This window comes from Sorghum bicolor, chromosome 6 (genome assembly GCF_000003195.3).
Source record: "Sorghum bicolor cultivar BTx623 chromosome 6, Sorghum_bicolor_NCBIv3, whole genome shotgun sequence".
NCBI classification, from domain to species: domain Eukaryota; kingdom Viridiplantae; phylum Streptophyta; class Magnoliopsida; order Poales; family Poaceae; genus Sorghum; species Sorghum bicolor.
Genome location: NC_012875.2, coordinates 45,265,899 through 45,320,875, shown reverse-complemented (window position 1 = coordinate 45,320,875; position 54,977 = coordinate 45,265,899). Strand labels below are relative to the sequence as shown.

The window sequence follows — 54,977 nt, the reverse complement described above, 5'->3', positions numbered from 1 at the left end:
ATAGATATTGGGCAATGGAATGGGCTTCGCTATGGTATCCTCAAATAACGGTGAGTCATCTGATTAGATCGGAGGACTAGAATTATCTATTACTTTCTAAGTGGTAATCGATGAAATAAGTAAACTTTTAGGAATAAAGATCTTTTTAGACCTAATAAATTATGCATGCATGATCTATTAGATATGCTAAATCCTTTTATTTTTTTCAACTTTGGATATAAAATAATTTAGTTAGTTAGAATAATTTTTTTTTATGCACTTGCTACTTGGGAACCAACTTACATGAGACAATAGTGGCTCCAGTAGACATGAGAAGCATTGCAATTTCTAAGTGACTTTTGGCCATGATTTTATTAAGTTCTAGAGTTCAACAAGATGAAAAATTGAAGACTGCCTTAGTTTGACAATGGCAAAAACTGCACATCCATATGATTCGAGTGAAAAGAAAGAAAAAAGAGAGATGACAACAGGTTTATGCCAGGATATTGATTGATATGACTATTGGGGTTTGTGACGATAAAGGCAGGATACATGGAGAAATAACCAATGCTATCAAACAAATAAACAAAACTACTAACGAAAGATAGTTTCAAATAAAAATTTCAAATATTATAGTGAAAAATGCTAACTGCCCGTGCTATTTGTCAAGGTCCCATTAGTTGTTTAAATGGGATTGAAACGTATGGTTCATTGGATTTTGGCTCTCTATGTAGACAAAAACATTTAACATGAAATTTGACATGTTTTTAGAAATTTTTTGGGGGGTTCTTGCATATCCATTGTCTGATCTCATTTTCGCTTTTGAGTTGACCAAAAACATTCACCAAAAAGAAGCTAAGCCTGCCCTGGCTTAGTTTTAGTTTTTGTTCATGTCTAAAAATACACCAAGTACAAAAGTATGAAGCTTATATTTTTTTGAGTTCACATTGGCCCTCATGGCCTGTCATTAACAAACGTAGACTCGACGAAATCACGAGCCGCAAGATTGTTTACAAATTCAGGGAGGGGATCATCCCATACTAAGGATTGACCCGGGTCCCAACTTAAAGCTATCTTAGCAATCTCGTGCGCCGACGAGTTACAAGAATTATATAGTCACGTGACAAAAAAATGTTAGTTACCTATCATGTGTGTTCAATTACTGTGACAGAAATGTGTTCTTTTCGTTTTAGATCTTATAAGATCCTTCTTTCGCCAATATAGCTATAAGATCCTTCTTTCGGCAATATAGCACTTGCTTTTGTCATTGTTAAGCACGCGTTTCACATGGCTTCTCCAGGGAACCTAGAGCACCTGATCATTTTTTGCAGCTTCGATTTTTGACGGCTCTAGCTCCTCTATTGTTCATTAAAAAAAATGGTTTCTTCTTCTCTTTTTTTTTTTGATACGGCTTCTCTGGTTCCTCCGCAGAAGATGTCGTTTGAGCCGAGAGCCAAAAATACGTGGCCCAAAGTATAAAAAGATCACAAAGGTCTCGTGGCCTGTCATGCATGGCCCGTATATTTGGCAGGCTGTTCGTGGGCTAAGCCCAAATTGTTGGCCTAGCCATTTAAAATTGTATATCTCAGCTCCCTTCCCCGCCTTGTCAAGTGTAGTGTAGCGTTCACGGCATCCTCAATGCTTACACTACTCGCGTTACCGTTATAAACGACTTCTCAATTTAATGAAAAACGTGTTAATGGACGTATTCAAAATAATATTTTATTCATTGAGTTACATTTAACTAAAATTTTAAGTGAACCAAACCCATTTCAATAGCTCATATAAGATATAACATTTATGGCCAACTTAACTACAAAACATTTTGACCAAATCAGCACATGCAGACCCAAGCCCATACCACACAAAGATTATAATTCAGCCCATATAATACAAATACTATAGTACATCCCATACAACATGATGTTATGAGGCTAAGAGTCTGTTTGGATGAACTAAACTATATTTAGTCTATGTTTCAAATGTCAAATTGAAGACCTAAACATTAACCAGTCATGGTCTAAAAAGACTAATAGGGACTAATTGATGCTAAAAAACTAATAGAGGCTAATCGATGAGTAGAACTCAGGCCCTAACTCTATATACAGGTTACCACTTTTACCAAGTAGCGATCACATAATATCCACTGGTCTAAATCACACCAAATAAGAGGCCACAAACATTTCATCATGACCACTATACAGCACATGCTAATGCTACGGTTAGGAAATAGCAAAACCTCATTACACATTTACACTGAACTTGAGCCTAAAGATCTTCTCCACGTACACCCCCTAGTTCTCAGCGGATTAGTCCTCGTGTCTGTCTTTTGCCATAGCGAGGATAGGACTAGCAAATACGCTCCAACCAAACGCACGTATGTACTCCCTTCATCCTAAATTATTAAATTATAAATCATTTTAATAATCTTCCAATAGTCAAAACACATCAAATTTAACCAAGTTTAAGGAAATTTAACATTTAGAATAGCAACTAAATATTATTAGATTTGATGTCATAAATCTTTCAAACCTTTTCATTCTAATAATCTTCGGAGAGTCAAAACACATCAAATTTAACCAAGTTTAACCAAATTTATATAATAATATAATAACATTTATTATAGCAACTAAATATCATTAGATTCTTCATTAATTATATTTTCATAATATCTATTTGATGTTATAAATCTTTCTAACATATTCTATAATGTTAATTAAATTTTAGATATTTTGATACTCCAAGATGGATTCTTAGAACGATTAGGATAGAGGAGTAACTTGTAAATTGAACTGCCCGACGAAATAGTAGTCCGGTGTAACGAACTGCTCTGGACTGGAACCAAGTGAAGCAAAAACATGACCCATCAAACTTTTGCACCATCACCACTACAACAGAGACAAGCGCGCCCAGCGCCCTGCGTGGCTAACATTAGATGAAACTAGCCTAAACTTGCACATCTAAGTTTTAACTAGGTACATACATCCAAGGTACACCCTAACCCTAATTTCCAGACAACTGAAACAGCCACTAGCCGAACACAAACTGAAGCCTAAACTGAAGCCAACGTGTCACATTCACGTCAGAAACCAAGAAGTACTCCTACAAGAGACCCAGCACGACAGCTGCCATGAGCTCCATCCACATCATCAACCTAGCAGGCGGTGCCGGCGTGCAGGCGGCGCGCCAGGTGCACGAGGTGCCAGGTGAGTGACATCAGGGACAGCACGTTGCACAGGGACGAGTAGCCGTTGAGCTGCTTCAGCCGCCTGCTCAGCCTCACCGCCCTGCTCTTCGACATCTCCGCGTCGCCTGCGGTTGCCGTCGCGGGCTTCGCTTGCTTGCCGCCGGCCCCCGCGCCGTCCACGGGAGCTGTGCCTGTGCGCGCTGCGGCCGCCGCCGTGGGGACGGTGGTGGTGGTCGTGGTGCCGGCGCCCGGCGTGGCCACGGTCACCACCGGCGGGTCCACGATGTCGTCCACCATGTCACGTCCCCGGCCTTCTTCCTTCTCCACTTTCATCCTCTCAAACATCACCTGCAATGCAAGTATGGTAAGACGTACGAAATTCCAGTGAACTATACGTGCGGTGACAAACTGCGACATACTTTGGTGGCTTTCGGCTCCAGCAGCAGCATGTTGGCGACGACGAGGCCGAGCGCGGCGAGCAGGTTGAAGCTCTGCGCGCGCGACGCGACGGACCTGAGCTCGCGCCCCAGCAGGTGCGCCGCGAGCGCCAGCCCGACGCCGTAGGCCATGGCGCGGAAGTACACCGGGAACAGCTTGCTCTGCAGCAAGCCGAGCTGCTGCCGCGGCAGCGCCGCCGCCAGCACGTGGCTGGACACGAACGTCACCCACACGCAGGCGCCGTAGGCGGTGGCGAAGCCCAGGAGGTGCATCACGGCCGTCGCGGTGCGCGCGGCGTCCCGGGGCGCGCCGAGGAGGTACGCCGCCGCGTCGGACGCCACGTCCCGCGCCCGACGCGCGATGTCCGTCAGGTTCTTGCGCACCTCGGCGGCCTTCGCCTTCACTTCCTCCTCGGCCTCCGCGGCCCTGTCCGCCGCGCGCTCGGCGGCGTCCTCCGCGCGCTCCTCGGCTCTCTGCGCGATCTCGGAGACGCTGTCCCTGGCGCTCCGGACGGTCTCCTTGGCGTGCCTGGCCGCCTCGGACGCCTTCTCTTTGGCAGCCTTCGCCGCTTCGGCTGCTCCCTGCTGGATGTCGGATGCCTTCTCCTTCGCTTTGCCGGCGGCTTCGGAGACCTTGCCCTTGGCGTTCTCCACGGTCTCCTTCCCCTGATGCGCGGCGTCGAACGCCTTGTCCTTGGCGCTCCTCACGGCCTCCTTCCCTTGATGCGCGGCGTCCGACGCCTTGTCCTTGGCGCTCTTGATCGTATCCTTACCCTTCTCCGCGGCGTAGAACGCCTTGCTCTCGGCGCTGTCCTTGACATCCGAGACCACCTCCACGGCGCCCCTCGCCGCGTCCTCCGCGCCGTGCTCGACGCGGTACGCCGCGTCCTTGGCTCCCTCCTCTACTTTCCTGCCGGCGCCGCAGAGTCTATCCTTGCACCGCTTGACCGCGCCGAGGACACCGCCCTTGGCGCTCTCCTTGGCGTCGGACAGCCTCTCCTTGCCCTCCTCCGCGGCGCCGGCCACCTTGCCGGCCGCGTCAGAGACGACGCCCCTAGCCTCGTCGAAGACCCCGCCGTCGCCCTCGACGCCGTCGAGCGCGTCCGGGGGCAGGACGCGCGTCTCCTTGACCTTGACGGTGCCGCCGTCCTCGGTCGAGAGCGGGAGCTCGCGCTCGTACTCCACGATGACCACGCGTCGTCCCTCCCGGACGACGTGGTCACCGTGATGATGGGCCGCGGGTGGCGTCGGCGGCGGCGCGGGGGACCAGACCCCCGCGGCCGCCAGAGTGGAGAGGACGAGCCCGATGGCCACGACGTTCATCATGGCGGCGGCGACGTGTCGGTGTCGCATCTGGTGACCACGCGTCAGCTTGGTTGTACCACGAAAAAGTGAGCTATCTTGCGATTGCGAGTATAGCGACTAGCGAGCACTCTCTTCACTGTAGTCTGCTCCGCCGGCGTGGTAAACAGCTTAAAATCGCGGCCGCCGATCGTTGTAGAAGCTACCAAAGGTGTAGCCGTGGTGTGTGCTTTTTACACGTGGTACGACGGCGAGGCGTGCGATGGGGCACGTATGGCATGGCCACGAGCCCTGGAACGACACGCGTGCGAGCACGCGGCTGCGTCTGGTGTGGTTTCGGTTCTCGCGCGCTTGGGGCCGCGAGGTCGGCTGTTGAAAAGCGGCGGCCGGCGGGGGCGCTCTGCTCTCGGATCGAGCGAGCAACGACGGCTCAGTGGCATGGTCACCGCACGGGCAGCCCAGGAAAAATCGGCCCGAGACCATGCGCGTCTGGGCTTTTTGAGCAATATAGGCCAGGCCGGCATCATCAGCCCGGATCGCTTGGCCTGGTCGTAAACAAAAAGCCCATTAGTCAGCTGAGAGGCCCAGTTACTTTCCGGCCTCGCGTGGCACCGGGTCCGCAGCCCGCAGGCAAAAACCCTACTCGGCTCGGCGCACCGCTCCCTGGTCTCGCCGCAGCTGGAGATGGAGGACATCGAGGACGTGCTGGGTCCGGCCGACCTCTCTGGCGGCGGAGCGCCTCCGGGGCTCCGGCTCCCGCTAGCCGCCGTCGCGGTGAAGCCCAAGCGACGGTCGTCCAGGGTCGCGCAGGCGCCGCCTCAGCCCGAGGCCCGGATCCCCGGCACGCAGGTAACGCCATCACTTTCGGGCCTCTTAGAGATGCTCCACCTGTGCTAGTGTGATCTGATGTTCGAGTCGTTTCTCGTGCGTTCTGTGTTGCAGACGATTTACGTCAAGACTTTCGGGTGCTCACATAACCAGGCAAGCTTCCCTGCTCACTAGTTTCTGCTTGTACTTTTTTACGCGAGCTTCCAAACTAGTTACTTAGTTAGTGTGCTGGTATGAAAGACTGCACGATTTCCGTGTTGGTGTCTTATTCGAGCGCCTAGTGCAATTGCTGAGAGGCCAATGGTTTTGCTGTGCTATGTGGTTGACTTGACTGTAACATATTTTCCTTTTGCTGCTCCGCAGAGTGACAGTGAATACATGTCAGGTCAGCTCTCTGCATTTGGATATGCGATCACTGAAGAGCCCGAAGGAGCAGATTTGTGGCTAATTAACACGTATGATCCATTTATTTTGTTTGCTTATTGCTCATTAAAGGCTAGAGTTATACATGAAATGGATTCCTTGATCAGGAATCTCAAACTGTTATGGCTATGGATTCACAGCATTGAACACCACCTCTTTTCTTGTACTTTACCATTCAGTGGACTGTACTGTCTAAGTGGCTAGGTACTTGGTAGATTTCAAAATTTTCATTTATGATGGCTGAGTCAGTGATGTTTAGGTATGCAGGATAATTTTATTGGAAAACCCAACTCAAGAAAGAAAGATTACTATGTAGCTTAACATTGACTTGTTCTATTCCAGATGCACAGTGAAAAATCCAAGTCAATCTGCAATGACAACCCTCATATCTAAATGCAAGAATGCAAACAAGCCACTAGTAGTGGCTGGATGTGTACCCCAAGGAAGCCAGGGCCTCAAGGAGCTTGAAGGTATTAGTATAATTGGAGTGCAACAGATAGACCGGGTTGTTGAAGTGGTTGAGGAAACTTTAAAGGGCCATGAGGTTCGGCTGTTGAGTCGGAAAACACTGCCCTCGCTTGATTTACCTAAGGTATAAGTCGTACCTCTGCGTATTATTTAAAGCAAAATACTTGTGTCTGCTCAGTATTAGGAGCACATGTGTGTACAATTTTCTTTTTTATTAAGCAATTTGATGTCCTAGTAGAGTAGCATTTTTGCAGTTATCAGATCCTGTAACTTTATTTCTGACTCTGTAAAACTGTACTTACAGGTAAGAAAGAACAAGTTTATCGAGATTCTTCCTATTAATGTGGGATGTTTAGGTGCCTGCACATACTGTAAGACAAAGCATGCTCGTGGTCATTTGGGAAGCTATACTATTGACAGCTTGGTGAGTATATTCAGAATGTGTCTATTTTGGAGCTGCTGCTGTTGCTTCAAACTCCAAGTAAATCATTTGATCTTCAATCTCTTGCAGGTGGATCGTGTGAAAACTGTTGTCTCCGAAGGTGTCAGGGAGATCTGGTTGAGCAGCGAAGATACTGGTGCTTATGGTAACCCCGATGTCCAATTCCTTCCGGGTCTTCTAATGATAGCAGATACATGTGGTTACATGGTAATTTACTTCTTCTGGCTTGCAAAAATTTCAGGACGGGATATCAGTACGAACCTTCCCAATTTGTTAAATGCGATTGTTGCAGAGCTTCCTGTTGACCAAAGCACAATGCTCCGCATAGGCATGACAAATCCTCCTTTCATACTAGAGCATTTGAAGGAGATAGCTGCCGTTTTGTGTCATCCCTGCGTTTACTCTTTCCTCCATGTTCCTGTGCAATCTGGAAGCGATGCTGTTTTAACGGTATAGTCCGACTGTCAACTCTTGTTCTGAAAAGCTTTTTAGCAGCAAACATACAGCATGAATATTCTTTGTTTATAACTTATATATCCAGTGTCTGCACCTGGATCTGATTCGGTGTATGATTGCACATCCCAGGCAATGAATCGTGAATACACTGTTGCTGAGTTCAGAAAGGTAGTTGACACTCTGTATGAGCTTGTCCCTGGAATGCAAATTGCTACAGACATTATCTGTGGCTTTCCTGGTACGCGAAGCAAGTTCTCAGTTTAGCAATATGTTCTGAGTTATCATTTATGAGTGCATCTGAATGATATTTTATTAATTGAATTGAATGCCACAACCCACAAAAAATGCTGCTGCTAATGGTTTGTACTGAATTGACATCCCATTTTCAGGCGAGACTGATGAAGATTTCTCTGAGACTGTTAACCTCGTAAAGGAATATCAATTCCCTCAAGTTCACATTTCACAGTTTTACCCGAGGCCAGGTAAATTATTCTTTCTCAAGCCACAATGTTCTGTAAAAGTACAAGTGTTGGTTGCTGATATTCTTTTCCTACATGTACATCTACAATGTGATTTTTGTAGGGACACCTGCTGCTAGGATGAAGAAAGTACCAAGCAATGAAGTGAAAAAGCGGAGTCGTGAACTGACTTCAGTTTTCGAATTATTTTCACCATACCAAGGAATGGAAGGCAAAGTAGAGAGGATCTGGATCACCGAGATTGCGACTGATGGTGTTCACTTAGTAAGTGCATACCAAATTTTGTCACTTATTGTTGATTATGTTCATGCCCGGTGCAAAGCTTACCCTGAAATGATCTTTTCTGCGCAGGTTGGACATACCAAGGGATATATCCAGGTTCTGGTAATTGCTCCTGATAGCTTGTTAGGAACGTCAGCAAATGTGAAGATCACATCTGTTGGACGATGGTCTGTCTTTGGTGAAGTGATAGAAGGATCTGTTGTAGTAGGAGAAGCACCAAAGCAAACTAGTGCCAAACTGCAGAAAGAACACATACAGAATCAGGTGGAGGAAGCTGGTTGTTGTGCCACTGACTCTTGTGGCACCTGTGCATGCTCCAATGAGGCACAGCAGTGCAGTCCAGAACGATGTGAAGACACATCTCATGCTCCGGAGACCTGTGGTGATGTTACTCGTCAGGAGGCACTCCAGCCTACGCTTGTGAGGAGAAGCGTAGAGGGAACTACGAAAGGAAGTAAAAGCAGTGCAGCACATTCACTAGGGAAGGAACAGCAGGTGAAAGTAGTAACTAGGAGAGGGGTAAATATCGACACGATTTTGTGGTGCGGTTTGGCCGTCAGCTTCGCCGTAACGATAGCCCTGCTTGTAATCCTTACCAGCAAGATTTCATCGACATCGTCCCCCTAGGCCCTAGGCTAAGGCGGTGTTTGTAACTTGTAGTGATTTGTTCTTGGGCGCGTCTCTGATCAATTTTGGCGGTTTGTTTACTCGATCTGTTCTGTATGTCGTTGCAAAATTGTGCCACTATACAAATACATGCCTGTTCGGCTGCATGTATTGCAGCTTTGCAGCACTGGCAACTCTTATTACTCTCTGCTGACACTGACACTATGCAACTGCTGTTTTTGGTTGCAAACAAGTTTCCTCGTAGGCATCTGATGCTGCATCACGGATCAGGGTTTGATGAAAGTGAAAAACATGGTGCTATTTGCTACTGTGTTTGGAATAATTTGGAAGTGCACCGATAGCCGAGGCTTGGACTTTGTGCCATCACTCATCAGTCATCAGGCAAAGATTAACCGAAAAATAGGAAAAGTGGGGAGGTACCAAACAGATAGGCTGAAGGCCCGAAGCACAAAAAATACAGGAAAACCGAAACAGAAAAGGTGAGCAGGTACCATGCAAACAGGCTGGAGCACAAAAGATCGAAACCGAAAAAACAAAAAAAAAACTGAACAAAAATAGATATCAGAACCGAATTAAACACAAAGTAGTACCAAACAAACAGGCTGAAGCACAAAAAAATAAAGCTGAAAAAACAAACAGGTGCACAACAAAAACGGATATCGGAGCCAGGTTTCGATCCTGGGACCTGTGGGTTATGGGCCCACCACGCTTCCGCTGCGCCACTCCGATCTACGTTTACAGATGCACACATAATTTTATAAATTTACATGTTGTGAGAGCTAGTACTATTGTGCCCGTCCTTGTTTGGTCGAAAGGAGACTAGAAAAGGACAATCCATGAAAGGACTGGATTCATCGTACGTGCGGTCGTGCACCGCGGACACAGAGGTTACGTTGAGAGCCTTGAGAGCACGAGCCTATATCCTGAATCCTGTAAGTGGCCGGTAGTGGCACGCACACGTACGTGCACAACCATGTCAGCTCGTGTTTGCATGGCCGTTTGGGCAACCGCGCGCGCGCGCCCGCCCAGCGTGCCCAGCCACGTACCGACGCGCGGCCCCGCCGTGGCGCCGTCGACACGTACGAGGCGCGCAGGGTGGCAAGCCAGCTCAACGCGTGGCGCGCGCCGGGACGGGACCAGTAGTTGCAAGGACACGAGGTCACCCGCGCCCGACGCGAACGGCGGGCGGACCCGGCCCGGCCGGAGCAACGCCTGGCCTGATTGAATTGCCAGCCAGCCTCATGGCTTTACCGAGCCGCTGTGTCCCGTGCCTGCGTATCTATCTCTCACTCTCACTGTCTCACGTCGTGGGAGAAGGAGCGTGGCGTGGTCGTACTCGTACTCGTACCATGGGCGCGCATCGGCATCGCGGGCACACACAGCGACCGCGAGCACCCCGGCGAGCGCGCGGGCGCGGCGACGCCTCCTCCTGCTGTGCCGTCTCGGCGCGGGAGCTGGACCTGGACCTGGACCTGGACGTGGACACGTCGCGCGTGTCGGCCACCCCGGGGGACACGGCTCGCACTCGGAGGCCGCGCGCTCGTTTCACCGAGAACGGAAAGGGAATCCCGCAGCTAGTAGTGGGGAAGATGGGAGCGCGCGCGAGAGAGTGCGCGGGCGCCTTTTCCGGGGATACTCTTTCTACTTTCGTCAGTGGCATATACTCCCGCGTGTACGCACGTCGCTGGCAGCGGTGTCCCAGCGTTTCCATCTCCCAGTGGCAGTACGAGGGGTGGGAATATTTATTGCCCTGATTAGATCATATACTCTCTAAGGTCTTGGCATTGTTTACTTCCCAAAAAGTTTTGCAAAATTTTTCAGATTCCTCGTCACATCGAATCTTTAGACACATGCATGAAGTATTAAATATAGACAAAAATAAAAACTAATTGCACAGTTTGGTCGAAATTGACGAGACGAATCTTTTGAGCCTAGTTAGTCTATGATTGGATAATATTTGTCAAATACAAACGAAAAAGCTACAGTGTCGATTTTGTAAAATATTTTGGAACTAAACAAGGCCCTTGTTTACTTCCAAAACTTTTTACAAAATATAAATAGTATCATTTTCGTTTGTATTTGATAAATATTAAATAGTCGCTGGTAGCAGTGTCCCAGCGTTTTCGGGGATGTTTGGTTGCTAGCCATAATCTACCACAACTAACTTTAGGCAAGTGTGGCTAGCAAATTGGTTGCCACATTTTGCCATGGCTAAAGGAATCTTGCCACACTTTTTAACTCTATGACATGTGGAGTCCAAAAGAATCATGCCTAAACTTAGTTATCAACCAAACACTTGCCAACTTGGTCAAACTTTTCTAAAGTAAAAATGTAGCAAACTGTGGTTAGCAACCAAACAGCCCCTCCATCCGCAAGTGGCAGTACTCGGGTGTCGGGTGGGAATATCTGTTGCCCTGATTAGATCATATACTCTCTAAAGTTAAGTTGATTAAAGTTAAAGACTAAATTTTAAACACCCTTAGCTCGTTTATGTAGACTAATGAACTACTGATATTTTTAAAAGTTAACTAAACTTTAGATACTATTTTAGACACAATGTTCAAAACCTCAAGATCTGCTGTACATCTCGAGTCATGTATTGTTGTATTTTTTTTCTTTTTGACAAACTGCGAAAAGAACTTACAACACGCGAGAAAATCACGAGCAAAACTGCATTGGGATAGGGGGGACACATGCACCCTCTAAATTTCTTGGACTAGATTTGTGATTTGTCACGTCAAAGCCTTGTTTTAGCACTAACGTTGTACCCCCTCCATCCCAAATTGTAAGTCATTCCAAGAATGTTAGAGATTCAAACTTTTCAAAGTTTGACCAAATTTATATGATAAAATAATAATTATTATGATACCAACTAAATATCATTAGATTCTTCTTTAATTATATTTTCATAGTATACTCACTTTACGTTACAAATCTTAGTATTTCACTCTATAATTTTGGTCAAACGTGAAAATGCTTTGACTCTCCAAGATTCTTGGAGTGACTTACAATTTGGGATGGAGGGAGTAATAGATAATTCAATACCAATATTTAGTTTAAGGCCTTGTTAGGTTGCAGAAAATTTTACAAAATGGCTACTGTAGCACTTTCATTTGTATTTAATAATTATTGTTCAATCATGGACTGACTAAAATAAAAAAAATCGTCTCACAATTACAAATAAACTGTGTAATTAGTTAATTTTTTTTATCTATATTTAATGTTCCATGCATGTGCCGCAAAATTTGATGTGACAAAAGATCTTGAAAAGTTTTGTAAAATTTTTAGAAAGTAAACAACCCTTAAGTGTGATCAGCTTAATCAGATTTTAGGACAGTCTAATTAAAGTGAAATCTGGTCAACTCACACCAAAAGCACCAAAAACCCACGCTCTCCAACCTCTCACAAAGCCGAAGGCCAAAAAGGACCCGCCCCCAAACCAAATGTTAGAAATCGTTTACTAGGTGCTCACAATATTTCACTTGTGGACACAGACAGAGAGGTGAGGAGAATGAGAGGCTTTGTATTTCACTCTTACTTTTCACTTGTACATCTCATCAGCTGAAAGGGACTCCCTATTTATAGAGAGACAAAGAGAATGAATACAAGTTTGTACAGTGTTTGAATCCTTTGAAATTCCTCTCCTCCTTCATTAATTTGGCCACCATTCAAAGTCCATATTCACATACTGTTTCTTGACTTTAATTTCCAACACTCCCCCTTGGCCAAATTTATGCTATGTGTATGCCTCGTTAAAAACTCCCCCCAAAAACCCTGTGGGAAAAAAGGGTAGGAGAAAAGAGTACATCACACGCATCGCTTATGTTGCACCTGTTGCCTCGTTAAAAACCTTGCATGAGAAAACCCAGTGGGAAAAACTCATCAAGGGAAAAAGAGTACAACAGTTGATGCTCATGTCGGTCTTTAGGACCGACTCGTGATCTTCAGGACCACGGTCATGGATTGTGTCTTTGGGACTGGTCTCCCCCTAGACCCTGCAACTCTCTAAGCCGCCTCATACCAATTCCATGGATGCACTTATAGAAGCTAGAGGCGGGTAGAGACTTTGTGAAAAGATCTGCGAGGTTATCGCACGATCTTGCTTGCAGGATATTTATCTCCCCGCTCTTCTGGAGCTCATGGGGATAAAAGAACTTCGGAGCAATATGCTTTGTGAGATTGCTCTTGACATAACCCATATGCATCTGTGCAACACAAGCTGCATTATCCTCATAGATAATGGTGGGGGTATCAGCGACATTCAAACCACATGACTTCTGGATGTGATTAATCATTCGTCGCAACCAAACACACTCTCGTGCAGCCTCATACAGAGCTATTATCTCTGAGTGGTTAGTCGATGTGGCAACTAGGGTCTGCTTTACAGACCGCCAGGAAATGGCTGCACCACCACAGAGGAAGACAAAACCAGTCTGTGATCTGGCATTATGCGGGTCAGACATATAGCTAGCATCCACATATCCCACCACGGTTGGAGCTTGGTTCTTCGGGAACCATAGACCAGGGTCTTGTGTACCTTGTAGGTACCTCAAGATGGTTTTGACACCAACCCAATGTCTCCTGGTTGGGGCAGCACTGTACCTTGCCAACAGATTTACTGAAAACGCAATGTCAGGCCTAGTGCAGTTTGCAAGGTACATCAGTGCTCCAATGGCACTTAAGTATGGAACTTCGGGTCCCAATACTTCCTCATCATCGCCCTTTGGTCTAAATGGGTCCTTATCCGCTTCCAGGGATCGGACTACCATGGGGGTCTTAAGAGGGTGGCACTTGCTCATATTGAATTTTTCAAGTACCCTCTTAGTATAAGTGGACTGGTGTACAAACACTCCTTCAGGGAGGTGAAACAAAACTTGGTCTTGCCCAAGTCTTTCATCTCAAACTCCGCCTTGAGGTAAGCCATTGCTTCCTCAATGTCTCTTGTAGTCCCGACGATATTCAAATCATCGACATAAACGGAGATGATACAAAATCCATCATTGGATTTCTTTATGAAGACACAGGGACAATCATCATTATTGATGTAACCTCTCTGCAGGAGAAAGTTACTCAGTCGGTTGAACCACATCCTTCCAGATTGTTTCAACCCATACAATGACCGCTGCAGGCGGATGCTGAACATGTTGCGGTTTTGATTCGGTCCAGGGATCTTGAGCCCTTCAGGGACTCTCATGTATATTTCTGAATCAAGTGACCCATACAAGTATGCGGTCACAACATCCATCAACTGCATTTTCAAATTTAAGTTAGCTGCCATAGATATAAGGTATCGGAACGTTATGCCACTCATAACAGGAGAGTAAGTTTCATCGTAATTGATGCCGGGTCTCTGCGTGAACCCTTGTGCCACTAGCCTCGCTTTGTATCTTACCACCTCGCCATGTTCATTCCTCTTCCGGAGAAAGACCCATTTGCATCCTACAGGGATGACCTTTGGAGGTGTTGGGACTGCAGGCCCAAAAACCTCTCTTTGGCAAAGCGAGCGCAACTCAGCCTCAATTGCTGCTTTCCATTTATCCCAGTCTAAGCGCTTCCGGCACACTATCATGGACTTTGGTTCTGGATCTGGATCCATTGAGTCAGCAATTTTTGAGGCAAAATATATGTCGACAATAGTGGTCTTTCTATGATATGACTCTCCTGATTCCACATAATTAGTGGCGATCTCTTCATGATCGTCCTCCCACTCATCGTGATTTCCCGTAACGATTGAGTTGGGGCGTTCCGATCTTCCAATGCGATGATGTGCGCGCGACGCATTGGGATTTCCATCTTCAGGATGGTGTCCTTCAGGGACCTCCTCAACTTCAGGTTGAGTTGCCACTTCTGGGGCATTCTCGACTTCGGGTCGAGCCTCTTCAACTGATTCTTCGAGTGGTGCAAGTGTCTCAGACCGTCGCCTCTGCGGACGTCTCCGCGGGACCTTGTCCTAAGCACCCGGAGGTCTCCCCCTCTTCCTAGGATTAGGGGAGACTATAGAGTTGGTAGCCTTTAGGGGTACCTGAACTCTCTCCGGCGCATTTACTGCAGGTATATGCGACCTTGTCACCCTTTTGTGATCAGTGAAGGCATCTGGCAGCTCATTTGCAAGACCTTGCAAATGAATAATTCTCTGAACTTCCAGTTCAGATTCGCTAGTGCGTGGGTCTAAGGATTGCATCCCTGATGCATTCCATTCAATTTCCCGGCATTCTTCTGGATGCCTATCTCCCCCTAATGCTAGGAAATGGTCTTCATCGAAGACACAATCAGCGTACCGAGCCGTATGAAGATCCCCAGTCATAGGCTCTAAATATTTGATTATGGACGGAGTCACATAACCAACATATATCCCCAACTTCTGGTGGGGTCCCAGAGCAGTACGCTGGGGTGGTGGTATTGGCACGTACACTGCGCAGCCAAATATTCGCAGATGGGAAATACTCAGTTCTTTCCCACGCACTAACTGTAAGGGGGATGTATCATGGTATGCAGTTGGCCTGAGTTGGATCAGTGCTGCAGCATGCAACACCGCATGGCCCTAACAACTGGTTGGCAGCTTACAATTCTGCAGCAAGGGCCTAGCAATCCACTTGATCCTCTTGATCAAGGACTCAGCTAGACCATTTTGTGTGTGGACATGTGGTACTGAATGCTCTAAATTAATGCCCAGGGCTAAGCAATAATCATCAAAAGCTTTTGACCTGAACTCACCAGCATTATCCATCCGAATGGACTGGATGCGGTTATCAGGGAAACTTGCCTTTAGCCTGATTATCTGGGCAATGAGCTTTGAGAAAGCATGGTTTCTAGTGGACAACAGGTCCACATGGCTCCATCTGGTAGATGCATCAATCAGTACCATAAAGTACCTAAATGGGCCCGACAGGGGCTGGATAGGTCCACATATGTCACCTTGTATCCTTTGCAGGAACACAGGTGACTCATCCCTAATCTTCAGGAGGGATGGTCTAGTGATCAGCTTCCCTTTTGCACATGCGGTGCAAACAAAATCTTCAGGATTTGGGAAGCCTCTGACATCATGGCCAGCAGAATTGTTGATGATTCTTCTCATCATTCCCGACCCAGGATGACCTAAGCGGTCATGCCATATTCGAAACGATTCTGTGTTTCTGAATATGGTCTTCATCGCAACATACTCGTCTGTGGGCTTTATGTACGTATAGTACAAACCCGTTGGCGATGAAGGGAACTTTTCCACCACTCGCTTTTGGTACCCGTCGAATTTAGTGATCAGCATGTATTCAGCACCTTGCTCGATCTCGGTTTCTACATGGAAACCATTCGCACGGACATCTTTGAAGCTCAAAAGCGTGCGCTTTGAGTCGGGATACAATAGTGCATCCTTTACAAAGATTTGAGTACCCATAGGGAGAACTAGTGTGACACTTCCGGTGCCCACAATATGAGCATTGCTTCCGGCAATGGTCATAATATTTCCACTTTTCTTTGTTAATGTTTGGAAATATCTAGTATCCCTGAGTATCGTATTGGTGGTACCACTGTCCACAAGACAGAGTTCCGCTTCCGCCATCGGGTCCCCACAGATTCTGTTAAATATCATAAAGTAAAAACAGGAATTTAACATAAACATATATTATCATAAAGACAACATTACATAATTCCTGGGAAACATTACAACAGTTTGGAGCATCTACTACATTACAAATGCTCTTCAGGAGCATACATGACCAAACTAGTACATGTGGACATCGCTAACATGACTCTTTGGAGATTACTGCAGGTCTCCAAATATATCAAAGTCATCAAGAAGGTTGTCCTCACTCTCGTCCATTCGGACGTCTCCACTTGCACCGACGACCCCGTCGTCGTGCTTCTCAGGCCGAGCTTCAGGCTCAGTGAGGAAGTGGGACTCATGCTGACCTTTATTCTTGTTTTTGCTCTGCTGGTAAAGGTCAACGAGGTGTTTGGGGGTGCGGCAATTACGGGACCAATGCCTCTTTGCTCCACATCTATAGCAATCGCCTTGCTCTTCCCCACTGTGGTCACCTCTTTCCTTCTTGGGGTCGAACCTACCTTTGGGCTTTCCCTTTCCTTTGACCTTGAACATGGCACCCTTCTTCCCCTTCCACCTTCCCTTTCCACGGCCCCTCTTGCGGTTGCGAGAACTCTCAGCAACATTGGCATGTGCTTCAGGCACAGCTATGGAACCAGTAGGCCGGGCAGAATGATTGTTCATGAGAACTTCATTCTGTTGCTCGGCAACAGATAGTACTTCACTCAACTCAGAGTACTTGGTGTACCTTGAGTTTCTATACTGTTGTTGAATTAAAATGTTGCCGGGGTGGAAGGTGGACAAGGTCTTCTTGATCATATCAGCGTCAATGATCTTCTGGCCACATAGACGCAGTTTGGTCACAATCCTGTGCAATGCGGAGTTGTACGCTGCCACAGACTTGAAGTCTTGGAAGCGTAGGTTGATCCAGTCTTGTTGTGCTCTAGGGAGCACAATGGTCAGCTGCTGGCTGAAGCGATCCTTCAGGGACTGCCACAAGACTAGCGGGTCCTTCTCCGTCATGTACTCGCACTTCAAGTCAGGATGAAGGTGGTGTCGCAGGTAATGCAACGCTTTTGCCTTGTCCTGCTTTGTGCGCTCATCCTTGCCAGCTTCAGGCTGGACAATGGTATGATCGAGGCCCATGCCATCGAGTCTGATCTCGATGTCGGTCGCCCAAGTGAGGTAGTTGCTACCATCCACGGCGAGCATCTCGAAATCCCTCTTTGCGATGTCCGACATGCCTGCACAATTAATGCGCAGGATTAGTAGATGTCGGTGCGTAATCTTCAGAATTACGACTTAATATAGACTTCAGGACTATATAATTTCCCCAGGTGTAATCTTCAGGATTACTTTGCAATTAAATGTAAAGCATTGCAATAAAGTAAATATACGGAATTAAATGCAATAAATAATTGTAGAAAATAAATAATGGCGATGATGATAATAAATAAATAAATAAATATGGCGGACTTCGGGCCGCACATAATTCACGGACTTCAGGCCGTGTATTTTATACTACAGTGGACTTCGGGCCACTATTTTGCGCAAGTAATAATAATCTGCGCTGCCCATTCTAGATGGGCCAAATTCGCTCTTTATGGGCTGGACTGATAGGCCTAGTCAATTATGGCCGTTTATCATAGTGGACGGCTTAGATCTTCCCATAACTCATATAAATAGAGAGGGAAACCCTAAACCTATCCATTTTTTTCCTTTTTTTTCTCTCCCTCTCTTTCTTATCCTCTTCTTCAGGAAGAGGAGAGACTGGCAATGGAGTGGAGGCGCACAGGGGGCGGCGCGCTGGCCTGCTCGGCCAGGGGAGGGGCGCGGCCTAGGCCAGGGGGCGGCGGTCCCCCTGGTAGGGAGCTCCGGCGGGCGGCACTGGCCTGGCTCGCGGCCTGGGCGCGATCCGCGGCTCCCGGCGGCGGCCCAGCCGGCCAGGGGCGGCGCGGCCCGGCTAGGGAGGGGTGCGCGGCCCCCTGGCGGGCGCGTCCAGACGGCGCGGCTCGCGGCAGCTCGCGGCCCCGGTGGCGCGCGGCCAGGCGGCGTGACTGCGCGGCTCCCGGCGGCTCGCGGCCCCGGTGGCGCGCGGCCAGGCGCGCGGCCCCGGTGGCGCGCGGCCAGGCCCTGGCCCCGGCGGCTCGCGGCCCCGGCAGCTCGCGGCCTGCGGCGCAGCGGGTCGGCTAGACGGCGGCACGGCGCCCGCGGCTGCCCTGCGCCCGGCTCGCGGCTCCGGCGGCGCGGCCTGTTCCCCTGCAGAGGGTGGAATTTGCACGTCTTCGGGACGACATCGACTCGGCTCGCACGTGCTTCTTCGGGATGACGGCTAGGTACTGGTATTTGTGTTTTGTGTGTATGTTTGTTCATGAACAAAAGTGAGCATAGAATGAAACGATTTTCTACCTTCTTACCCTTAGCTCGGTAGAACTCGTGCTGATAACGTGTTAGAAATCGTTTACTGGGTGCTCACAATATTTCACTTGTGGATACAGACAGAGAGGTGAGGAGAATGAGAGGTTTTGTATTTCACTCTTACTTTTCACTTGTACATCTCATCAGCTGAAAGGACTCCCTATTTATAGAGAGACAAAGAGAATGAATACAAGTTTGTACAGTGTTTGAATCCTTTGAAATTTATCTCCTCCTTCATTAATTTGGCCACCATTCAAAGTCCATATTCACATACTGGTTCTTGACTTTGATTTCCAACACCAAATACCCCAACTGAGCAGCTGCCGGCTAGCCAGCCACACGTACAACAGCCGTGAGGCGCACACGTAAGCGCACACGAGCACGAGCGTCGTCCGCCGTCACGTCAAAGCCGCCACGCCGCGCACGCCCCGGCTCCCGGGCCCCAGAGGTCAGAGAGACTCGTCCGAGAGTTGCATGGGGACGACGGGGTCTGACGGACACGCAGATCCGTTTGCCGCCAGCGGCCTGCACTCCCTGCCCGGTTCTGCCGCCTCTGTCCGCGAGGCGCGCGAGGGGCGGTAAAAGGGAAAGGTGGGGGTGGTGGTGGTGTGGTGTGGGAGCCAGTCAGGCCGGCAGAGATTGCTGCGCGCGCGCGCCCCGGAGCAGAGCGAGTGCTTGCCATTACTGTTCGGTGCGGTGAGGTAGAGGGATAAGGAAGAAGGGGCTGGAAGGAAGGAGAGGAGGGAGGGAGATGCTGCTGGCGGCGAAGCCTTCTATGCCGCCGTTTTAGGATAAGGGAAGAAGGCCGACGGCAATGCCGCCGTTTCGCCCTCTTCGCGGTTAGTATCTCGTCAACAATGCGACTCGCCGTGTCCCATTTTGATTTTCTTGGTGGATGGGGTGGCTTCTTGATTGGGGGAAATGCTACGGCGGCGGTCTACGATCAGTTCGTCGGATGGAAGATTGATCCGTTGGTGCTGCAGACAGCGGTCTGCTCGAATGTTGCCGTTGTTTTTAAGAGAAGGAATGCTGGATAGAGTTCTTGGTTTTTTTTTTTAAGATAATGGATAGAGTTCTTGCTGCATGCCTGCATGTTGAAGTTGGTTCTTAGTCGGACAGCGTTCTTGCTCCATCCCGGTTCATTCTTTTGGTCCATTTCCCCTGTCACCCAAACAGCATTGCTTTCATTGATAGAGTGCACCTCTGCTCCAGCTCATGGTGATTTCAGATAAAAATCACTGCTCCGCATTCAACGGATTTTATGCTCAGTAAGGTCATCTCAGGGTCTGCCATTTCGGTTTGTCTTCAGTGTTTTACTTTGATATCCTTGCGAGCAGACCGGTGCGGCTGCTACCTGCTATCGTGTGATTTCAGCTCCTGCAGTATAGTAGTGCTTATGCATATTTCTTTTTTTTTCCCGTCATACTCCCATAGGTTGATAGATTTGGCACTGGTTCCTCTTTCCGGAACCACAGCTCTTTCAGTTGCTCAGGCTATTGTTTCCTGCAGTAATTTTATATTCCGACTGATAAGTTGGATACCAGATGGCTACACATGTTGGCAGTTGGCACTTGGCACAGAACCATGGAATGTTGCAATATGTTTTGGAGTATGCATGCTATGATTGAGCCCATAGATGTCTGCTTTAGCCGTGTTGCAATTATTTCGAATTGAATCTTGCAAATTTATGTGCTATTTCCGGATTTTCTGACAGCCTTGTAAAGTGTAAACTGATGTATGCTCAAATGTTTTTCTTTTATACAATGCAAATCTTTTTGCTTTTCTAGATTTGGTTGTACCAGGCTTCGTCACATCTTGCTTCTACTGTGCTTTAATTCATGTTTTTTTTTACTGCCTTGCAGAATAGCTAGTACGCGTTCAAAGCAACCGGCTGACCGTTGATCAATAAGAGCAAGATGGATGGGAAAGGCTTGTTCGTGGAGATAGGGATGAAGGAGGAGGACATTGCCACAATGCTGTTTGGGAAGAAAGTTGCCGAGCTGGCAGAAGATGCATTTGATGGTTCCAAGGAAGAAAGACAGATCTTTGAGGGTGTCTTCTGCCTAACAAACGTTAAGGGATTAAATGATCATCATCATGAAGGCACTGGACATACTGTGGATGCAGGCAAAGTGGTGACAAGGTCTAGCAAACCATCGAGTTCTGCCCACAATTACAAGACAGCACACTGTCGCATAGTAGAGTCCTTCACTGCTGGCAACTTATCAAGCTATCGTGTCTCCTGTCTTGGTGCTGATGAGAAGTCTCACCGAGCAATGCATTCTCCTGATGCTGTCCATTTTGAGCTTGCGGTACAGTGTACTCCTCCCCCTCCCCCTGATCGGGTCTACACTCGTAGGGTGGTAAATCGCATGAGCGAGAGGGCAAGAATTTGCAGTGCAATGGATTTGGAGAGCATCGACATTTCCAATTTCAGTCGTCGGAGGGATGGTCGTGGCCATGGAGAGCTTTGGAACCATCTTCGTCTGCATGCACAGCTTCTGATGGTGGATGCCGGGTGGAAGATTGAAGGCAAGGAAAGAGGCAACAAGAGTACGGTTAAGGTTGATCATGTTTATGTGGCACCAGACAATGTGATGACACGCCTGTTTTCTCTTCCCAGAGCATGGAAATACTTTGGCCAGTGGTTGCTTGTGACAACACCCTGCGTCAATGGAAATGAGTCAATTGGCTACGGAAAGGAGTGGTCGAACATACATGAATTTGTGTATGATTTGAAGAACACACTGCTATGCTTACAGTATGAGGTCCAACGTACGAAGCCAGCACTATCTTTCCTCTCCCAGTGGCAGCTCCTTGATCCTTTCGTGGCTGTTGTTTGCATTGATAAGAAGGTTGGAGCTCTTAAAGATGGAGTGGCACTGAAAGCTGTTAACAGCACTGCAACTTTCCTCAATCACAGTGAGTGTAAGCTGTTGAATGCCAAGAATTCAAGTAGGTCACTTGGGGTCAACCCCAGAAGTAAATATACGAATCCACATCTCAGCTCCTGCAAAAAAAGTCTTCTGCCGCTTCTCTCTGAATCTGATTATCAGCCTGGTAAGGAAGGGAATCCTATGCCTAATGAAGAAGCTTCTCTATTTTGTACGAACAAGACTAGCGAAGAAGCTGATCGACGGTCATTGTGTATGTCAGAAATGAATGAAAGAGGCATAAGAAGCACAGCTCATCGCATAGTTATGGGTCTTCATGACGCAACAGCTTTTCTTGGCTCAAGTCAAACTTGTTCCGGCAGGAAAAGGAAATTTCCGTGCATCATGTCTAAAGAGGATCATCAAGCTGAAGACAAGTCTAAAGAGGATTCATCTGCATTAAGTCATCTGGTTGAAAATGTTCAAAAACATGATGTTAGCTCTCATGGCTATGAAACCACAGAAATTGATGAGATGTACCTTGGAGAGAATTTACTGTTTGCTCCCGAGATTGATGATATGCTACTTGGAACTACAGATGATATCAACAATGGACAGCATGATGATGCAGCTGTCTCTGAGCCCCAATCGGCAGATAATGATGGGAGTGGACCTTCTGGTGCATCATCACTACCACCAGAGAAAGATGCATACATGGGAGCTAAAAAGGATTGTATTAACAATGGCTATCATGATCCTCCGGTTGTCTCTGAGTTCCAAATGGCTAATAAGGATGCAGAATGTGAACCTTCTGGCACATTCTCGCTACTATCAGAAAAGGGTAAAGATTTGGAAGCTAATAAAACGACCTTGGAAGATCCAGCAAAAACAGGACAATTATCATCTGAAGCTAGTGGCAGCACTTTGAGGATCTCAGAGCCACAAGTATTGTTTGTGTCCCCACAAGATGGGACTCTGTCTTTCATGAACAATAATATGAACAACCAAGAGTTGTTGAGCTTCCTGAATGCTTCCCCTGACACCATGGATACCGCAATGCAGATGGACTCTAATTCATTGGTTTATGAGGCAAGCTTGATCCAGGGTTTCTTGTACCTTGACAATGAGGGTTCTCCAATTTGTTGGACAGTAATGAACCCTGAACCTCCTAGGCGCTTGATATGTGCCACTGCTCCGGAACCAAACCCGAAGACGTCGAAACAGTATGTTGAAATGAGGTTGGAGAATGATGCATCAACGTCTGAACATAAGAAGGGGAAAAAATGGCCCGATAAGGCTGCAGATATCCAAGACAGTGTTAGATATCCTTTGAATCTAGTGCTTGCGAACAAAAATGACAAGGACCAAGGTGAGGAAAGCAGTGAACCTTCAGAACAACTCATATCCAAAGAACCACACAAAAGGGACATCAAAAGGCAAAAGAGAACATGGTCTCGCACATGCAAGTTTGATGATGATGACCTTCTGATGACAGCTGTAATATATAAGCTGACAGCACGTTACAGGAACTCTTTTCAACGGAAGCTCAGAAATAAACTCGGTTTCAAGCGTCTTCCAAGATATCGCTGGGAGAATGAAGATAAAGGTGTCAGGAAGAAGTTTCCTGGAGGTGCAAGGACGGTGCTGAACAAGTTACTTGAAATGGGCATTGTTGCTAGAGTGAACATTCTTCAATGTCGAGGTCCAGGAGGCAAAATTGTGTTAAAGGATGGGAACATAACTACGAGTGGCATTCGATGCCGATGCTGTGGCACCACATTCACAATGTCCAAGTTTAAATGTCATGCTGGTCTCAGGCAAGAAGTCCCATCTCTGAATCTTTTCTTGGGTACAGGCAAATCATACAGTCTTTGTCTGCTTCAAGCATGGTCTATAGAGCAGAAGGTGAGGAAAGAGCGTGTAAAAGATACAATGTCCCTTCAAGCAGATCAAAATGATGATACCTGTGGATCATGTGGCGATGGTGGTGAACTGATATGCTGTGACAATTGTCCTGCTAGTTACCATCAAGCCTGCTTGCCTTGTCAGGTTTGTTATCCTGATGTCATTCGATTTATCTGGACATTTTGTTTGGGCAAATAAACTAATTAACTAATGACTCTTCTCTGCCTATTCATTACTACTAATGAGTAGGCTGAAAAGAACTACGTTTATTCTTGATCCATGCCTGGTGTTGAAATGATGCTTCACAAATTGTTATTCTGCTGTTGTAATTTAACAAACAAAAGGGTGTCATGTCAGTATGTCACAGTCACAACTAATACTTGTTTGACCCATGTTTTCTTACCATGCTTAAAGTAAAATCATGGGGAAAAAATCACTTTTGTTCTACCATGACTCTGAATTACATTGATTGGATCAATAATGTACTCCAGTTCTATCCTAAAAACAACAGCCACTGTAGCATTCTAGTGTTCTTCATCCCCAGCAGCATCACAGAACACCTGATTTAGCACTTACATATTGGAGTTCATTTTACTGATATAATTATCTATTGAACTTCCCATAATTCTACCCTAACAACCTTCTCACTTCAGATTGTCTACCTTAGAGTCTTTAAAGATGCAAGGTTCCCATAATTATTACTACTGAATTGTTCCACTGTATTGTAATTTCTCCTTCAGGATATTCCAGATGGCAACTGGTACTGCTCTAGCTGCCTTTGCAACATTTGTGGGGAAGTAATCACTTCAAAGGAGCTCAGAACTTCCCTTCCTGCTTTAGAATGCTCACAGTGCGAACGCCAATGTAATGTCACTTGTCATACTATGCATTTTTGTTGCCATATAAAATATCTCTTTTGTCAGTATGATTGTTCTCAGGCATATATGATTTATCATTATGCGATACCCATTTATGATTATTTTTATATAATAGCACATTGTTCATGGAATGTTAAGCCACACAGACTGCTTTTTAACCAAGCCTAGAGCAAGATTTTAATGACTTAAAGTTGTTGGTTAATTAATTACCGTATGAAACTAAATACATACTCAATCCATCCCAAATTATAAGACATTTGACTTTTTGACACCAACTTTGACCATTCGACTTATTCAAAAATTTGTACAAACTATCACTTCTTTTGTCGTGGTTTGGTTTATTAATAAAAGTTCTTCAAGAATGACTTAAATTTGACTATATTTGCATAATTTTTTTAAATAAGACGAGTGGTCAAACTTGAGATCAAAAAAGTCAAACGTCTTATAATTTGGGATGGAGGGAGTACTATATTTTTGGTTACTTATCCAATAACCAATTTATTTTCTCCAGACCATGTAAAATGCGTATCTGCCAAAGTTTCGTGCAATGAGGATGGACCTGGTACCTGGTTTTGTGGAAGAAAATGCCAGCAGGTATGTTTCAGAAGAACTTGACCTGTCCTTTAACTATCACGAGTTTTTTTCTTGAATACACAGGAGAGATGCACATCATTGCATTAAGGAGAGTTTTTTTTTCCTTAACTATCATGTAAATGCATGGCAGAATGCCTATTCGAGTGAGACTGATCTTGTTCTGCTACTGTCAGATTTATATGATCTTTCGCTCTCGTGTTGGAGTGCCTGATCACGTGGACAATGATCTGTCTTGCACCATTCTTCGTAACAATGGTGATAAAAAGGTTCGTACGGCAGGGGAGATTGCTCTCATGGCTGAATGCAACATGAAACTTATGATTGCCCTGAGTATTATGGAAGAATGTTTCCTGCCTATTCTAGATCCCAGGACAGGGATAGATATTATTCCTTCTATATTATATAACTGGAGGTGAGATGGACTTTCTTTTTTCCTCTTTTGAATCAATATGTACTTGTGACATGCATAGTTGCTTACTGCAGGTTGCTTTTCTTTTGTTATTTTGGCCATTCGAATCCTTACACTGTTATATTCCTTTGCCAGGTCTGACTTCATACATTTCAATCACAAGGGATTCTATACAGTAGTCTTGGAAAATGATGACAGCATGGTATCTGTTGCCTCCATAAGGTACTCCCATGAGAAAAAAAAAGAAGTGTGACATTTTTTCTGACTTGTTCATGAGTACACAGTCGAAGTAATATACTACAGGAAGTGAACAACTGGGGTTAACATGGATGTCGCTGCAGGTTGCATGGTACAATTGTAGCAGAGATGCCTCTAGTTGCAACTTCCACAGAGAATCGTCAGCAGGGGATGTGCAGGCGCCTCATGGATTACATTGAGGAGGTATGGACATAAGTACAGTAGGAGAAACTAATATCTTACTTTGTCTATATATATATATGTGTGTGGGGGGGGGGGGGGGGCGTGTAGCGTGTGCGTGCGGGTGGATGTGCGGGTGTGCAAAATTATCTATCAAATTGGCATACTTCCAACATGTGTCCTTAATTACCCTAGTGTTTGTCTATATGTTCATGTGTCTAGCATCTACCTCTTCCATCCATCGATGTAAGGTGTATTTTAGACCGAGAAAATCTTCAAAAGTTGATTTTAACCATTTATTTCTCTTCCATTATATTGTTAATCACAACAAAAGAACATCATATTACAAATATTTTGAATATTAATCTATTGATGCAACTTCTGTACACTGAGCATGCATGTAAGTTAACTGATTGTTGGTCAAAAGATGTAAAAATTTACTTTTTTTTTCAAAACAAAATATGCCTTATTTGATGGACAAAGGGAGTACCGATTCTTTGTGAGTTTGTGTTCTTCAGTGTGTATGATGTCAGAGTTACATTTCTACTCTAAAACTTTTTGAATGTAAATTGCTACTCTAAAACTTACGCCTGAACAATTGTCTTCTGGGACAGATGCTGAAATCTCTGAAGGTGGAGATGCTACTCCTATCAGCGATTCCGCACCTAGTGGAGACATGGACCTCAACATTTGGGTTCAGAGAGATAGACGATTCAGACAAGAAGAGGCTAAGTATGGTGAGGCTGGCCGCAGTTCCAGGAACCGTCCTACTGAAGAAGAACCTGTGTGAATGTTCAGGCGTGGAAGACACCGGTGAGCTGCCGAACCCTAAACCCTTCAAAGTTTACTCTCGCATGCTGCCGAGAAACCGCACCGGTTTGAATATAGTGTGCCAATAAAGATGACGCAGTGGGTTGCATGAGCCGCCGCGGTCAGTCGTCCTCGTCGTCGCCGGTGACAGCAGCAGCTTATGATCATCGTCACCAGGCGCCGTCTCTTGTTGCTGTTTCTGAAGATGTGGCCGAGGCCGAGCATCAGTCGTCGCCGGTATCTGAGGTTTCCGCGTCGGTTTGCGCGGCGGAAATGGAAAGCCTCGTTGCTCTGGTGGGAGCTCTGACGGTCGCTTCACCCTGTGGCTGTGATGATGTGAACCGGTCTGCCTGTAGCCTTCTTAAGTGTGACTTGAGTAGCAGTCTGTAAAAATAGCTTCTCCGTCCACGGATGCCGCTGACGACGGCCATTGTGGAACAACCGAACCGGACCTGTATGAGAAAACTAGACCGTGTTGGCACCGGCTGTGCCCAGTGTTTCTGTTGCCCCCTGAACTGAAGTTTCAGCAGGCTAGTCGGTGGTGTTTGTTTCAGAAAGCCTACAGTTTTCAGGGGAAGGGGAGGAGGACGTACGTGCCGACCGGGCACTGTTGTAGGCACGCACGAATTGACGAAGGTATAGGAGGGGGGAGCAGCTCGTGGTGAGAAATGGTTGATCTAATGGCAACTAGCCAATTAGGGCCCCGCGCGGAGACTTGTGGACAGAGGAAGCTCAACTACTACTTTGCGAGCCATTTGAATGAAAAATGTACTACTAATTTGTCCGGCCAGAGTCCGGCGCTAGCTCCCATTGTCAATGGCAAAGCTCAAAAGTCAACTGTTGCGCGCATGGCCGGACGACCGGACCAGGTGCAGCAGTGCAATGCAACATCGGATCAGGGGGGCCGCCTCTTGCGGCCGGCGTCGTTGACGCGTGCCTGGGTCCATGGCGTACGTGTGGAGCGCCAATGCGCGGCGAGCCATCGTCCTCTCCTCTGTACGACGTGCGCGACGGCCACTCCCTGCTGCGGCGGCAAGCTCCGCAATGGCGACGGCTGACGCAGTGACGCACTCTGCACTCAGCGTCGTGTGCGGGCGGCGCGTGTCCCCGTCACATGCCGCCGGCACCGGCACCGGCACCGGTTGCCCCCTCCTAACTTTCTGAGCAGACGGTCTGGGCGCGCGCGGCTGGCAGTCGGGGCACGCGGTCGCGGTTGCAGGCTCCACCAGCCGAGAGCGCCCGGTGGAGACGTGGAGTTCACTGCTGCGCGCGCGGATTTGCCACGTGACTCGTGAATGCACCACACAGGTCCAAATCGTACTATGCTTTACCACGAGTGAAAGGCTGATCCATCACGACTAGCAAAGTACCGTTTGATGATTTGTTTTTTTAAAAAAACACTAAATTTGACAGATAAATTTAAACGAACATGCTCTATGTTTCGGCTAGGATCTGAGGACATGACAGTCAGGACGACAGGACCCGAGAAACTAACCACGCCAGTGTGTCAGTTCAAATTCGATGATGATCTCTATTTTGGTTGACGGCGGATTTGGATTCTTCGTCGCTTCTTACTTGGCCTCGCTGAGCAAACTTGGGTGTTTGGTTTCCTTTACCCATTGCATCGTTTTCAAGGTTTCTTCTTGCTTGCTCAATAGAGCCAATCTAGCTCGCCTTTGGCTAGCGAAACTTTGCTTTTATCAACTAGGTCAAGCGAGGCAACACGGTGAGAATTGCAAACAAGTACTACTAGACAAATTTTGGTCCTGGCCAAATAGAGGGAGCAGCTAAGTGCCAAACTAAATAGTTTGTTTGGCGCAGGGATTCGGTTTCTTGAACAAGCGGTTCTCGTGAGAAACTAATTAATCATTCTGATTCACATGGGAAACATGATTTTGCCTTATTTTCTTTAATGAAATTTGCTTCAACTGTTTTTTTATGGAAAAACTACTTCGTAGTTGAAGAGAAGTATGCAAATGCAAATGATACGTCTTACAGTAACCTAAATTTGTTGCAACTAGTACTCTCTAATTCTCGCATGTGGGTCCAAGAAATTTTCCTAGTTCTGGTTATGAATAGAAGTATTTGGCAAGAATTTATTGTATGAACAGTTTGGGTTTTGTATTCTATTATTTGTGAAAGGACACGATTTGAAGAATATACCAACCAAACTTAGGGCCTCTTTGGATCAATCATTTTCCATGAGAATTGGAGAGGCCTTTGGACTATGATGATCGTGCCCTTGGAGGGGCCGAGGGGGTGTGGTGATAATGAGTCCATGGAATCAGATTAGAGTCTGTTAGGGCACTCACAATGCAAGACTCTATCACAGAGTCCAAGACAATTAGTTACATATTATTTATGGTATTTTGCTGATGTGGCAGCATATTTATTGAAGAAAGAGGTAGAAAAAAATAAGACTCCAAATCCACATTGTTCGAGGTAATAAATAACTTTAGACTCTATGATAGAGTCTGCATTGTGAGTGCTCTTAGGTTACCCTGGATTAGACCTAGAAACCATTTTAGCTTCTCAAGATTATGTAAATTAGTGAGCCAATTTAATTGGAAATCGTTCCGGCTACTCATTCCGAAGGTACCGAACTAGACGTACACCGATTCAGCGTAGGGCGTGAATTGAGAAAGGCGGTGAGATTAGTGCCGTTGCTTACCGTCCACGGAGACTTGCGTGCCTATGTTGTTCTCCTGTATTGTTCTCTCCTGTCGTGCTAGATCGAGTTGTGTGGATGACAGCGTAAAAAAAAACTAAAATGGACCGTAAATAAACAGACAATTATATTGTTAACTAGTAATACCTGAACGAGCAGTGGGATTGCAAAATTATACATGACGAAGAGATTGTCTCACACCGGCGCGGGAAGAGAAATGCGTGCGACATCCCTATATACTAGTAATACTTAAAAAAAAACAGTCGCCTTGTTCGTCATTAACAACCGCTAATCACGTCATTGATCACCGACTAATTGTATCTCGAACACGTTCAACGGGTAGATATATCCAAACCATTGCTTGGTTTTGTAAAAAAAAACATTGCTTGATCGGGTATGGTGATTATTATAATAGTACTTGCAAGTACAACTATACTACTCCTAAGGGCACTCACAATATAGACTCTATCATAGAGTCTAAAGTTATTTATTACATCGAGCAATGTGGATATAGAGTCCAAATAAGACTTGAGTCTTATTTTTTTCTACCTCTTTCTTCAATAAATATACTACCACATCAGCAAAATATCATAAATAATATGTAAATAATTGTTTTGGACTCTGTGATAAAATCTTGTAGTAGTATTGTGAGTGTCCTAACACGACACGACGCGAAGAAAATCGAAACGATCAATAATGCAATATTAAATGCTAACGAGTTGCTTTTTCAACGAAAATTTTAATAAACCATTGCAGGAACAGGAACGTGACCCCCACCCGGCTCCGTAGTAGTAGCTGTCAGCAGCAGCGGCGGCCAGCGGGTGGTGAGCTGAAAAGCGAGAGCCAGATTCGTCAGCAACCTGCAGGCTCGCCCGGGCCGGCCAACCAGATGCAGATCCGTCCTCCTCATGCCGGCCGGGCCGAGTCCGGCTCCGGCGGCGACCCAGCTGCATTGCATGCGCGGAGCGCGGGTGGCGTTTCCAACCAAGCGAGCGACCGCGCACACGCACACGCGCGCGCGCCCGTAAAAAAATCGCGGTCAGCGCGTGGACTCGGCCGCTGGGAGTGGGAGGGATGCATGGACTGGACGAGATCGAAATCGAATCGGCGGCACCCTGCCTGCCTGTCGACACTGTCGTGTCCGGTTGTTGGCGCCCAAGCCCCAAGCGAAAAGCAAAAGAAATACCGGAAGAAACTGCCTCGTGCCCCCTCTCCTCGCTCTCTCTCTCTCTCTCTGCCTGTGGAGGGGCGGCGAGTGGTCCAGTCCGCCTCCAGCCGGCTACAGATCTCCAGCTCGCGCGGTCCAGCTCTGAGCTCCCTCCTCTCCTCTCCTTCTCCTCCACGCCCGGTCGTGAATCGTCGCTTGCTCTGGAGAGAGCTTGTAGATTTTTTTTTTGGGTTCTTTTGGAGTTTTCGCTCCCCAACCTTTTCCTGGTTCGGTTTCCTGTGTACGGGAATTTTCGGTTGGTTGGTCATTTTCCCGCAACTTCTCTTTGGTTTCTGCGCGAGAGCGCCGTCTTGTTTCCTGCTGCTACGCCCCGTTGACTCGGGCGGGCATTCCGTCGAGCACCTTCCGTGCGGCGGCGGCGGGTGGCGGTTCCTGGTTTCCGGGGAGCGCTCCTCTTGATGCCGCTGCTGTGGCAGGCGCAGGGTTCTAGCGGATGGAATGCAACGGCTGCTACGGTATGTGATGCTTTTGCTGTCCTGGACTCCTAAGTGCCTTTTTTTTCCTTTTCTTTTCTTTGGTAAACTAGGCTGGACTGAACTTGTTGGAGAATTTCGCTCATGGTGATTTCTATTGTTCTGCAGCGCTGAAGTCGAGAAGGTTCGTCGCGATCGCTGATGCGGGGTTCGAGGATGCTGCGGACGGCGACACCGATTTTGGTGACACGATGAGTCTTGCGCACAAGGAGAAGGTTGTCGAGGAAACCGTGGAGATGGAGGAGGAGGAGCAGGGGCTCGTTTGGAAATCTAACCAGCTCCCCTACAAGGATGATGATGATTTTGATTTTGTTCTTCCTGGGAGTAGTAAGCAGCGCGCGTCAACATCAGGAGAGATGCCTCTGTCTGGCAAAATGGACCCGAGGTTAGACAGGTCTGGAAGCAATGGAACAAGCAAGGCAAGTGGTGGGCAGAAAGTCAATTGATTCTCGTTTCGCATACACTCTCTGTTCCAAATTATAGGTCGTTTTGGCTTTCCTAGGTATGCTATGTCTACATACGTGATAAAATCGATGTATCTCAAAAAGCCAAAACGATTTATAATTTAGAATGAAGGGACTAGTATTTAACTAAATTAGTGACAAACAGGCATTTTTTTTAAAAAAAAAATTCTTCGCTTTAATTCAACATTAGATTTCTGTGTGAATGCAGGAGAATTACTTAACCTATATCGCAACATTTTAGCTTAGCCACGTGACTGAAATAAATGTATGGTGTCCTGAAGTCCTTACCTTTCATAGCAGGTCCCTAGACTGGGTTCAATGCTTGGGACAGCCAGCATGGCTGGATTTGGCAAGGCAGTGGAGATTCTAGACACATTAGGCTGCTTGATGACGACCTTGAGCTCAGATGGTGGCTTTGTTTCCAGATCCAAGACCAAAGGGTGCAAGATATCAATTCTTGCTTTTGAGGTTGCCAACACAATACTTAAAGGTGCTAGTATTATGCAATCTCTCTCAGAAGACACTGTCACATACTTCAAACGAGTTGTGCTTCCTTCTGAAGGTGTACAGAATTTGGTTTCCAGTGACATGAGTGAAGTGATGCGAATTACAGCAAATGACAAAAGGTACCCTGCAAGATTGTTGTCAGTTACCATGGTGGCTTTCGTATCGTCTTTGTCCAGTTTGTATTTAGTGAACTCTGGTTAATATTTGCAGAGAGGAGCTGAGAATATTTTCTCAAGAGATTGTTAGGTTCGGGAACCGTTGTAAAGATCCCCAGTGGCATAACCTGGATCGGTACTTTGTGAAGTAAGCATATTTCATGATTTCTCACAGCAGCAAAGAATTAGACAAATATGCTTGAGTTTTTATATCTCTCTTGTTAATTTGATATCTAGGTTAGAATCAGAAAGTGCACCCCAGAAGCAGCTGAAAGAAACAGCAATAGCAGATATGCAGAAGTTGATGAACCTTGTTCAACGTACAACTGTGAGCACTGTGTTGTTCTCTAAAGATGTCTTCTAAGCGACAAATGTCCGTCATTTCATTTTATTTATATTTTGCTTTCTTTTTCAGGATTTGTATCATGAGCTGCATGCATTAGACAGATTCGAGCAAGAGTACCGCTCTAGGCTAAACGGAAAGGGTAATACAGATAGATTTGAAAAAGGTATTGCTCCTATCTATAACATTGTATTTCATTTTAGGGGGAAAATTGTGGATGTTTTTTGTCATTTGTTATGTGTCCATTACCTAAACAAAATGGCATTGTGGACTGTGCCCATTATCTGAACTAAAAAGGATTGTGGAAGCTTAAGCAAAGAAAAATTATCCTATCACTAATGTTTCTCTAAATCTAAAATTCACCTCATTATGTTTTTTTTTGGGTTTGCGATGCCTGAGCACGTATTCCATTAAGAGGAAGAGAGCAAATGTGACCACATGCACGACAGGGCTTGGCACCGTTTAGAAGTCTAAAATTCAACTCATTATGGCAATGTAGCTTAGTCCTTGAACTTTTGACACTATATTTAAGTTACTTTGCAGGAGACAATATTCAAATTGTGAGACTGGAGTTGAAGACCCAAAGTAGTTATGTGAAGAGCTTGAAGAAAAGATCTCTCTGGTCCAAGACGTTGGAAGAAGTAAGCAACTTTTGCTGTAGAATTTCTTTTGTATGCTACCATCAGCCTACCTCTTTTTTGGTTGTAATAATATGCATTTCTGATGATAGGTAGTCGAGAAGCTTGTAGACATCGTGCACTACTTAAATGTTGAGATCAACAATGCTTTTGGATCTTCTGGTACTTCCACAACCCAATTTCTCATGTTGAATCAGTCTTATTTCCAGCTGAACCTCTTAATGCATTTGTAGATGGAGGTGTGGTGAATGCCGAATCAACTGTGAGCTGTCAAAGGCTAGGACCTGCCGGACTTGCATTACATTATGCAAACATTATCATTCAAATATATAGTATTGTAAGTTTCTTCTTGTTTCTTCTAAGCCAGATCAAGATTTTGAGTTATTTATTTTCTTTTGCCATCTTTATTTTGGGCATTATTTTTCTGAACTTCTAGTTCGCTAACGTAGTCACGTAGATGCAGCTTTCATGACTGGATGTTATAAAAAACGAAGATAATTAACCAAACATAAGAAATAACATATGGTTTAAATAGCTTTCAGCAGTGCTCACAACTCAGATACTATTTTAAGGCGCAAGAAATAACAAAACTTGCTTTTATAGGTTTCTCGATCAGGGTATGTGCCAGCAAATTCAAGAGATGCCCTCTACCAGGGATTGCCACCAAGGATCAAGTCAGCGCTACCAAATAAACTGAGAACGACCTCAGTGCCTCAGGAGGTAATACAAGTAGAGAATAAGTGAACCATGGGCAAATTTTTCACGCATTCTAATCCATGAATTCTGATGCAGCTCACTATTGATCAAATAAGGGCTAGGATGGAGAAAACTCTGAAATGGCTTGTGCCCATGGCCATCAATACCACCTGGTACTGTATCCTGCTTTACACCAAACATAAGGTTTAAGATTGATTCAGTTGTGCTGCTATTTGTAACGCCTGTACTGTCTTTCATGCTTACTTCAGTGCTCGAGGTTTCTTGAGGTTCAGTGAATGGGCGAAATCAGGGTGAGAATGACCATTTCCAATGCTTTGATCCATGTTTTCTCGTGAAAAGTAGTTTTCTTTCTAAGATTCGACCTTTGTGTTGTGGTTTGTTTACTGTTTCATTCAGGACTGACAGGGTTGGTAAGCGACCGGGTCAAGCAGATCCAATTGAGACGCTATACCATGCTGACAAGGCAAGGACTGAGGATTGCATTCTAGAGTTGGTTGTCTGGCTTCATCACCTCGTCAGCCAGAGTAACCGTCCGGCAATGCAAAAAGCCACTGACCAAGGTATGTAACCAAAAGCCAGGAATGGTCATGGACCATGACATGCTAAGCATCGCACAACGCCTTTTATCCAGAAAGGCTGTGTTTGTCGAGTGGTCTAAGGTGTCAGAGTTATCTGAAAAGAGGGGACGCCAAACTCTTCTGATCCAGCTTGCTGGTTGTTTTCGTCTTCGTTATTAGGTCGTAGATGGAAACTAGAGTTGTTCTTGCTGTGGAGGGCGTGCGTTTTAGTTTTTGCCATAGAGGACGTACGTTTTTCTTCATGTCCGGATATAGTCGGGCATGCTTATATGTGCTCTGTACATCAGCTGAGTAGGTATAGTATAAGAAGAGCTTTGTTACTTCGATCTGTTTGTTATTTGTATGTGCAGTTGTGACAATCACATTATACAAAGAAAACGGCATCATGTCAGGGCAGGGAAAAACAAACAAACATGAATCTCTTTCCGCACATATTATCTGCAGTTGTGAAAATCACAGCCGGTGACAATATGTATGAGTTATTTGCTACTTCCTATGTCCCAAATTATATGACATTTTATCATTTTTATATTCATAACATTTGCTATGTTTCTAGACACGACATATATCTTGCTATATAGCAAAAGCTATGAATCTAGAAAAACCAAAACGTATTATAATTTAGAATAGAGGGGATAGAATATAAGCTGTCAAATTCTGTATTATAGATTTCTATAGAAAGAATAAGATATAAATGTATTGTACAAATCAAAAAGGGTAAAAAAATATTTGCTAGGCGCACATGTCATGCGCTAGCACCATTCCCCTCGGAGAATATTATTAGAGGTTGAGATGGTGACGTCACCTTAATAAGGGACGATTTTTTTAGCTCAAAGATGTGAGGCTATCCGTGCGTGCCGCACGACACCACAGCAACCAGACGTGCCGGGTACGGTGTGCCTTGTAGGAGCACGCCACCCATACGGCTTGGGCGCTTATGAAGCCGAGCATCCCTGCTAAGATCCACGGTATGGGAATAAAAAAAAAAAAGCTGGTTAATTAGCTTCCCGTTCTGAAGAATTCCTCGCTTCCCAGCTCCACGGCCCATCGAGTAGAATCCGCGCGTCCGCTTAGCCCATTAAGACTCATATTGGCTCCAAGTCATCCGGGATCATGAACTAGAGGGAGATGGCCCATTAAGACGATTAAAAAAAAGAGGTGATAGCTAAGCACATATGTCATGCGCCCACACGTCTGCCGATGACAGACGATTTTTGATCTTGGTATGGTTTTTGGGTTTGCAACGTGCGCGTTCCACGCACAGGTGAACAACACGAGTTACACGTGTGTCTGTATATGTGTCTTCATTGGGCACGCCACCCATTGGACCTGCACGTCTTATGAATCAATGTACATCTACGTACCTCCACGGTACGGTACTAATAAAAAGGCTACGCGCGCCATTCAGGTTGGATTTGTTCTCAGCTGCCTCCATGCATGAACGGTCCAGATAAACAAATGACTAGCCATTTGGTCAACCAAGCGATCACATCGACGCCGGATCAGATGTGATCGTTTTGCGCTGTCGCGTGCTGCGCGCGGTGGAAACGAAACGTGACTAGTGAATGGTGATCTTTGAACATGACTATTACAACATACGAGCAAACAAGTTTGACGAGCTAGGGCATCATTTTTCAAGCAATTAATGTGACTATGCGAGGGTGAGGCTACCCGTGATTGTCTTTATAAGGCATTGGCATTAATTAAGAGCAAGCTAGGATGTTTTTCATCCAAGCAAAATTAAAGGAATTAAGAGAGAAACTCTAGTATTAGATAGTTACTTTATTTTTCTTCCCTATTTTTAAAACTTTGCAATATAAAGAAAATGTAGCAGCTCTAGAAGATCTCCTATTACATCTTGTTTCCCTATGTATTTTAGAACTCTTAAAACCCTCGCCTCGCCTCTTCTAAGAGTTTGATTGGTTGCTTAGATTAATTTGGATTTAGGCTCATACAGTGTAGTTTGCTAATGTTTGGTTGCGAGCCTCTTTCGCAGGATTGCACGGTGCTCAAATCAGGCCAATGCACCATTACCTATTACGTTTGATTTTCCGTATTATACAATGCAGATTTGCGAAACATGATGCGTGCAAAAGAAAAAAAAGTAAAAATATTTTCATTTTCTCTATCTTTAATAGAACATATAAGGTAACTACATGAAAGAAAATTGTAAACAAATAAACATAATTTTGTTGGACACAGCTTGAATATACATGATAACCAACCACGAAGATACTACATACTCCCTCCGTACCTCAAATAGTCCACGTTTTGAGCAACTTTGCTATTTTTGCAAAAAGCTGACGCTCTAAACCTTAGAGGATGGAACTTGACGCGACTACCCTTGAGCGATCTGTCCATTAGTATTGAATGCCCTCCTCGAGCCGCACACGTGCCTCCTTCGTCTCCTCCAAATATCAGCTCTGCCACAGCTGTTTAATGGATGAGTGACAGGCGCGTCAGCTCATTGGATGGATGAGTGACGGCCTGGCATGGGCCTATCAGGCTGCGCTCCCACACAAAAAAAATAGCGCACTGAGGAGTCAAACCGTGATCACTTGTTTCAGGCTACGAAGGTCTCACCAATCGAACTACGCTAGGTTATTGTAAAGTAAACACCCGCAGTGTTATTTAATAAGGGCAAAGTAGAAAAACTAACCTCTAATTAATTACTTCTTGGTTAGCACAATCTTGTTTTAAACGTCAACTAATTCGGGTACAGAGGGAGTATGTTTATGCTGGCTTGGTTGTGTGGTCATAAGATCTAAAGCAGGCTAAGCCTAATAAAGGCAACTGATCACATCCAATGAATTTGACTATAAGGGATGAATTTTGAGTAATCTGTTGCGGTGTTGTACTCCTATATCCTTAAATTAGTTTTGACACCCAATGAATTTGACTATAAGGGATGAATTTTGAGTAATCTGTTGCGGTGTTGTGCTCATATATCCATAAATTAGTTTTAAGAGATCTCCTATAGTAGTTATAGAGAGACGGGATATGATCCAGTGACTAGATTGACAGAATTAATCTATTTTCCCTTAAACTGTCATAAGGGGATTGAAGAGAAAAAGTAACATAGTTCTTTTTTATCATTTCCTTAATTTGTCTCAAAATCTACTAAACATCTTCTCCTTTTCCCTTAAATGAAGGGGACTTTCATCCACCCCATTTCCGTTCTAAGAGCATCTCCAACAGTTGCCTAAAATCCATTTCTCAAATCTTGAGTTTTAGGAAGTTTATAAAAGTTTTAGGAAGTGTAAAAACATGTTATCTCCAATAGTTTGGTAAAAAAGCTTTTCTAAACTCTGAAACTAGGGCCCACTTGTACCTAATCTTAACATAATCGGTCTCCCCGTACCCCTTCGCGCGGCCTATATCTCGATCAACGCTAGGCCGGTCTCGCGCATCCTTTGTCTCAACGCCAGGGTGACGCCGCCCCCCGTCGCACGAACAATACTCTATGTCCCAGTAACAAATATTTGTATACGTGCATGGTCCTGTACTAGATGGTCAATCAATGATGCATGGCATTCAGAAGTTGATCAGGCGACAAGGACTGGAGGACGTCGCTTTCAGCAGCACGTAGCGGCGACAGCAGCAGGAGAGTTCAGGCTGCAGTTCCATCTGTCTGCCAATCGAACGCGGGAGAGAACGACGGCCGCGCGCGCGAGGAGATAGGCAGCGGGCTTCGACGCGGAAATATACGCCCTCCAGGACTCTTTTTGCGCGTCTCCTAAAAATAGGAAAGAGTTTTAGGAAACTCTTGGAGATGGATTTTTGATGTTTTAGCACTATTTTTAGAATACCAATAAGTTTTAGGCAACTGTTGGAGATGCAACTATTCATTTCTTGTGCACCTAACTTCCATGGCACCCAGCAAGATCCACCATCAGAGGCCACCACGAGGCTAGTCGTCAGCCTAGATCGGCCCTCCTTGTCGCGCCTTCCTCGAGATCACATCATCACCTTCGAGGCTGGCCCCTATGAGGCACATGAGCAACTTCATAATGACTTTGTTGAGCATAAGGTGGCAAACAGATAGGCAATAGATTTATCTTTGTTTTCACATGTGGACAATAGATTTATCTTTGTTTTCACATGTTTATATATATTAATTGGTGCATCTGTCCTATATTTTGTTCAAATTTAAATTAGAATTCTAAATTATGGATTTAAAATGTTTTTTAGTTGTGTATGGGGGTATAATCAGAAAAGTTTTGATTTTTATGGGATTGAAATAAGGTTCAAACTACATGATATATTAAAAGAGAGAAAAGTGGAGGAAAGGTAATACAAGGAAAATATTTTTTCTCTCTCAATGTACAGGATTAACCATCGCCTTTAGCCAGGAATCTTATTTTTTAATCACATTTAATCAGTTATAAGGGACTTTTTTCTCAATGTGATGAAGATGCTCTAAGAGTTGTGCTAATAACATTACAATAGTTACTGTTGTGGTTATTTTAATTTTATGACAGTCTGAATACGATTACATGATTCGCTTTCATTGAATTTACCAGGCCACTTTGCTAAATGTTGACACGGCAAGAGAATAAATAAGCAAATACTTCATCTATTCCACTGGCGGAGCCACCGCCCGGACCCCAGGCGGCCGGCCGGGCTCCTCGCCAAAATAAAAAAAAAATCTTCTTTATATTTATATAAAATTCTGTTATTTTATAGTTAAATATTTTTATTTAATAAAAATTGTCCGGGCTCCTGAAATTTTCTGGCTTTGCCACTGATCTATTCTAATGATTTTTTATATAGAATTTACTATGTATCAAGACATTTATTATATTTAGATGTATAATTGATAAATTTAAAAAAATAAAACAATTTATAATTTGTTAGGAAGGAGTAGTCAACATATGGGGAAATGGTTAGTTTTGTGTCGGAGGCGGGTGTCATTTGTTCACGTCTTTTTGTGAATCCCATGGTAGGATCATCCATGCCCAATTGCCCACGCATGATACTCGGATACCGAGCTTGGATATTTTTTATTATTTTTTATCCAATATTTTTAATAATAATTGCTCCTAATTTTTTGCGGATGCGACATTTTTTGTTGTGCCAGTGCCGCTCGCGCGATAGAATAATATTGACGCGCAACATGTATTAGCACAGTAATATCTGTCACATTAGACAACGTTTTCTATGTGAAAAACCTTGTCACACCATTTTCATTGGTGTGAGAGTATTGTTTTCTCATGCCACTAGTGGTGGCGTAAAGAGATTGAACCTTAGAAAAATCATAACGTTTTAATACGACATCAGATGAAGATGAATTTTTTATGAAAATTGTAAATTTTGATGAGATGTACAACTTTCTAGCTTTATTTTTGGCAAAAGTCTACTTTTCTCTGTCAACTTTCACGAAAATCCGTTTTTACTCTCTCAACTCCAAAACCGAGCAAACCACCTCCCTCAGCTTTTCAAACTTTGCATTTTATCTGCTTAGAGCGATTTCAAAGGCGGTTTTACTACAACGAATGGTGATTTTTGCTACAGTGACAGTGGTTTTATCTTTTTCTGTTTTTAATTATTCGGTTGAATTTTTAAAAAATCGTAGTAAATCACAGAAAAATCACAAAATAGAAAATTCAATTTTGTTGGACTCCATATAAGTAGATACACATAATGAACATATAATATTGCATGCTTTAGTACAAAGTTTTTGCTATGAAGGTTTTGTCTTTTTATTTTTTTATTTTTTTGGCTATTGAAAGCCCTAGTTTGGTTTTGGATAATTGATGAAACCCTAGTACTAACCTCCATAATAAGTGTATGTAGACTTAATGAGGTTGGTACATGCCAAGTGATGGAGCAAGTGATGATCATGGTGATGATGGTGATGACCACAAGATGATCAAGTGCTCAACTTGGAAAAGAAGAAAGAGAAAAACAAAAACCCTATGGAGATCAAGGCAAAGGTATTGCTTAGGGTTTTGGTTTTGGTGATCAAGACACCATAGAGGGTGTGATCACATTTAGGATAGATAGCTGTACTATAAAGAGGGGAATTCTTTGGCTAAGCGGTTATCAAGTGCCACTAGGTGTCATTGTTCATGTGCATGTATTTAGAACCTAGTGAGCTAACTTAACTCCTTCAAAGAAAATTGTTTGTGAAAATGCTAACACACTTGCACTTGTTGGTACACACGTTGTGGTGTTGGCACACTTTGAGAAGGAGGTGGAGTTTGGAAGGTAGAGAGAGGATGGGTTCCTCTCTCCCTCCCGCCGAGCTTGCGAGGCGGGATTCGGCGCTTTTGAGAAAATGAAGTGCATATTTTCTATTGCGCCGAAGGGAAATTTAGAGAAGTCGCGGGAGTGTTTCTCGCCGGACGCTGGCTCAGAGGCACCGGACGCTGTGTCTGAGCGTCCGGTGTGCAGGCTGCCTGGCTCAGCTAGGGTAAGGCACCGGACGATAGGCACCGGACGCTGGCCTGTGCGTCCTGTGGTCCGTGTCCGGTGTGAGGTCCGTTTTCCAGACCTCTCTGGGTGTGAGTCCGGTGAGCACCAGACGCTCAGGGTGCGTCCGATGGCTTGCGTCCGGTGACCCTGCAAGTTTGCGGAGCTCTCTGCGCACGGGTCCGGTGTGCACCGGACGCGTCCGGTGGTAACTTGCTCAGCGTCCGGTGCACTGCAGGTTACCGTTAGACTCTGACACGCGGCTGACGTTGGAGCACCGGACGCTGGTGTTGAGCGTCCGGTGCCCCTTTAAGAGTGTCCGGTGACCCCGTATTTCGCCCAGTGAAAGAGCCAACGGCTCTATTTACTTGAGGGGCTATAAATACGTGTTTGGCCGGCTTGGGGCATACACTCTTGGCATTCTAACATACTTGACATCCTTGTGAGCCTAAGCAAACTCCTCCCACTCATCTCCTTCATAGATTAAACATCTTTGTGAGATTGGGAGTGATTCCAAGTGCATTTGCTTGAGTGATTGCATCTAGTGGCACTTAGGGATCGTTTTAGCTGCGGTTTTCTTGTTACTCTTGGTGGTTGCCGCCATCTAGACGGCTTGGAGCAGCGGAGGAGGATTGGCACGAGTTGGTGATTGTTCGTGGCCATCTCCCGGTGATTGTGAGAGGTTTATGCCTACCTCGGCGGAGAGCCAAAGGCAACATTAGTGGATTGCTCGTGTCATTGAGCTACCTCACTTGTGGGTAGGTTCTTGTGGTGTCCTAGTGAGGACGAGGTTCGTGCTACACCTCTTAGCCACCGAACCACCAAGTGTTGGTCGACACAACGGGGACGTAGCGTGCCGGCAAGCACGTGAACCTCGGGAGAAAAATTGCTTGTCTCCATTGTGTTTGTTCATTGGATTTCTCCCGGTGATTAGACTTCATTTTATTGATTGGTTCATCCCCTCTACGCGGTGGTATAAAGATCAAACCTTCTCTCTTACATTCCCGCAAACTAGAGTAGCTTACTTACTTATATAGAAACTTTAGGTAGCTCTCTAGTGTAAGTAGTGACATAGCTCTTGTGTGCCTAGTGATCTTAACAACTAGAATTGTTGGATAGGTGGCTTGCAAACACCCCTTTTAGAGCTAGAGCAAAAAGCTTCGCTTTGTTATTTACTAACCTCTTGCTCTAGTGAGTTTGTAGAATTTCTTAATAGGCTATTCACCCCCCCTCTAGCCATATTAGGACCTTTCAGCTATATCTTCGAAAAATCATAGTAAATCACAGAAAAATAATAAAATAGAAAAATCTAATTTTGTTGGACTTCACATGAGTAGATATACACAGTGAGCATATAATATGGTATGCGATAGTTTAATAAAATAATAATAGAAGCTACAGATACGAATTATTTTAATTAATTATTAAAAAATATAGATCTAAACCTACAACAAAAAATTATACTAAAGCATATCATCTTCTATGTTCGCTGTGTTGATATGCTCATGTGGAGTATAACAAAATTGGATTTTCATTTTATGATTTTTTTGGTAATTTACTATGATTTTCAAAGATTTAGCCAAAATAAATAAAAAATAAAAAGGCAAAACCTCCATAGAAAAAACTTTGTACTAAAGTATAATATATTATATGTTCACTGTATAGATCTACTCATGTAGAGTCCAGCAAAATTAGATTTTTTATTTTATGATTTTTTGTGATTTACTATGGTTTTTTAAAGATGTAGTCAAAATAAATAAAAAGGAAAAAACAAAACATTGTTACTATAGTAAACCACCATTTATTGTAGCAAAAGTGTCTTTAAAATCGTTGTAGGAAGATAAAATGTACGGTTTTAAAAGTTAAGGAAGGTGGTTTATCCAGTTTTGGAGTTGAGGTAGGAAAAGTGAAGTATGGTGATAGTTAGGGAAGGAAAAGTAGACTTTTTCTATTATTTTTTATTTGAGAACATTAAGATGCTCAAAAAATAATATAAAATTTGAGGAGCATGATAATCGTGTGCTAGTGCTTGCCGTATTCAAAAATAATATCTTTTTTTGTATAGTGTCAAATGAAAATATTTTTTACATTAAAGTTGTAGCCTTTGATAAGATTTACAACTTTACAACTTTTATTTTTTAATTTGAGGCGGTTAAGATGCTAAGAAACAATATGAAATTTTATCGGTATAATAATCTCATATTAATGCTTGTCACATAGAAAATAATTTATTTTTTGTATGGTGTCAAATGTAGCTCTCAATAAGATATACAACTTTATAGTTTTAAATTTTTGTCGTTAACATACTCTAAAAAATATTACAAACTTTTAGCAGCATATTAATCATGCACTAGGTCTTTTCGCCTTACTAAAATTATTTTTTTTTCCTGTATGGTATCAAATGAAGATATCTTTTATATTTAAAATATAACTAACTATGAGATCAAAAACTTTTTAGTTTTGAGGTCTTTTATTTGAGATAGTTAAGATTTAAAAAACAGTACAAATTTAAGGAGCATATTAATCGTGTATGCTTATCTTTTTAGAAAAATTATATATTTCTTATTTCATGTCGCATAAAATACTTTTTAAATGAAAGTAGTTGATCTCATTGAAAGCTACGACTTTAATATAAAAAGTACCTGCATTTGATACCATACAAAAATGATATTATTTTTCTAATGTGACAAACGCTAGTACATAATTATTATGCTGCTGAAATATTATATCATTTTTTGAACATCTTAATGACTTTAAATATAAAAACTATAAAGTTATAGATCTCATTGAAAACTACAACTTTGATGTCAAAATTAACTTCATTTGACATCATATACCGAAGGTATGGTGAAGAACATCCTGATTAGGCTGTCAAAAAAAATATTGTAAAGAAAATTTTGATTTGACAGTTAAAAATAGGCAAAGAAAAAAAAGGAGGATGTGCAAGGCGCACGTGTCATGCGCCAGCATGCCGAGCACCACCAGTTGGCCCCGGCGGCATCGGTGGCTGACTTTTTCATCATTGCTATATGTGCATGCCGCACATGTTGCCACGTCTACCACAACACGAGTCTTCCCGTGAGTTGGGTGTGCGTCCATTTGGCACGCCACTCGCTCGGCCTAGCTCGCTTATGAGGCGACTCAGGCATGCCATGCTGTACAGTATGGTGCTTTTGATTCACAATCAAAGCGCTGCTGGCCACGAGATTAAGGGGGTGTTTAGTTCCCCTCTCATTTCAAAAAAAAATAGATTTTATTTTATTATTTTGTAAAATAAAAGTAAGGCCTTTTTAGATCTAAAAAATTTTAAAATTTTGACACTACAGCATTTTCATTTTTATTTGACAAACATTGTCCAATTAGGGAGTAACTACGCTTAAAAGATTCATCTCGCGATTTACGGGCAAACTGTACAATTAGTTTTTATTTTCATCTATATTTAATGATCTATGCATATGCAATAAGATTTGATGTGATAGAATTTTGAATTTTTTTTTGTTTTTAGAGGGAACTAAACAAGGCCTACATACCATGTAAATTTTTTGACAAAAGATGATTATTTTCTATTTTGGATTTTGGCTTCAAGAGGCCAAAAAAACATAAAAGAATCTCATGAGGCCCTCATGAGAGCAATAAATTCTACACTTTGGATGAAATTAAATATGACCCTAAAAATTTTGACATTTTTACTTTCCTTTATTATAAAGTAGTTGACATTTTGTATTTTGTATTTTTTAAAACTAAACACTCCCTAAGATTACTCGGAGCTTGAGATGTGGTGGAACTGGAATGGAAGAAGAAAACGGCCCAGCCCGGCCGGCTAGCCCAGTGGTTCAACTTTCCCGTGGTGGGCTGGTTGCTGCTTGTATTTACATGCATGCACGTTTATTGCACGCTGTACAGTGGAAATTAAACCTGAGAGTATACTATACCATAACTAGAAATAGTAGCGCGACTAGCAGAATTTGGTTAGGCCTTGTTCCGATGTTGTCGTATTCATTTCAATCCATGTGTGTTGGTGTGGATTGGGGTAGAATTTAGTTCAAGTTCCACTTCAATCCACCTCAACACATGTGGATTGATGTGAATCTGACAATATCAAACAAAGCCTTAAGAGGGGGGCAGCACATGCATGTGCGATTCTACCTGGCTGTCTGCTTGAGCTGTGAGTTGTTCTCTCTGACGGAGCGGCGGGACAACTGTGTATCCAAACTTTCAGTAGTGCAGTGCAGGTAGGAGACACACTTCGTGAATTAAGGGTGGCATCAAATCCATGGTTGTAGATTACTTCTCTATTAAATTAAATAAGATGTCATCTAAATAAAATATTACTAATATGACAATCTAATTAGTAAGAAAAGAGAAGAAAAAATAAAAGAAATGATTTCCACAAACGCCTTCGGCTCTTCATCCGATGCACCAAGGAACGATCAAAATGGCACTAGGGCCTTGTTTAGTTCCAAAAAATTTTACAAAATAGAAATAGTAGCACTTTCGTTTGTATTTGACAAATATTGTCCAATCATAAACTAACTAGGCTCAAAAGATTCATCTCGTCAATTCCGACCAAACTGTGCAATTAATTTTTATTTTTATCTATATTTAATACTTCTTGCATGCGTCTAAAGATTTTATGTGACGGAAAATCTAAAAAATTTTGTAAAATTTTTTGGAATCCAGGTGGCTAGACTGCTCTCGCCGGCATCCGGTCGTGCCACAGTGCCCATGCCAGCCCGCTCGCCCACGCTCCGCCGCGCGCCCGCGCCCGCTCGCACCGGCCCCGCGCTCGGCCGTGCGTCCCATGCCGCCGCGCCCAGGAGGCAGGAGCGCCGGCACCCGCTCATCCGCGCCGCCGTGCCCGCGCTCGGCCTTGCATCCCGCGCCGCCGCACCACCGCTCGTCCGCGCCGCCATGCATGCGCGCACTCGAACTTGCGTCGTCCCGCGTCGCCCATGCCCAAATGCATGGTTGTGCTCTATGTGTTGTGCACCCGGCTGTGGCTCTCTCTGGCCTTGTTTAGTTCTAATTTTTTTTTTTGCAAAACAGCTACCGTAGCACTTTCGTTTGTTTGTGACAAATATTGTCCAATTATAGATTAACTAGGCTCAAAAGATTCATCTCATCAATTCCGACCAAACTATGTAATTAGTTTTTATTTTCGTCTATATTTAATACTTCATGCATGCGTTTAAAGATTCGATGTGACGAAGAATTTGAAAAATTTTGTAAAATTTTTTAAACTAAACAAGGCCCTCGCCTCTGCTGCGGACGTTCGATGGAGCTGCTGCAGCCTGGAGGCCGCACGCACATGGGCATGCAGTCCGATCGCAATCGCAGCAAGCAGCAGCAGACCAGTAAGCACATGGCGCGCACACAACACAGCCGATGCTGCAGACCCAGAGAGATGAGAGATCCCTAGTAGTACAGCCCAGCTGTACGGTACGTCCAGACAAGGGCCGCAGGATCAGGGGTGCCGTACGTACCAATGCCATTGCCATGTAGCCACGTACGTAGTACACTACACGCGCGGCGTCGGCGTTGTTCGTCCCCCCGTGGGAGCTGGGAACTGGGACGGACGACGGAGATGCACCAGCATTCTGACCCGCAGGCGCCCCCCTGCCCTTTGCTCCGGCCGTACGCGGTGACGGGCTGCCACAGACTTCGCTCGTGCCCCACCACTCGCCAAGTCGCCGGTCGCCACCGCCCGGCTCGGCTCGCCTCACAGTGCCGACGCTAGGACTCTAGTAATAAATGGCGCCGCAGCTTTTTAGCTGGGGACGGAACGGATCGGATCGGACATGCATCCCGGGCCGGCAGCGCGACGTGCGTGAAGATTGAAGAAGCCGTACGTCAAGCGCCGCGCCGACTGCCGCCGCCGGGCGCTGGGCGCTTTGCAGTGGCCGCACGCGACGCACGCACGCACGCATGATCAGTGAGTGTAACGGGGCCGGCCGGGGACCTGGCTCATGGCTGATTGGCACGTGCTGCTCGCGAGCCCCAGCGGCTGGCAGGCCATCAGGAGGACCACCAGCTGCTGGGATTTTGGCCGGCGCCGATGATTCTCAACCGCGATCGGCCTCCCGACGACAACGCAAGATGCGGATGCTGAGATGCATGCAGTTGGTCTGTTCGTGGTGCTGGTGGGGGCCTGCAGTGCAGGGGGGACGGCATGCGACCAGCGGCCGGCGCCAATGCAAAGCCAGCCAGGCCAGCTAGCTGATCCATTGGTACACCACGAGGAATCAGCCAGTAGCGGAGTAGCCACCGCCCACATGCAGTATCTATCTGCCGTCGCCAGCTAGCGACGCGAGTCTCGCCGCAGATCTGTACGGGCAAGGACCGAGGCACGCCGCCGGCGGGCGGGCGCGGTGGGGGACAGCCATGGATCATGGATGCACGATCGACGCGGTGAATGATAGTACTATACTCGTATACCGTATACGATACGATACGAAACGATCGCGCTCGCTCGTGACCACCTAAAACGACGCTAGCTACCCGCGCGCGAGGTCGCTCGTCAGTAGTGACACCGTAACGCCACACGCTTTATTGTCTAAATTTTAATTTAGGTCTTGGTCTTGTTTAGTTCCTAAAAAATTTTGTAAAATTTTTCAAATTCCCCGTCGCATCGAATCTTTAGATGCATGCATAGAGTATTAAATATAGACGAAAATAAAAACTAATTATACAGTTTGGTCGAAATTGACGAGACGAATCTTTTGAGCCTAGTTAGTCCACGATTGGACAATATTTGTCAAATACAAACGAAAGTGCTACAGTGTAGATTTCCTGGAATTTTTTGGAACTAAACAAGGCCCTTGTTTAGTTCCAAAAATTTTTGCAAAATAGGATAACTAGGGTCAAAAGATTCATCTCGTCAATTTCGACTAAATTGTGCAATTAGTTTTTATTTTCGTCTATATTTAATACTCTATGCATGCGTCTAAAGATTTGATGTGACGGAGAATCTGAAAAATTTTGCAAAATTTTTTGCAACTAAACAAGGCCTTAAGGCACTCACAATGCAAGACTTTATCACAAAGTGCAAGACAATTAATGACATATTATTTATGGTATTTTGCTGATGTGGCAGCATATGTATTGAAGAAAGAGGTAGAAAAAATAAGACTCCAAGTCTTATTTAGACTCTAAGTCCATATTATTCGAGGTAATAAATAACTTTAGACTCTATGATAGAGTCTGCATTGTGAATGTCCTTATACGATCGACGACACGCGCGCGCAAATCGAGCAAGCAAAAACTATCACTCGCTTGGACACGTGAACGTTCCTTCCAGCGAGAGAGCCATGTATGCTAGAAATTTAGGCAATTTAAGTAGCAATTTAATGCAGAAAAATAATAATGCCAAGTTTGTGCATCAGATATGTGCATGATATTTTAGTCGTTGAAAATAGAGGATGACCTACAGAATACTGTGCGGCACAAGAGCCGATTACGCTAGTCGATATAGGACTTGTTGGAGTAGTCGCCTCGCTCGATGCAGTACAGAGAGGTTGCAGTGTCAATCTCCCGCTGCCACCATGAACGCCGGGAAGAAGATGAGGTTGTCGTATGATCGAGCTCTCTGAAAACCTGATTGTCAATCTTCTCCCGAGCATATGAACTCACAAACGGCGCCAGTTTCGAAGGCATGCTCTCCCTATTCCCATGAGCGCAAGAACCAGGACTGGGATGATAGAGAGCAGCGCAACAACAGCGAGTTGGTGTTCTTAGTTATAACTCATCACTCCCGAACAAGAAAAGGAGTGTCCCTTTTATGCGGCAACAACGGAAGATGAAGATGAAAAGCCGCGCATAAAAGGTAATGCACATATCATGACATTGTCCATTACTAGTAACTCATAAAACTTACAAATCAATTGTGTGTTACTAGTAACAGAGAAAAAACTAAGACATCGTAAACCACTATCACATACTAATGATCATCATACACACATAACACTCGTCAAACCGTAAGTTACACTGTATAAAGGATTCAACAAATTACACCTAGCATTAGCTTTGATCTTAGGTTTTTCTTTGATTTAATTGCTGAATAAATTGGAGGAACCCAATTAAATCCAACAATGTAGCTCTTGCCGTTAGGGATCGGAGGCTAGGTCAATCAATTATCCGATCGATCGATCGAGACCAACAGCCCAACCATCTAATTACCTTCATCCATGTGTTACTACTTACTACAAGTCTTCGACCTTGAGGCTAGGTTCACCTATACATTGCCTTGACCAAATCTTCAACAACTCGGCCTGATAATAATAAGGTTTGGTTAAGTGAGCACTGAGCACTTGCTTTATTATGTCTCGATCTGGAAACTCTTTTTTTAAAATAATGTATGATCCGTATTTTACTGTAAACTTATATATTATTTTATCGTCCAGATTCATATAATAACAACTTGCAATGACCGCAGAATCATCATGCAATCCTCTATATATAACTTGAATCGTGTAAATAAATATACTTGAAAGCTAGTCAAAGCATGTAGCAACGAACACTTCACCTAGCGCATCTTGCTCATCCACAAAATTGTGTAGGAAGGCAATAACTTACGGGCGCCATTGACACACCAACAAATTCCAAGACTAGAAAGCCAGCGAGAGAAATATGACGGACACATCATAACATTAGTAATACTACTCCTGTGGAGGGACAAGAAAAAGTATTTCCCTAGAATTGAGTTAATTATGACTAGAACAAGTGTTCTAATATCTTTAATCTTCTTTGTCTCCTTTTCTGTTCCCTGAGTGTTGGGTCGTTTTTTTTTTTTGCTCTTTCGGCTCCTTTGTTGTCTCTTTTTTGCTGTTTTTGGACCTTGTTTTGTAATCTCCTTGGTTACTCGTATTAAAAACTTTGAGTACAGGTCCCTAGGCCTCTGCTGTTCATTTTTTTAAAAAAAATTGCAAACAGAAAAAAAAAAATCAAATTTCAGACTGACACGATGTCCCGTCTTATTCAGAAAGTACGGTTGGCTGGTTTGTTGTGAGAGAAAAACACTGCTGATTCATCTGATAATCTCAAGCGAATAGTCTGTTCAGTTGCGGTGAATTGATGGCACCTCTGACTTTGGTGTACCATCATCGCATCCACATCGTGGGACTTTGATAAAAGGGTACTGGTAATTAACAGAGGGTTGATCACATTCTCCCAGCATGTTCCAAACCAGGGGGGGGGGATCAAAAATCGGATTGTGGATCCGGATTTCAGTTGCCGCGAATTGATGCACCTCTGAATTTTGGTGTACCGTACGTCATCACATCGCGGGACTCAGATAAAGACTACTACTGGTAATATATACTAATTAACAACAGTTGAGCACATTCTCCTTGTGTTAAAAGAATTCGTAACTCCTGCAATTATTGGCAATCATTTGGTTGCACAGTCAATCGATGATTCAGCCATGACAATACACGCTGAGCTGAAAGTTCCTGGTGGCAGGCAAAGGCAGACAGCCCGGCGTGACGACAAGCATGCACGCAGGCGAAAGCGAGCTGAGCCCATGTGTCCACGCATAGCATATGCAGGACGCTCTCGGTTGACTTTTGGAAACCAGTGTCGGCTGGATCAGAGAATTTCCTCTGATGCACAAGGAAGTGAAAAAATTTTGGATTTTATTACTGTAGCATTTTCGTTTGTTTGTGGTAAATATTGTTCAATTATAGACTAACTAGGGTCAAAAGATTCGTCTCACGATTTACAGTTAGACTGTGTGATTAGTTTTTGTTTTCGTCTATATTTAATGCTTCATGCATGTACTACAAGATTTGATATGATAGAGAATTTTGAAAACTTTTTGATTTTTCGGAGTGAACTAAACAAGGCCCCACCTGCATCAGTGAATTTGGCACTCCCGTGTACTCCAAGGTTACTTGGGCCGTCAAACAAGGAAGATTTTTTTTTTACTTGTCGACGAGGGTAAATAATGCTCTTGCCAACGACCTTGACACCTCAGTACTTTTTATACCATATGTTGACGCTTTGCCATCACGTCATCTACTTCCAGTTGATGCTGATCCTCCGAGATCCCATTCAGCCCAGATTAGTTAATCCAATACCACCTCATTTAGATATTGACCAAGGTTGATTATTCTCGTAGAGCACAATGTATTATAAGGCGCTATGTGAAGTGGATCAATATGATAAGTACGGTATAGTTTGCTAAAACGTCAAGTGAATTTAAATTTCCGCATGTGTCATATGCGTGTGCAGTTAGTAGTAGAAGGATAATAGCACGAGGGAATGTCCTGATGATAGTTTATTCGAGGGGAATCCGAAGAATCTCTTACAGTCCGATACAAAGGTTGAGCAACTTCCATCATCAAACGTGAAAATAAAAGTCAGCTATAATTGCTTCATTTTAATTGTGATTGTTGATATTTGAACTGACAAAGCGTTTGGTTGGCTAAAATGTAACATGACCTGATTACGTAGGGAATCACATGGCGATACAGTTGTTTGCTTCAACCTGACCCGTTAAGAGATGCCTCGTTATCGAATACTGACCCATTCACTCCTGATTGCGCCCATCCCTGAGTTCTATCCTATTATGGCTCAACCAAACATGCATCCAAACAGATTAGCGCAGCGCAACCAGTGATGATCCGACACCATTCTCACCGCAAATGGAATCCCCATATTTGTTTGCCTTATTCGGTGAACTAAACACTATCTAGTATACTATGGGTGTGCTTGGATTCCCTGTTGATCCTTGCAATACCTATTGGGGCAAGTTGAAATAGTGGATGCATTTGGATTCTTTGCCCACTACTCTTTGCCTGTGAAAGCAAGAATTTTGCTTGCTAGTTTTGGTGAGCCAAATTTGGCTCTCCTATCTTTGCAAGGCTAGCCTTACTCACTGGGGTGAAACAAGCAAGCTTGGCAAGGGAACCAACATGACCCTATATTAATCGAGTTGTATAGGCAAGGATATGCAATTCACTAAAACTTCGTTTGCTTCTTCAATGGTGAATCCAACCTTGACGAGCAGATCATGATTTGGGGGGGGGGGGGGGGTTAGGAATTAGGTGGACTCTAGGTGTAGAGATGACTAGGGAATGTGGCTTGTTGGACAATCAGGAGGATAAGGCAGCTAGGGCACCATCCGCCATGGTGGTGCTATATTGGATAGAGTTGGTAGTTTGAGGCAATCAATTCGTGGTTTATTGTTCTATCTCTAAGCCTAATAACTCTTCACTAGTCCTCACCCCCACTATTCGTTGCCACCACCTTCTGATCATCACTTCCCACATCATCCAAGGTGTCTAGCCCTCTCTTGTTAGAGCAATTGGATATGGTCTTGTTGTACGCCATCGTGGTGGAGGCCACGATAGCATAGTAGAGCATGTTTAGATCGGTGCCTACATCATCCTAACGAACTTTTGTTCATTGGCTAGGAGCAATAAATGTGTTTGGATTGTGAAAAAAAAAATAACTTGGCTCTAACTCCCATACCCAACCATAAATTCGTTTTTGTGGCATGAGTTGATTAAATTGGGGTGGTCAAATCTAATGTCAAAATTTAACCATGATGTTCAGTTTCTCTCTAGGCCGTGAGAGGGTTATCAGCCCAGCCATGATATGCCACATCCAACTCGCAGCACAAGACATATAACGTAGAGCTGTTGTTTGGTTCACGTATGAACTGTGACAACCATATACTCTTTTTTCTTAAGTACAAATTAGTTGTGGCGTGGAATTTTAACACCACACCTTAGACGCTGTCAATGTCGGACGTGGCTGTGAGCCAAACACAACATGTCACTCTCGCATTGACAATCAGATAACTAGCGCGGTTGAGGCATTCCAAATTCATAAAAATAACTATAGGGACAAAATCAAGATTGTAACAGACAAGCCAACCATCAAACATTAGGGAGCGATTTGACAGACACCAGCCCTTGACGTGAATCATATAATGAAAGAAATAATAGTGGAAGAAGGTGCCGACGGCCAAGGGAGAGGATCAGGGATGCACCCCCGGTGCACACAGCACTGGGTACCTGCAGGCAGCAAATTAAAGGAGCTTTCCGTGGTCAAGACTCAAGACGACCGACGTGACCCAACCAACACTTTGCATTTGCTCTGGGACGGTCCGCGCGCATGCACCGGTTGCTTGCGACGGTGCTCGCAATTCTACGCCACCACTTGTCCCCGGCGAGCAATTAAAGGAACCTAATCGATGAAGAAAGCACACTGCACGGTGACTCTCCATTTCCCAACAGTTCAGGGAGCGATCGAGGTGTGTTCGTTGACACACTCTCTCTCTCTCTCTCTCTCTCTCAAAACAAACAAGCAAACAGAAGTCACGAAATTTGCAATGGCTTTTCAGACAGCGCCCTATGTGCCAAATTGGATCCAAAAAGATACAAGCTCAAATAATTCACGCAGTACTACTAGTGAACAACGCATAGTGGTCACTGATGGTCACGGAAACAATGCATTATGCTCAATTGCTTTACTGTAGTATGGGGTCATATATATAGTAGTAGTACAATATACCCGATCTCGTCGCACACACGGGCCTTTTCATACTTCACTTTTTTTTTTGACAAGATTTTCATACTTCACATTAACTGTGCCTTACCAATCAGCGAGCAATCTTACAACCTAATTAACGGGTGGGACGCACACAGCATCACCATTCACCTCACCAGCTAGCACTATAGCAGCAGCAGCTGCTTCAGCATCAAGTCCGGATTAACCCATTATTAACGGCGGGAACAGACAAAAAGCACACGCACACGGGGAAAACGAAAAAAAAAAACCCACCTTAATTACAGTGTCAAGCTAAGCCACGCGTGATTAATCCTCCTAAGCACATTGCTTAATCCGCACCACAGCAGCAGCACCCACACAAACGCAAGGCGCCGCGCGGCCAAAGGAGGAGCTGAGGAGCAGCAGCACCGGAACCAGACACGCGCGCGCGCGCGGCCGGCGCGAGATCAGCGAACCCAGCTCACCGGAACTTGGCCGGAGCGCGGGGGCGCGGCGGCGGCGTGCCGGCGAGGCAGTCGCGGGACCGCGTGCACGACCGGTACAGGCTGAGCACGGCGAGCCAGTCGGTTAGCGTGGCGGCCAGCGCCGGCGGCCGCTGCCTGCGCCGCCGCCGCCGCCGCCTCGCCGCCGCCTTGGCGTCGTCGGGGACGATGAAGTAGCCGTCGGCGGCGGCGGCGGAGGAGGAGGAGGAGAAGGGCCCGTCGGCGGCGCCGACCTTGCTGGAGAGGAGGGAGGGTGGGAGGGGAAGCGGCAGCGCCGCCGCCGCCGCCGCCGTAGCCTTGGCCGTCTTGGCGCGCACCGCCTGCTGGCGCGCGGGCGTCTTGGGGATGCCCGGGCGGTGCTCCCAGGAGAAGGGCACCGCGGAGGCGCGCAGCGGGGAGAGGAAGAAGCGGTGGTGGAACGGCGAGGGCGCCGGCGAGAAGGACGGGAACGAGAAGGAGAGGCCCGAGGAGGCACAGGACGAGGAGGAGGAGGACGACGAAGAGGACGCGGACGTGGGGAGCGCGGAGGAGGAGGAGGACGACGGGAGGAGCTGCCTCCGCCGCCGCAGCCGCTTCCGGTGAGTGGCGGCGGTGGCCGGTGCCGGCGCCGGTGCCGGTGGCGGGGATGCGGATGGGTTGGGCATTGCCGTGCCCGTGTGTTTGTTTCTTGGTGTAGGCGAGGCGTCAGACAGAGGGAAGTGCTCTCTGCTGGAAGAACTGGAATCAGTGGAGGCGCAGGAGCAGAAGGGGGAGAGCTGCGCGCGGGCTTTTTTATGGTCGGGTCACGGCGCAGGACGGGGGGAGGTGACGTGATCCGGATGTGCAGCTTCGGTTTGGTAATTTTGTGCATCCGAGACATCGGATCAAGGCGGTAACAGTAATGCACCTACACGGTTAGGCTTAGCTTTAGGTAGGGTAGTAGCAGTGGAACTAGTGAAGAGTAGGTTAATTTAAGCGATTCGAGATCAAGGAGGGTGAGTTATATTTACGGCGCAGTAAAATCAACAAGTAGCGGTTCTGTGAAGTGAGAAATGAGCATGTTATTG

General features: G+C 45.1%; 6 protein-coding genes and 1 non-coding gene across 8 annotated transcripts; 3 read left to right on the top strand and 4 right to left on the bottom strand.

Annotated features, from left to right (window-relative positions):
* LOC8080308 (seed biotin-containing protein SBP65) lies at positions 2,826–5,104 on the bottom strand. The gene is made up of 2 exons (XM_002446459.2): positions 3,586–5,104; positions 2,826–3,514 (listed from the first exon to the last, which is right to left on the bottom strand). The coding sequence occupies exons 1-2, from the start codon at positions 4,954–4,956 to the stop codon at positions 3,134–3,136; spliced, it is 1,752 nt and encodes a 583-aa protein (XP_002446504.2). The 5' UTR covers positions 4,957–5,104; the 3' UTR covers positions 2,826–3,133.
* Positions 5,541–9,092, top strand: LOC8075529 (threonylcarbamoyladenosine tRNA methylthiotransferase). Its single transcript, XM_002447814.2, has 11 exons — positions 5,541–5,754; positions 5,848–5,886; positions 6,097–6,188; positions 6,499–6,748; positions 6,929–7,048; positions 7,136–7,211; positions 7,308–7,516; positions 7,652–7,760; positions 7,912–8,004; positions 8,105–8,265; positions 8,353–9,092. The coding sequence occupies exons 1-11, from the start codon at positions 5,590–5,592 to the stop codon at positions 8,908–8,910; spliced, it is 1,872 nt and encodes a 623-aa protein (XP_002447859.1). The 5' UTR covers positions 5,541–5,589; the 3' UTR covers positions 8,911–9,092.
* On the bottom strand, positions 9,568–9,639 carry TRNAM-CAU. The gene has a single exon. It is a non-coding gene; the product is annotated as a tRNA-Met (tRNA).
* On the bottom strand, positions 16,667–17,689 carry LOC8080307. The gene has a single exon (XM_002446458.2). It carries the CDS (start codon positions 17,687–17,689, stop codon positions 16,667–16,669), a length of 1,023 nt encoding a protein of 340 aa, XP_002446503.2.
* LOC8080306 (increased DNA methylation 1) lies at positions 19,433–27,285 on the top strand. Of its 2 annotated transcripts, XM_021462501.1 has the most exons (9): positions 19,438–19,704; positions 20,728–23,787; positions 24,384–24,507; positions 25,033–25,115; positions 25,289–25,527; positions 25,660–25,746; positions 25,866–25,965; positions 26,556–26,754; positions 26,843–27,285. In XM_021462501.1, exons 2-9 carry the CDS (start codon positions 20,782–20,784, stop codon positions 27,139–27,141), a joined length of 4,137 nt encoding a protein of 1,378 aa, XP_021318176.1. In that variant the 5' UTR covers positions 19,438–19,704; positions 20,728–20,781; the 3' UTR covers positions 27,142–27,285. The 2 variants fall into 2 exon arrangements, with proteins under 2 accessions (XP_021318177.1, XP_021318176.1); XM_021462502.1 differs by having other exon boundaries at positions 19,433–19,704; positions 26,556–27,285.
* LOC8080305 lies at positions 30,513–35,011 on the top strand. The gene is made up of 13 exons (XM_021463714.1): positions 30,513–31,102; positions 31,229–31,539; positions 31,885–32,210; positions 32,302–32,394; positions 32,484–32,574; positions 32,662–32,755; positions 33,133–33,230; positions 33,320–33,389; positions 33,461–33,564; positions 33,831–33,947; positions 34,020–34,096; positions 34,193–34,234; positions 34,341–35,011. The coding sequence occupies exons 1-13, from the start codon at positions 31,081–31,083 to the stop codon at positions 34,510–34,512; spliced, it is 1,617 nt and encodes a 538-aa protein (XP_021319389.1). The 5' UTR covers positions 30,513–31,080; the 3' UTR covers positions 34,513–35,011.
* On the bottom strand, positions 53,378–54,661 carry LOC110436554 (serine/arginine repetitive matrix protein 2-like). The gene has a single exon (XM_021463838.1). It carries the CDS (start codon positions 54,573–54,575, stop codon positions 53,910–53,912), a length of 666 nt encoding a protein of 221 aa, XP_021319513.1. The 5' UTR covers positions 54,576–54,661; the 3' UTR covers positions 53,378–53,909.

Bases quoted from the DNA above. Each gene is read 5' to 3' on its own strand.
- LOC8080307 (XM_002446458.2), bottom strand. From the start codon at position 17,689: ATGTCGGACATCGCAAAGAGGGATTTCGAGATGCTCGCCGTGGATGGT.
- LOC8075529 (XM_002447814.2), top strand. From the start codon at position 5,590: ATGGAGGACATCGAGGACGTGCTGGGTCCGGCCGACCTCTCTGGCGGC. The intron at 5,887-6,096 runs GCAAGCTTCCCT...GCTGCTCCGCAG, and splicing joins TCGGGTGCTCACATAACCAG to AGTGACAGTGAATACATGTC. The intron at 7,761-7,911 runs GTACGCGAAGCA...TCCCATTTTCAG, and splicing joins CATTATCTGTGGCTTTCCTG to GCGAGACTGATGAAGATTTC.
- LOC110436554 (XM_021463838.1), bottom strand. From the start codon at position 54,575: ATGCCCAACCCATCCGCATCCCCGCCACCGGCACCGGCGCCGGCACCG.
- LOC8080308 (XM_002446459.2), bottom strand. From the start codon at position 4,956: ATGCGACACCGACACGTCGCCGCCGCCATGATGAACGTCGTGGCCATC. The intron at 3,515-3,585 runs GTATGTCGCAGT...CTTGCATTGCAG, and splicing joins TGGAGCCGAAAGCCACCAAA to GTGATGTTTGAGAGGATGAA.
- LOC8080306 (XM_021462501.1), top strand. From the start codon at position 20,782: ATGGATGGGAAAGGCTTGTTCGTGGAGATAGGGATGAAGGAGGAGGAC. The intron at 25,528-25,659 runs GTGAGATGGACT...TTCCTTTGCCAG, and splicing joins TCTATATTATATAACTGGAG to GTCTGACTTCATACATTTCA. The intron at 25,966-26,555 runs GTATGGACATAA...CTTCTGGGACAG, and splicing joins TCATGGATTACATTGAGGAG to ATGCTGAAATCTCTGAAGGT.
- LOC8080305 (XM_021463714.1), top strand. From the start codon at position 31,081: ATGGAATGCAACGGCTGCTACG. The intron at 32,575-32,661 runs GTGAGCACTGTG...TTTCTTTTTCAG, and splicing joins ACCTTGTTCAACGTACAACT to GATTTGTATCATGAGCTGCA. The intron at 32,756-33,132 runs GTATTGCTCCTA...GTTACTTTGCAG, and splicing joins TACAGATAGATTTGAAAAAG to GAGACAATATTCAAATTGTG.